The sequence below is a fragment of the Culex pipiens genome, chromosome 1, assembly GCF_016801865.2.
Source record: "Culex pipiens pallens isolate TS chromosome 1, TS_CPP_V2, whole genome shotgun sequence".
Classification (NCBI taxonomy): domain Eukaryota; kingdom Metazoa; phylum Arthropoda; class Insecta; order Diptera; family Culicidae; genus Culex; species Culex pipiens.
In genome coordinates, this window is record NC_068937.1 from 102406482 (window position 1) to 102478570 (window position 72089).

Here is a 72089-nt window from a genome sequence, read left to right on the forward strand (position 1 = left end):
TCATTCGATTTTTTTTGTATTTTTTAATCCGGCTGAAACTTTTTTGGTGCCTTCGGTATGCCCAACGAAGCCATTTTGCATCATTAGTTTGTCCATATAATTTTCCATACAAATTTGGCAGCTGTCCATACAAAAATGATATGTGAAAATTCAAAAATCTGTATCTTTTGAAGGAATTTTTTGATCGAGTTGGTGTATTCGACAAAGTTGTAGGTATGGATATGGACTACACTGAAAAAAATGATACACGGTAAAAAAATTTTTTGTGATTTTTTATTTAACTTTTTGTCACTAAAACTTGATTTGCAAAAAAACACTATTTTTAATTTTTTTTATTTTTTGATATGTTTTAGAGGACATAAAATGCCAACTTTTCAGAAATTTCCAGAATGGGCAAAAAATCTTTGACCGAGTTATGATTTTTTGAATCAATACAGATTTTTTCAAAAAATCGAAATATCGGTCGCAAAAATTTTTCAACTTCATTTTTCGATGTAAAATCGAATTTGCAATCAAAAAGTACTTTAGTGAATTTTTGATAAAGTGCACCGTTTTCAAGTTATAGCCATTTTTAGGTAACTTTTTTGAAAATAGTCGCAGTTTTTCATTTTTTAAAATTAGTGCCCATGTTTGCCCACCTTTGAAAAAAATATTTTTGAAAAGCTGAGAAAATTCTCTATATTTTGCATTTTTGAACTTTGTTGATGCGACCCATAGTTGCTGAGATATTGCTATGCAAAGGCTAAAAAACAGGAAAATTTATGTTTTCTAAGTCTCACCCAAACAACCCACCATTTTCTAATGTCGATATCTCAGCAACTATAGGTCCGATTTACAATGTTTAAACATGAAACATTCGTGAAATTTTCCGATCTTTTCGAAAAAAATATTTTCAAAAATTTAAAATCAAGACTAACATTTTAAACGGGCCAAACATTCAATATTACGCCCATTTGAAATGTTAGTCTTGATTTTAAATTTTTGAAAATATTTTTTTCGAAAAGATCGGAAAATTTTACGAATGTTTCATGTTTTAACATTGTAAATCGGACCTATAGTTGCTGAGATATCGACATTAGAAAATGTTGGGTTGTTTGGGTGAGACTTAGAAAACATCAATTTTCCTGTTTTTTAGCCTTTGCATAGCAATATCTCAGCAACTATGGGTCGCATCAACAAAGTTCAAAAATGCAAAATATAGAGAATTTTCTCAGCTCTTCAAAAATATTTTTTTCAAAGGTGGGCAAACATGGGCACTAATTATAAAAAATGAAAAACTGCGACAATTTTCAAAAAAGTTACCTGAAAATGGCTATAACTTGAAAACGGTGCACTTTATCAAAAATTCACTAAAGTACTTTTTGATTGCAAATTCGATTTTACATCGAAAAATGAAGTTGAAAAATTTTTGCGACCGATATTTCGATTTTTTGAAAAAATCAGTATTGATTCAAAAAATCATAACTCGGTCAAAGATTTTTTGCCCATTCTGGAAATTTCTGAAAAGTTGACATTTTATGTCCTCTAAAACATATCAAAAAATAAAAAAAATTAAAAATGTTTTTTTGCAAACCAAGTTTTAGTGACAAAAAGTTAAATAAAAAATCACCAAATTTTTTTTTACCGTGTAGCATTTTTTTTCAGTGTAGTCCATATCCATACCTACAACTTTGCCGAAGACACCAACTCGATCAAAAAATTCCTTCAAAAGATACAGATTTTTGAATTTTCACATATCATTTTTGTATGAACAGCTGCCAAATTTGTATGGAAAATTATATGGACAAACTAATGATGCAAAATGGCTTCGTTGGGCATACCGAAGGCACCAAAAAAGTTTCAGCCGGATTAAAAAATACAAAAATTAAAATTAAAGAAAAAAGACCGATTCCGTAGAGAACTGCTCTTTACTCAAAAAGATATTTTTTTTTCAAGAAATCAAGTTTCTTTGTCATTTTCTCCCAATAGATGTAATTTTTCCCCTTTTTTGAATATTTCTTAAAAGGCTTTAAAATGCAGTTTTTCATAAATTTATTAAAAAAATTATTTAAAAAAAGTCTATATAACATTAAGATTTTTCTCCTTTTCAAATACTTTGCTCCTAATTTTTTGAATTAAATTTTTCCTTCTTTTATTTTAAATTCAACCTAACAAAGTGATGTAAGTTTTGCCAGTTTTCCCTTTTCCCTCCTTTTTTACATTCAACCTAAAGAATGTATGTACATTTTGCTCTTCGTTAAAGAAATGCAATAAGTTTTTTAAAGCAATTTTTCTCTTCTTTTATTTGAAAACTTAAAGAAGGCAAAATCATTCTAAAGCTGTGCAGTTTGTTTTTTTATCAATATTTTGCAACTATTATTATTTTATGAAATTTTCTCTTCTTTAATATTCAACCTAAATAAGGGATGTACATTTTTTCATTCTTTAAATATTTGACAAATGAGTTGTTATGAATTTTCAACTTTTAGAAGGGAAATCTCTGGAAAAAATACTTTTTGAATATTTGACAATTGAGTTTGTTTATGAAATTTTCCCTTCCTTTATAAAAAAAAATCATCTTATAGAAGGAAAAGTCTCTTTAAGGATTAACATTTTGCCACTCTTAAAATGTTTGACAATCGAATTATTTTAAATGTTTTTCACCTACATCTATTCAAAAAATCTGTTTAATCAGCATTTATTTTTAAATTGTCCCGTCTTTAAGATTAGTTTTGAATAAATAAAAGAAGGGAAAGTTGCATAAACAATTTTATTGCAAAAAATAAACCAACAGAGAAAAAAATTGCAGAAATGATAGAAATGTTTAAAGAGAACATATATAAGAGAATTTCCCTTCTTCAAGTTGAATATAAAAAAGATAAATCCAGTAACTTTTTTTTTTAATAAATTCAATTGAAATGTCAAAATAATTTTAAATAAATTCAGATTTTTTACAAGAATATTATAAATCCAGTTACTATTCAAAAAAAAATTTAATTAAAATTTGAAAGTGATTTTAAATTTATTCCGATTTTTCGAAGAATCTTATAAATCCAGTAACTATGTATATTAAATAAATTTAATTAAAATGTCAAAATAATTAGAAATAAATTCTGAATGTTTAACAGGAATCTTATAAATCCAGTAACTATGTTTTTTAAATACATTTAATTAAAATGTCAAGTGTCCACTGGTTCCCTGATCCGCATTTATTAGAACAGGTTCCCATTGGCCACATTTATAAATCTGATTTAAAATAAATTCAGATTAATTTTAAGGAATCTTGAAAATTTCTTAACTAAAATATTTTAACATTTAACATTTTAACAACATTTAAAACAGGTTCCGGTTGCCCACTTGGCCAAATTTCTGAACTGATTTGTTTTCCAGGAATCTTGAATTTTGTCCACTGGCTCCCTGATCCGGAATATATAAACAGGGTCCGGTTGGCCATTTCTGAATCTGATTTTAAATAAATTTAGATTCATTTAAGAAATTTTCAGACTAATATATTCTTTTTAAATTTAAATAAAATTGTCAGGTGTCCACTGGTTCCATGATCCGGAACATTTAGAACAGATTCCCGATGGCCACATTTCTGATTCTGGCTATAAATAAATTCAGATTTTTTTCAAGGAATTCTAAAATTCTGGTAACTAAAACAACTTTTTAATAAATTCAATAAAAATGTCATGTGACCACTGTTTCCCGGAACCGGGACAGTCAGAATAGATTCCCATTGGCCCCTTGGCCATATTTTGGGATTTCTGAAAATATAAAGTAGCAAGGAATGCTTTAACACCACGTTTTGCCTTTCTTACAAAAGAAAGGTTTAAGGTTTGCTTTTGGAAAAACGCTTTTTTCAGAAATCTTAAAAAATTCGTGCACGGCGAGGATTCGTCCCAGAAAAAAATCCTATTTCCAAATTGAAGGTTTAGATGCGCTCTTTCGATTGAATTTTGGCCCGAAACCCGGAACTCAAAGTCTGATTTTTGAGAGCTGTTTTTCTGAAATACAAGAGCGATGTCTGTATCCGCTCTTAAAAATTTGTGTCTTCCATCACTGGAAAACCGCTCGTAAAACCCACAATTTTTATAAGTCAGATCTGTAGCCGTGGGGTCGGAGACGAACATTTTATTTTTAGATTCACAATTTTCGACCAGTAAATGTGGTCAAAGCCATTTTTAGGGGTATTTTTTGGACTATTTTACAGATAACACTATCAAATTAAAAGAATTCAGTTTCAAACAAAAAGCCATTCGAAAACATGCGCCATAAACTGCTTGGGCCCAAAATTTGAAGCATTTCCAAAATGTATTTTCAGAGATATAGCCATTTTAGTGTTTTTCGTCTTATTTTTACCCTATTTTTCCTATTAAATTTTTGGATTTATACAAAATCATATACTCAACATCAAATTCGAAGTCCCGGCTCGTTCTCGCTCGAAAGGTCGTAAAGTCGAAGCTTCAACGCCAGCGCTTTTACGCTGCGCGTGAATGTGTTCTTTCTGGCTTCTTATAATAGATCGACAAAGTGCAATAGCGATACATATTTTTTTTAAGTTAATCATAGACTAACAATAAAGACTGAGTACTAGAGTGTAACAAAAATGACTTTTTGGCGGGCATTCAGGGGTTTGTTCCGGTGGGCATACTGAGCCCAAATCCCAAATATGAACTTGATTGGACGTAACAGGAGCTGGCGCTCCGCCCTTCAATTTTAAATGGGATTTAGCCCGTAAAAAAAGATTTTTTCAAAAATGTCAATTTTTGAGGCATTTTGGCCACCGAAGCGTTTACCAAAAACATCACTGGCGTGTAGGCCAGATCCTTGCGCATCTTTTCGTATACATAACATTAAAGTTTGGAGCACCCTGGAACTCGGTACAGACCTTCAAAGTTTGGCATTTTTTCGAAAAACCGGCCCCGGCAAAAAAGATATGCGTCGCGTCTCGCGACGCCCGAGACGCCATTTGATTTTGCTGGGACCGATTTTTCGAAAAAATGCCAAACTTTGAAGGTCTGTACCGAGCTCCAGGGTGCTCCAAACTTCAATGTTATATATACCAAAAGATGCGCAAGGATCTGGCCTACACGCCAGTGATGTTTTTGGTAAACGCTTCAGTGGCCGAAATGCCACAAAAATTGACATTTTTGAAAACATCTTTTTTTACGGGTTAAATCCCATTTAAAATTGAAGGGCGGAGCGCCAGCTCCTGTTACGTCCAATCAAGCTCATATTTGGGATTTGGGCTCAGTATGCCCACCGGAACAAACCCCTGAATGCCCGCCAAAAAGTCAATTTTGTTACATCCTACTGAGTACCCTTTATTTTTTTCTAATAATGTCAGTCCAATATGTTTTTCTTAATTAAATTTAAATATCATGCGACAAATAATGTACCTCTGAAATTAAAAAAATGGCATTTGAGTTTTAGCCTAAAAGATTCGAAGCTTTAGGTAAAATTCTCACTCGGTGGTATCATTATGTTTCTGAAAAATTAATTGCACCAATATATTTCTCGGAGTTTCATCATTTTGTAAGAAAGGCTCTGTTTCACCTCTGGTGATATTAAATCGGGTTTTTTTTTCTAAATTGTCTGATACATAGGAATTTTGAAAAAAAAACTACTTAAATGTTTTCTAGTTTCCGGATCCGGATTGGCCAGAACCGGTTCTCAATGGCCACATTTTCGAAAAAAAACCTTCGGATATGCTTGGACAAACTATTTTTTCAGTTTGTATTGATTGTTTGAAACAATAGTATGTTTTTTCGCATAAAGAGCAACTAATTTCAAAATTTTGAAGATTTCGCAGAATTTTGGGCAATAATCCGGATTTCCAACGGTACCGGTTACAAGAACCGACCAATGGGACCATATTTTGGGGTTTTCTAACAATTTACCGTCTAATGACACCGGAAGCATCCAAAAAGACCTAATAGAACTTAAGTTACAGTGAAAACAAAATAAAAAATATTTTTTCGACGGGGGGTGATTCATATGCAAAATTCTGCATTGAATATCTCGAGCTAAGGTAACAATAAAGACATGGGCCAGGTTGCATTGTGTTTAGGAAGCCGATCCCTCGGGGAGTTTTTTTTTCGTCTTGCTAATAATCGAAAAAAAAATTTGTTACGCTGTGTAAGAGTGGCATATTAGCTGTTTGGTTTTTCGCATCGGCAGCCAAACCTAAACACTATTTTAGTGAAACTTAAGTTTCAGAAGATGCGTTGGAACATTCTCTACCACCTGATGCTAATATCTCGTTTTTGTCAAAATTGGATATTAGCCGTTTGGCGCCCCGCTTTATCGAAAAACTGACAACTCCATTCGAAAGCTGAGACGATTTCACATAAAGGACCAATAAATCTAAGGTGTATGTTCCTCCTATCTTTTTTAATCTTATTTTGATTCTGAGAGCGCAGCGCTCCGTTCGTATTTCGGGCGCCCAAAATGTTGCATTAGCTTGCCCCAATTTAAGGTTTTGTCAAACAATATAGGTGCTCACTTTTTAAATGATAGTTTATTATCCAAGGATCAAGATGCACTATCGATAATTGACCAATATTTAAGGTTTTGGGTTCTGCCAGGCAATTTAATGTCGAAAAGTTGTTTTTGTTTACTTTTTTTTTGTTGTTAAATGCTTATTTACAATTGGGTGGACATTTTACAGTAAAACTAATGAATGTAGCATGTAGGAAATTTCACCACGAAGATTTTTCTCGAGGAGAAAACGTAATTTCGTTACTCCAACGCAAAGATATTTGAGTTTTAGTGAGAAAAAAGTACCAATTTTACAAATTTCCCAGAATTAACAAGCACGGCCTATTATTTACATGCGGCATATGTTTTGGAAGCCAAAGTTTGGTTTCTTACAGTTATTTAGGTAGCTGAGTTCAGATCTGCAATCAAATTTCAGATAAACAGTGAACAGTGATATTTGAGCCACGCCTAAATGTTATTTGCACTAGTGAAAATGGTTGGGAGCGATTTTTCTATTCCTTGCAAAGTTATGGAAATCGTCATTAATTAATGACGTGACAATCGTTCCACAAAATCATAAAAAAAATATTAAAAATCTAAAGTTTTCATTTATTTTTAAGTTTACATTGAAACCAGCCAAATCACAAAACGAGGTTTTCTGACATTCTCAAAACAATCAGAACTTGAAAAAAACATTCTTCATAAAAAATCCGTGAGTGAAATATCAATTAAAGGTGAGCAAAAGATGAAATATGACCGAATTCCCTAGTGATTAAAATTACAGCATATTACCGCAAATAACTTTTGGGTGTGGCTCGAAATTTCACTGTTTATCTGAAATTTGATTGCAGATCTGAACTCAGCTACCTAAATAACTGTAAGAAACCAAACTTTGGCTTCCAAAACATATGCCGCATGTAAATAATAGGCCGTGCTTGTTAATTCTGGGAAATTTGTAAAATTGGTACTTTTTTCTCACTAAAACTCAAATATCTTTGCGTTGGAGTAACGAAATTACGTTTTCTCCTCGAGAAAAATCTTCGTGGTGAAATTTCCTACATGCTACATTCATTAGTTTTACTGTAAAATGTCCACCCAATTGTAAATAAGCATTTAACAACAAAAAAAAAGTAAACAAAAACAACTTTTCGACATTAAATTGCCTGGCAGAACCCAAAACCTTAAATATTGGTCAATTATCGATAGTGCATCTTGATCCTTGGATAATAAACTATCATTTAAAAAGTGAGCACCTATATTGTTTGACAAAACCTTAAATTGGGGCAAGCTAATGCAACATTTTGGGCGCCCGAAATACGAACGGAGCGCTGTTTCAATGGTGGGCAGTATTGGAAACTTATGATTGCAAACAAGTGGACAGGTGTCTAATGCATTTAAAACACTTTTTTCATGAAAATGTCTTAAAAAATCTATATTTTATCGAAAATATTGTTTTTTAGAGAAAAAAAAAACCTTTTTGCAGTACTGTACATTGATAATTTACTGAAACTCATTTTTTTTAAATCAACCAAAACATGTTAAAAATTATAATAAACGCAAGGGAACAGAACAACGCAACTACTCGACATTTTTGAAGTTGATGTCAGTAAACGCCTCAGTTTCGTCAAGGTATGATAGATTTGGGCTCCCTGAACACGCTCCAATCGACAGAATTGAATTTTAATGTATTCCCTGCAAATACATAATTTTGCAAATTTGGGTCTAAATGCTATGGAATCATGTTAAACAACCAAGCGTTCCCTCGTATAAGCAACCATGCGCACACCCTTATTTTTGCTACCCCCATAGATAAACGCGGGCGCGCATGATTGCTTGAGATAATTCCATGGAATTTGAACCCAAATTTACATTTTTATTTTTTGGCAGAGAATCCACTAAAATTCAATTCTGTTGATTGGCGCATGTTCAGGGAGCCCAAATTTATCACACCTTTACGAAACTGAGGCGTTTACTGACATCAACTTAAAAAATGTCGAGTTGTGTTATAAATTGTTTTCAGCTTGTTGCACCTAAAATTTAATTGAAAAGTTTGTTTAAAACTTTTTTTTTGTCCCCTGATTTGTTGTACCATTTTTGAAGAGGGGGAACCGGGGAGAAGGGAAACAAAACTCTGAAAAATATTTGCAGCAGCCAAATACTAATTCGCCAAATTTACAATTATATTTTTTTTTATGCGTAGTGATATCTAATGCAGTTAATATTTAAATTCAGTTACAGCAATTCTGAAGGATACTCCCACACAGCAAAAAGTTTCTGTGTAAAATCGCATGCAAAAGCATGCACATCACCTTTGTGAGATAAAGCGTGTAATTTTGTATGAGAAAACGTGTACACAAAAAGCATGTACCGAAGAAAAAAAAATCAGGTCTGCTCACCCCAAAAATAACATCAATCCGGCGAGAGTCATATTCAGATTGCCAAGTCCGCGCCCCAACCCACTCGGCTATCTCGCCGCTATGTAATAATCGGATCAATGCCAATGTAACAGTAGGTTTTCGGTACGTCGTATACTGTGTTAACTGCATACGATGTATGGGTAACCTACAGCTATATCGGTGAAGATCCAACTATGTTCATAGCGGCGAGATAGCCGAGTGGGTTGGGGCGCGGACTTGGCAATCTGAATATGCACTGGAAAAAAATAAATAAGAATCTGCAACAGTGGATTTGCTGCAATAAATATTACCGTTTATAACAGATTTTGCAGCTAGCTCGTATATTATTTTGCCCGCGTGAAAACATGTTAGCGAGCTGCAGTCCTCACCAATACTAATATCTTCTGACCCGTCCTCAAGAAAAGAAGAATATGTGTGTGTTCTCTATCCCTCTAATGTGATCGAGCGCTCCATGACGCGGTGGTAGCGTGTCGGATCTGCAACTAAAAAATTGATGGTTCAATCCTCGTTCTGCTAGTATTTTTTTAGCGTTACAATAAAACAGACGTAGGCAATGTCAATAATTATCGGTGACGTGCAAAATTGTCCTACCACTGTATCGCAAAAAATGCATGAGAACAGATTTCATGCAAAATCTGATATACTTTCATGCAGATTTGAAAGCAAAATGATGCGACCATCGTTTGGGTGTACCATCAATTTCCATCAATCATCCATCAATAAGAATAAAAAAAGCTTGAAGAATTCATATCGAAAAACTTGTGACAAGCAAACATTTCAGTAACTATGTACAAAAAACCTGTTAAAAAGTTGATTGAATTTAAGAAAATCTCCTTTTTGGTGTATTTTTAAATATTGATTAAAATTTAATTGCACAACCCCTGGAATCGAATAGTAAACATAAGTTGGAAAGCTCGCACAAAACGTTGTTACCGGCTAGTTGCTTCGTCTAGCATCTCCCCAGAGCACCCACAAGGGGAGGGGAGGGTGGGCACCACCCGAACCATACAGTCCAACAACACCTTCGCTGCTGAGGTAATCCTCCTAATGCTTCAGAGCGCCCAAGGCATCACGCACTGTTTAACTTTTGGGCGTCGTCGACATCATCGATCGAGTCTTCACAGTGAAATGATTGAGCACTTTTCGATCGAAGAAGATTTCAATGCCCGAGGGGAGGTAGGAGTTGATTGTCGATAACGGGCGATAATTTGGACTTTCCGCTTAATTTTCGATTCGGGCTCTCTGTTTGCAGTCCCGGTGGTGAGTGACGGGAACGTGACGGAGCGGTTCCCCGGTGAGATGTTGGTCGGTTCTGTTTTGGCCGAGTAATCGACTATTGTTGCAATTAGCTGTCTTTACCGCTTTATTTTATACGCTTGCGGTGTCGTCAGAGTACTCACTCTCTTAGCAAACGAAACCCGTTGGTAAGAATTTGGAGCACTTGTGAATGGAAAAGCAAACAACTTGAGCCAAAATCAGCCAAATTGAGTTAAAAACGTCGTTTTTTACTGTCAAGTCATTTTTACAGAACAAAGTTTTTTGGATGACTTCAATTTCGCAAAATAAATCCTTATTATAATTTTTGTCTTTTTTAGTGATCAAGAAAACAATGTCAAAAAGGTTAGTTCCAAAAGTGTCTATTGCATGTTTAAAGTTACTTGACCACAACAGATGACTTTATTTCCGGTTGAAGACTTCCGTCTCAAAGTTAAGTGTAGCTGCTAAACTTTCCTTACAATTTCCAATCTTAATAGCCCGATAATAGTTTCGTTCGACCTGACAATCTGAAATTAATTCGCTAGTGCAGAAAAACAAACAACCAAATTGGCCACGCAACGGCGTAAGATAATTGTCAGTCGTTCCATTTTGACAGTTTTCTCTCCAACCACGCCACCCTATAATTAACCGAATTAATAAAATTCATAAAGTTGCACACAAACACACACAATCAAACTATTGAGGTTGCGTTCTCTCCAAGTCCAAACATTCCCCAACATGTGTGTACACATTGACAACGACCAAAGAAATGTCGGTCAAACGAACACGCGCGCGCTACAAGTTCAGGTTCCCAACGATTGTCGATACCTCCAAAAAATAAATAAAAACGGATTCCGCTATCCCCACTGATAGCACACTGCTCTTGAGTCACAACCCGTAGCGGTTTCTTTGCATCATCCACCACTACTACAAACTGTTACGGAGTTATGACTTTGGACTTTTTCGGTAACCTTTACGAGAAAGAGGTGGAGTTCACCGCCCTCTAACCCCAACCTCCACCATCCTGTTGGTCAGTCAATATTCCTGCGTACCTTACTGGCCACTGGCCAAGGCTGTTGATCTTGTTGTTGATGTTGTTGATGATGCTCAGCGACTCCAAACAATGCACAACCACCACTACAGCTATGCCAATAGAGCTTCAAACAACTCCACTTTACACACTAATGAGTCCGCCAGCCGGATTTGGGGGAGTTTGACGAGGCTCTTCCTTTGGCACTGCGCCGAGGCGAAACCGGTCTCCGAACACTTCTTCAAGCGAGTTCCGTCCTCTTGGATCAACACCAACACACCAGCAACACCCAACCGTGTGTGTATTGAGAAAGTAGTGAAAGTTTTTGCCGACTCAACGTCGTGCGCGCGCGCGCCACTTGAAGGCTTCTCGGAATACCACTACCACGAGGGGACACACAATCACGAGAGAGCACGACGAGTTAGTACTCGGATCACTGCTGGAACTAAGGAACAACGCCACGGTAAGACACGTGCTACGTCGCGAGCTGCTGTCTCGAGACTGAAACGGATGCGCCCCGAACGGGGGTGTTTTATCAACTTTTTTACTTTGGATCGGAACGGAGAAAGATCACCGGTGCATCTCCGGAGAGTTTTGAAAGTTTGATAGGAGTTTTCGGAGAGAGTTGGGAGAGATGAGCGAAAGCTAGTTAAGGAGAACGAGAGATGCTGTGAAGGTTACCACGTGCGCCGATTGTTATGGTAGATTGGGGTGACTTGGGTTCGTTGCTTGTTCGTTGAAGTCTTTAGAATGTCGACAAAAAGTATTTCACGAACACTGTCAAGAATCAACAAATTAACAAATCAACAAAAAGAAAAAAAAAACAAATTAACCAGTCACTTATTCACAATTCACAAATCAACTTCAAATCAACAAATCAACAAATTAACCAGTCACTTATTCACAATTCACAAATCAACTTCAAATCAACAAATCAACAAATCAACAAATCAACAAATCAACAAATCAACAAATCAACAAATCAACAAATCAACAAATCAACAAATCAACAAATCAACAAATCAACAAATCAACAAATCAACAAATCAACAAATCAACAAATCAACAAATCAACAAATCAACAAATCAACAAATCAACAAATCAACAAATCAACAAATCAACAAATCAACAAATCAACAAATCAACAAATCAACAAATCAACAAATCAACAAATCAACAAATCAACAAATCAACAAATCAACAAATCAACAAATCAACAAATCAACAAATCAACAAATCAACAAATCAACAAATCAACAAATCAACAAATCAACAAATCAACAAATCAACAAATCAACAAATCAACAAATCAACAAATCAACAAATCAACAAATCAACAAATCAAAAAATCAACAAATCAAAAACAAAAACAAAAAAAAAACAAAAACAAAAACAAAAACAAAAACAAAAACAAAAACAAAAACAAAAACAAAAACAAAAACAAAAACAAAAACAAAAACAAAAACAAAAACAAAAACAAAAACAAAAACAAAAACAAAAACAAAAACAAAAACAAAAACAAAAACAAAAACAAAAACAAAAACAAAAACAAAAACAAAAACAAAAACAAAAACAAAAACAAAAACAAAAACAAAAACAAAAACAAAAACAAAAACAAAAACAAAAACAAAAACAAAAACAAAAACAAAAACAAAAACAAAAACAAAAACAAAAACAAAAACAAAAACAAAAACAAAAACAAAAACAAAAACAAAAACAAAAACAAAAACAAAAACAAAAACAAAAACAAAAACAAAAACAAAAACAAAAACAAAAACAAAAACAAAAACAAAAACAAAAACAAAAACAAAAACAAAAACAAAAACAAAAACAAAAACAAAAACAAAAACAAAAACAAAAACAAAAACAAAAACAAAAACAACAAAAACAAAAACAAAAACAAAAACAAAAACAAAAACAAAAACAAAAACAAAAACAAAAACAAAAACAAAAACAAAAACAAAAACAAAAACAAAAACAAAAACAAAAACAAAAACAAAAACAAAAACAAAAACAAAAACAAAAACAAAAACAAAAACAAAAACAAAAACAAAAACAAAAACAAAAACAAAAACAAAAACAAAAACAAAAACAAAAACAAAAACAAAAACAAAAACAAAAACAAAAACAAAAACAAAAACAAAAACAAAAACAAAAACAAAAACAAAAACAAAAACAAAAACAAAAACAAAAACAAAAACAAAAACAAAAACAAAAACAAAAACAAAAACAAAAACAAAAACAAAAACAAAAACAAAAACAAAAACAAAAACAAAAACAAAAACAAAAACAAAAACAAAAACAAAAACAAAAACAAAAACAAAAACAAAAACAAAAACAAAAACAAAAACAAAAACAAAAACATTTTTTTTAACAAAATAACTTTTATTAACAGATGTTAAAAAATATACATTGCATTGAAGAAATTAATTTAAAAAAAAAATATTGTAATTCATACTTTTATCGAGAGTCGATGATTTATTTACTTGTGTTAATAAATCAATGTACTTGTTCCGATGGATCAAGTAAGGACTCGTTGTTATTTAAAAAGCAATTACTGAACATCAAGTTCTAGTATGGTGTTAAAGAAGATTTTAAACGATTTTCACGGCAATTAATCTCGCTTTTTTGCAGAACCCCTTTTGATAAACCTGCATTTGAAATTTCCATAACTAAACAAATGCATAGCAAAAATGTCTCGTTGGTAACGATGACTTGGCAAAAACTGTTGTATCTCAAACCAGTTCCAGAGAGAGTTCTTCTTTTATTTTCAAATTAGTGATCTATCCAGTCAGGTTAAGGGGGTGAACGAAAGTTTAAATAATTTCTGCATCCTTAATTTGTCCAAAGGTGTTATCGCCAAGATATTCATAATAATATCTCCGAACAAAACAAACCGTCACAATTCAAACTTCATCTTCGAAAACATCAACCTGCTCGGCAGACCCTAGCAACAAAGTAGAGGAGCATGATGATTCCAAAAACGGAAGAAAGAGTGTGCGCTCATTTCCGATCTTTGCGATCAATTTGCGCGGCTGTGCCAGAGGAGCTGTCTGTCATCATTCTTTGCCAATTTTGCTTTCTGTGCCAGCGCTAGCGAAAGCGTCCAGTCCAGTGAAGAAGCTCGGCTGATGTTTTTGTTTTGATGCGGTGTGTCGTCGTTCGTTTAACAACACAACTTGTCCATCAACTGTCGTAATTATTGAAGATGATGCGCGCGCGCGGAACCAGCAGTTTTGACTTCCTCTTGAAGGAGTACTGGCGCATGGAGGGTGATTAAATTTTGATGATTAGAGTTTAATAAAATTACTGAAAAAATTTAGTATTTGAGAAAGGTAAATAAATTTCAACCTGGAAATTTGAGACAGAGTTGTGTACATAAAGACAATTTTAAGCAATCGACCAGGCTCAATTGTTATTCGCTGGAAGCAGGGCTGTGGAGTCGGAGTCGGAGTCGGAGCCGGAGTCGGTGGAGTCGGGTCTTTTTGGGGACCTGGAGTCGGAGTCGGAGTCGGAGTCGTCAAAACTCGAACAGCTGGAGTCGGAGTCGGAGCCGGAGTCGGCTGAATTTTAAGAGCTGGAGTCGGAGTCGGAGTCGGAGCCGAAGATTTTTGATAACCCGGAGTCGGAGTCGGAGCCGGAGTTATCTTAAATTAAAAAAAAATATGTTTTTTTATTGTTCAGTATTTCCTATAGAACAGCCTAATTTACAAAACATCTTATATTTTTAATTGATCAATCAGATGCAATTATGTTTTTGAAACTTTTTATTGTGATTGAAAAGCTATAATTGTGTTATTACACTATAATCACTAAATGATAACTTCTTACCCAAGTATGTAGTATCATAATTTAAAAAATAATAAAAAATATTGGTTATGTAGTCAGACATATCTAATTGATTCTTGAATGCTTCCTTTTGCCTATATTTATGTGCCCTTTCAATTCAAATTTCATCCAGTTATTTCTGAAAAAAGTACACACACCGTCATCTTTTACCCCGATAGCATATGTCTTGGAAGTTGTAAGTTAAATCATTTTTTAGGAAAAAATTACGAGGTACAAAAAAAGATTAAAAATAGTAATCACTGTGTTTGCAAATCGAAAAAGAGTCACTGACAGTTTAACTTTTGTAACAAATAATCAACGATAATAACAATCTCTTACTTGGAACTCAACATGCGCATTTTGTTTATAACTGAGTACAAGAAAATCAAAGCGTTGTATTTAAAATAATTGAAACTAACAAAAAATATCAAAAGAAGTTGCATCAAATTTGAAAACAATCATTGATTGTTGATGTTGATGTTAATTTTAGGTAAACTATTTTGATATCGTTGCAAATTATCGTTGAACAAATCTCAAGAATTCAGTACAAAAATACAAATCGTGCGCCTCCTTTTTAAAGAATATTAAATTTTAAAATTAAAATAAATTTAAAATTTCCAGGGAAAAATATTTTTCATTTCACAGATATTTGAAAAGGACATCTTAAGCGTCCTTTCCACGAAGAAATTGTTTAGATAGATTGATTTGCAATAATAATCTCCTTCAGCCAGGGCGTGATGTCCATGTACGTCTTAAAAAAAAAACAAAAAAAAAATGTTTCGTTTAAAATTGTCATTTAAAAAACAAGGTGCCTGTCACTGTGCTTCTTACAAATGCCAGCCTGAATGTGAGCAAATTGAATTTTAATGTTCAATAGATCATTAAGGTCAGGTTTCTTTTAGTTATTCATTCAAAAATAACAATTTAATATTTAAATTTATTAGCCTTGATAAAAATATTTTCAAATTTGAGGTTAAGCAAATAAATCCAAATTTACTTACAAAACTGTTCTTCTCAAAATGCCTCTAAAACTGAAGATATTTTTTGATTTCTATTTCCATAACGTATAAAACTTGTAACCTAGAAACTTTTTTTCCGTTTATTTACTTTACTTTACTTTTACTTAACTTATTTTTCTTGAGAAAAACATGACGCTTAGAGAGTATTTTATATAATCCTATTTATCAATGTTTAAAAAATAATTAACTTATAAAAGTTAACTAACTTTTGAAACATTTAAAAATATGTGGAGTCGGAGTCGGAGTCGGAGCCAACCATTTATTGAAAGCTGGAGTCGGAGTCGGAGTCGGAGTCGGCTAGAGTTGGTAGGCCGGAGTCGGAGTCGGAGTCGGAGCCAACCATTTGTTGAAAGCCGGAGCCGGAGTCGGAGTCGGAGTCGGCTAATCTGAGAAAGCCGGAGTCGGAGTCGGAGTCGGAGTCGTTTGAAATATGACCCGACTCCGCAGCCCTGGCTGGAAGTACAAACGCCTTAAAATTTCGCCATAAATCATTGTCCTGCCCACAGCATAACTTCGAGAAACAACTTCCATGTGATCATAATTTCCCGACATAAAACAATACTCAGTCGTCGCAGAGCCAGCATCACTTAAATAACACATCGTTGACATTCCCATCAGCGAATCTTGTTTTGTTTGGTTGATAATGCGCAGACCACGTGTATTGTGCAATGTTCAAATGTCGCCCCGAGGTTTCATTTCATTGTGCGCTCTGTGACGTTTATTAGTTTGTGATTTTTCATTTATGCTTTGTTTGTTTGAAGATCTGTAGCACGTATTGTACAGCACGTTTGAACGAGTGCGATGCGATACCATACTGGCATGCAAATGATGCAATCTCTTCATGGGAAATGTGACCAAGGTTCAGTGAACATTTGATGACATTTGAGTAATGGAATAATTTAGAAAAATGATTGTTCAATGGATAACGCAGACTATTTTTTTTTTTTTTTGAATTATAAATATAATTCCAAATATATTTGTAGGACCAAATCGTTTTTCACCACAGTTTGTATGTTATTATAGACTTGATTACTTATGACTTCTTCAAGATTGTGAAATGAATGAAAAAATTTTAACGTTTCAAGTATTGATGTTATTGTTTCTAATATCTAAACAGCTCCTGACATCGAAATAAATTTCGAAAAGTCGTTTGAAGTCATTTCGAATAAAAATTATCAGTTGGGTTAGTGAATTTTCGCGACTTCGGCATGTATTTCCATCATTATATCATTATATCATATTGACATATCAGCATTTTGGCGTTCGATTACAGCTTTTAAAATGCGTTTTCAACCCATATCAGGTCATTAATAGTTTAATGGGATGTGAGCAAGCAAGTTTCTATCAAAACATTTGAAAAAAATAAATTGTCCTTAACCTGTCAAACAAACAAGAATTTTCCCTGAAATTAAAATAAAAGTATCTAATTGTAAGCCTGATTTGCGAAATAATTATGTAAAAAAATGCTTAAAACTTCAATATTAAAATGTCATGTTAAGGTTTCTGTAAATGCAAGGAATCCAAAAATCGATCTCGGGTTCTCATAACAGGTGGTGCTTTGTTTACTTTCTTTCAAAAATTTTACAGAAAGTCAGACCTACACAGAAAAAAAATGTAAATTTACTCGACACGGAAAAAATAAATCACATGTAAACTCAGTTGATGTAAACTTGAGATTCGACGTAAACGGTTGAATCACACGTCAAATCATGTTTTTACGTATAATTTGTTGCAAATTTACATCAAATTGCATTTAAATTTAAATGTTTAATGACGTGCAAAAGTGTTACATCATAAATGATGTAATATTCGGAAATATTTTTTTTTTGTGTAGTTCTGGACGGCTTGGTTCTGCAGTTTAAAAGCGGACTATCCGATCAAAATAATCAGTGTCTCGAAAAAAGGAAGATTCAGTGAAAAGTGTGTGGTGTGGTGAAGCTACTAAGTTTGAAGCAGATTACCATGAACGGCAGGTTCCTTTCAGCAGGGTGGTCAACAACATCTGGTGAATGGACGCAAAAAAAATACTAAGTGATTTCAAACAAATAAGGAAAAAAGCCAGAAAGAATAATTGTGATTATGAATGAACAAAATGTCTATTTAATTATATTTAATAAGGTCAAATAAAAAAAATCGGTTTTGGTCAAGCTAAATATGTGTTGGTTCGTCTTATAAGAAACTGTCATTTCCAATAAGAATATCACCCCACCAAAATTGTGTTATATGTAATTTTACACGACCTCGATTGGTGGGCTGGATCGTGTAATTTAGAATTTGACGTAATTTTACATCTTATTTGATGCTCTAATTATGTGCATCTAATTTAACGGAAAATTACTGATCCTGCCCGTGTGGATCAATCGGATCGACTCACAATCCAGAGGTCGCCGGTTCGAATCCCGCGGTGGGCGCCCTCAACAAATTATAAGTGTCAAAATGGGTATTCGGTGCCGTCGCTCCGTGCCATACTCTCGTAAACTTAGGAGCCCAGGGCGGCGAAGTCCTTGTAGTTAAAAGGAAGACACTAGTGGTTGGTACAACAATGGTGGTCGACAGCTATAACGTCAACTTCGTTTTCGAACATGATTTTTTTCGTAGTGTGTATTACAGTTCAGACTCGATTATCCGAAGGCGTTGGCGAAATGTCACTTCGGATAATCAAATCACCAAAAAATCACCCTAAGCTTCTCTAAAGTGATTTTAAAGTTTTTAAATCCGAGATGGCGGCCAAAATGGCGGTTATGGAATATTGAAAAAATGCATTTTTAAATTTAATAGTCAGTAAACCATTCAAATTTGACTGAAATGGTGTGCAGAACTCGAATTTGATGTTAAAAGTAAGAAATTAAAAAAAAAACGAAAAAAAATTGATCGTGGTTCGAGTCTTATACAAACCTTCGGATAATCGAACTTCGGATAATCGAAACTTCGGATAATCGAGTCTGGACTGTAGGGGAGAGTGGGGAGACTTGATCCCCGGGGAGACTTGATCCCAAGCCTGTATCTCGTCAGCATGTGGGTAAAACAATTAGCTTTGTTCTAGAAAGTTGTGCGAAATTGACTAAAACTCATTGTAGAAAACAAAGAAAAAAATTAAAAAATGTTTAGATTGAGTTACACACATTTTTCTAAGAAGTGCTGCAAAAAACTTCCAAGAGATCTTTTTTCTTTGTTTTGATAAGTATAGAAAACACTCAAAAATTATTCACAAAAATATTTTTTGTACATTAATTGTTTAATAAACATATCAACTCCAAAACCCTTACGCATTTGAAGTTAAATTTATCGTCATACTATTTTTACAATCAATTGTTTCAAAAAGTGCGTTTAGGAAGACTTGATCCCTGCATTTTTACAGTCACTGGAATCAGCCTCAAGATTAAATAATTTGGCTGGGTTTTCGTACATAGTTTCCTTTAGTATAGTTGTACATAACTAACTGCAGTTTGAACCATTTTTCAAAAGTTTTGTAAACAAAAATAACCAGCTTTTGTAAACATGCTCAATTTTGGCCTAAAAAAGAAAATTTTAAGTTTTTAAATATTTTACATGCTAAACTTGTTATATTTTGAACACAAACGTACAGGTTTAATGTGAAATTGCTGTATCTCATAGAAAATTAAAAGTTTGGATGAATAAGAAACATTTTGCTTAAGATTTCTTCAAAATGTTGAAAGGGGGATCAAATTACCCCCAACATTTTGAAAATGCCGGTTTAAAATATTTTTTTAAAACGCTTGGCATTATTCGAAAAGTTTATCTGATGAAATACCCTTATCAGCCAAACATAGTTGAATGTTTAAGCTTTCAATTCATGCAAAAAGATCATAGTTTTGTGAGAAATTGACAGAGTTATGTGCGATACAAAAAAAGGGGATCAAGTCTCCCCACTCTCCCCTACTGAAATAAAATTTGGAATGGCCTAAACAAGAAAAGAGAACACAAAATTTTCTAAATTATAGGATCAGGAACACGAATATTGCAAATATGTTCTGCAAAAACTAACTTGCTTAAATTAGCCTCCTGATCTTGGAAATTAATAAATATCCATACAAAAAAATACCTATGTACAGTGAATCAAATATTTGTCCGTACCCCCCCGTACGGAAAATGTTTGTAATATAAAAGTTCATAAAATACGACCAAAGTACCATGTTTTATACATCAATCGACGCGGCCGAATGTCCTCTTTAAGACACTGTCATTGGATTTGCAAAAAACTTTTTCTAAAAAAATACAAAAATAGTTTACTGAAAATAGTCGAAAAAGAGGTCAAATAATTGTCCGTACCCCTAGTAAAAGTACAAAATCTGATCGATTTAAGTGAATTCATTCATGAAATGTTGTTTCTGTGTCAAATACTAGTACCTCTAGCCAGTTTGTAACAACTTTAAACTTCTGATAACTTTGTTAAGTTAGTTTATATTAAAAATTGGTTTAAATTTAGTTTTTTATGTAAAACTTATCAAAACATTAGTTTATAAACAACTATTTTTATAAAATTGCTTTTTTATGTTGTAAGAGTCTCTATTGAACAAGTTTTAACAATATTTGTTCGAAATATACATTGTTTTCATCTTTTTTATTGACATTTTTTGACCAAAAATACTGTTTCGGAACAATACCGTTTAACAATCCGGATTGTCCCGGAACCGGTTTAACCCCTTGGAGGGAAATTTTGTGGTGGCCAGATAGAGGACAAAAAAACCACCTCTTGCAATTTGAAGCATCCAATTTCGTCCACTACAGCCCGATTACGAGTCCCTAGTCTGAAATTTGAAATTTTCAAATTCCCCAAGCAAAACATTCTGACCCAGGCCGGTACAGAAATTCTCAGCACGGAAAGTACGGTATGCGACCCCGTTTTAGTCAAATTTGAATGGTTGATTGCTTAACTATTAAATTGAAAAATGCATTTTTCAATATTTCAGCACCGCCATTTTGGATTTTTCTGGGATATACAAATTCTTTGGGGGGTCATTTCTAAGCTTAACAATCAAAAATAACGCATCGAAAAAAAAAGTTTTTTTTCGTGATTCGATTATCTGAAGTGAAATTTTGCCAAGGCCTTCGGATTATCGAGTCTGAACTGTATAAGAATGATCATTGTTAAGAGTACAAACACACTTTTTTTTTTTAAATACTTGTTTATTTAGCGTATAGTAATACTACAATAAATTATCAGTTGGAGCTTAAATACATTCATCATACACAAATTAGGGATTAATTAATACTGTATCACAATAAATACGTTGCATCGTTCAAGTTCGACAAAGATTCAGGTAAAGAGAAATTTAAGAAACTTTCTTCCCAGATGCAGTAAAGCTTTCGAACACGTATCAGCCTAGATGCCAGGCGATTTCGAAATCCAAAGCTTCACTTCGGAAACCGGGAGAAAGAGAGCTAACGAAAGTCGGGTGAAAAGAGAGAAAGCTCGTCGTCGTCCCTCTGGTGGTCGGTCCCAACAAGCTCTCAGTACTTTGGCACCTCCAGCCGCTGGGATCGTCCCCAGCTGGCCGCGCTGAACCCGGACGGGTGCACTCCGATGTCCTCCTGCTGATCGGCGTGGGACGAGTGCGAGTACACGGGTTTGGCTACGATTTCGTACGTTGTTGATTTGTGACCACCGCCGCCGCCGCTGGTTAGCGACTTGAGACCTACGATCGTGGCCAGGGTCATCGCGAGGAGGCCCGTCATGAGGGCCTTGCCGGCGATCAGGGCAAGGGTTCCGAGGGCAATTGCACCGAGGGTTCCTGAAAGTAGAGTTTGAGGTTGAGGATTTTGGGGGGCTTGGGTTTAATCCGTAACTTACCCTTCATCATCATGGCAGCCGCGATCATCGTCTCCAGACCGCCCTTCTTGCCCAGCTTGCCCTTGCGCCCCTCGAACAGGTCACGGGCCTTCTCCATGGCTTCGTTGTCCATCAGTTTCAGCCGCAGCGAGTGACTCTTCAGGTAGTCGTTCAACTTGACGATCAGGAACTCGTCCAGCCGCTTGTTCGGGTCGGCAGGGAATATCCGCGAAACTTCCGCGATGATCTCCGCCGTTTTGGTCACATTCACGGTGTTGTCCTTCACCACACTGACCCCGGACATGAGGTTGTACTCGCTCTGGTCCGATATCCGCTCCAAGAACGACACGATCTCCAGCTTCAAACAGGTTAAACTGTACTTGTTGTCACAGATCTTCCTGGACTTTTCACTAATCGCCCCGGACACGAACCCCAAGATCACACTCACGACAATCACGGTATTAACGAACATTTGCGCGGAAGTGGCCATTTCGCCGCAAGTTTTGCAAGTCACTGCTGGACCACACAACAAATCAACTCAATGTTCCTAAATGAACCCCAAACTGGTACTGCTACCGAACGCAGACAGATCGTCAACTTTTATACGGCAAATGCCAATAAATTGTACCTTTTTCCAGAAAACACGATCAAGAGGGAGTTGGTCGGAAGGAGGAGGAAGAGCAGCCCAATTTCGCTACAAAAGTACGGTGTCGACCGTTTTGTGATGCATGATCAGGTCCGATCGATTCGATTGGTCGTGTTTCTTTGTGGCAGCTGGTCTGGGCTGCTGCACTTGAATCCATCCGAGACGGGCTGGCGCTAGCACCGTGAACTTGGCCTTGGAAGAGGGTAGGGTTGCCGATTTTAGTGAGGTTTGGAAGGGGAGCGATGGAGTTAGGACTGGGAACTCTAGTGGGTTAGGGAACGGTTTGTACATTAGCGATATAAGTTGAATATTTTGTGGGATTCAGTTTTCTTCACCAATTTAGCTAAAAATTGGCTCAGAGACAAATTTTTGCCTAAGACTTTGAGACAGTGGGTGTCTCTAATTTCTCAAAAACTTCTCCATCCGAAGCACCGTCTTCGTCTTGCACTGAATTCAAGTAGCTAAACCACTTCCTTCCCTCAACGATCACGATTCATTGATCATTTTTTGTTGTTGTAATTTCCATTCAACCTTTCTTCGCAACCGCCCCCCCCCCCTTCCCCCCGGAAAAAAGCCACCGATCCACAAACTAATGCAAATAATCGATATTTTCGAGCTTCTATTAGATTAATGCAACACCAGCTAAAGTCCACACCGTGGAAAAAGAGCCCTCAAATCCCAACCGCTGCCCAGTGGACCGTGCAAACCCTCGGGCAAGGCCGTGAAGCTCAAATCAATTAGAAAAAAAACGTCGCTTGATGAAAGGTTTTTGGGGAATCGACTTACTGGAGCATGGCATTACAGAAGGTAGAGTTTTCCCTTTCTTTTGAGCGATTTCACTTGCACACACACATTTTTTTTCGCAGCGGTGATTATTAGTTTGTGGCTCGCGCCAAACATGAGATGTTTTGGGAGATTACATGCATTCGACGTAATAATTACCAGGTGCGATTTCGATCACATGGGTGGGTTGGCATAGGGTCAAGAAGGAATAAAAGAGGTGAAAATTGATTGGTATTCGGCGATGTACTTACCTGAGAAAGTTGCTTAAAATTGTGATTTACTAAACTTTCAATATAATTATATTTTTATGTCGAGAATTTGGAAGCAAAATCTGTCATGATTGTTTGTCTTGCTCGCTGAACAAAGGCAGCAAAATAACGCAAACAAATGAAAGTCTTTACAAAGCCTCCAAGACTTTAATTCACGTATACAAATCGACTCAGAATCAGAAACAATCGAAATCGGTTCAGCCAGTGCCTAGATCCCTAGGTGATCAAGTGTCTTTCCTCAGTCAGAAGGGGATTAAACATCAATCAAGTGAATGAATGAATGAATGGATAATTCTCATACCCGCCGGCGGCTTGGTCCGCCATCGATAAAGTTGTTACATATTTCATCTTATAAAATTATCCACTCTCTTCCTGAAATTTGAAATCCTTCGAGCTATCAGGCATGGACTTCAATTGATATTCTTTCTTTGAGAGTTTTGCGTTTTCCGAGACGTTTTAAAAATCATTCTTTTATATTTGACCACTTAAAATGTATGTATTTGCCATCTATGCATCCGAAGCATCGTTATTATTATGAATTCCTCGTAAGTATATAGCGGAATCTGTATCCATATTTAGGTGATAAGAATAATCAATTTCAAGTTGAGCAGAGTTGAATCAAATCTTGAAGGAGGTTCCATCAATTGGATCTTTTATTTAGGGTTCAGATAGAATTGCGTACGGATTAAGGTTCTTGGCAAATGAGCCTCATGTGCATCTGTGCAAGAGAAATGCAGTGCAAGAGAACTTCAATAATTAAAACCATTACATGCAATACCAAGTTGAGGAATTCTGGTTTATGGAACATGGCAAGGATTCGATAGCTCGTTGGTTCTTCTTTCCGTCCTTCGACCAGACCAATCCGGTTCAAAGGACCGATGTTCGATAGCTCGTAGGTTCATTCCGGATTGGCTGGTCGTTTGAGTGAATCGCCTCCTGTGGTTCTGTTTGGTTGCTGTTTGGTAGGTTGCCAAAGGTGAATGAATGACTGACACTAAGATGATCGTCGCTTGGTTCGGTTTAGCATAAAAACTCCGCTTTTATATCAGTACCTACATACAGGACAATTATTAGATAGGTCAAATTGAAATAACTCACATAGAACAATATTCGGCCAGAGGCAGACTTTTCCATCGCTGATCGCTTTTTTAAAGATCTAAATATGAAAACATATACAGTTAAACCTCGCATAGTGCGCAAGCGTTACGCTTTGTATTACTTCGATTACTCGAAAGCGACTCAATGTTTATGCAATGTTTTGGAAGCTAATTGTAGATTAGAACAAGACGAACAAATTGCTTTAAAAAGATTGTAAAAATATTACGTCGTGTTAGAGAAATCGACAAAATACCACTGACGAACTGACGTGCCACCAGGATCAAATTTGTCGATCATTTTTGACCGCACACTGTTTCTTTTTCTTTCTACTATTCTCTTCTTCTGCGTTTGTCAGAATTCGAGTTTGACGTTTTGTCACATCAGCTGTTTCCTTGCTGCGAAGAATTCTGGAATAACATGTGAAAATGACGGATAAGAGTTGGAATGGAAATGGTACGAAAAGTAAAAAAAGCCTAATTGGAAAGTTTAACGCAATTTCTTACCTCATTTCACATTAAATAATGCAAGATTTGCAAAATATTCATCGTTTAGTTCAGCATTTGCAAAAGTTTTTTGGCTTCAATATGTTTGCCCCCATTTTCATTTGTTATTCCTAAAATAATCTCAGCCAGTGCAGCTGCGCATCTGTCAAATCTTTTGTTTGACAATCGCTGATCGCTGTGGACAGGCCCGTGATATTGACGTAGCTTGCTGTAGCCGCCACCAAATGTTTGGTGGCGCTGTTTCGGGATCAAAAAAATAATAAATCTTATTTATTTATTTTTTTGGAAAAAAAAATCCTGTAGCTGCTCAGAATGATTCTTTTCATTAAAATAAACCAAAAATGCCGCCAACAACAATATATGTCTAGCATCAGGTCTCAGGCAAAGCTTCCCAGCAAGTGTCTTTTTAAAATCCTCTGAATTGTCTTCCGCAAATTCTAATTTGGCCAATTAACTTACAGTTCATCATAATTTTAATTTTAATCTACAATTTGAGGCGGTTAAACCAATATGTGAGCTCAACCATGTTGTTGGGAAACCTTAAGAGCGAATCCACGAACAGGGCATAGCCCATTGTTAGCGACGTCGTGGAGCTCACCATGCAGTTTCGAGGAAGCATGGTATATTTTACCACATTTACGTTTACAAGAAAGCATGTTTTTGAGTCAAACAAACCAACTTCTATGGTACCCCGTGGTTTGAATGTGTTGGTAAATTTTCGACCTGAAAGCCTTCTATGAACAGCTGTTTTTAGACATAATAGATGTGTCCGAATTGGCCCGGATAATGGTACACATTTAATTTCATTTTAACTAACAAAACAAAAATAAAGAAAAAAAAATATTTTCGTCCTTTCGATTTTGCGCCCTTTTCGTTATGTTACTCCCCATAATTTTGACACTAGTTACCAAAACTTTGGTACTTTTTAGGCTTCAGTGACATTGTATGCAGATGACAGCCGTAGCATCCCCGTGGATGGCATGGCTGTGGATGAATGAGAAAGAAGATAGGAAAGTGCGGTCAAGTTTGGTTCCGGGGTGGCACGTCAGTTCGTCAGTGAAAATACAAAGCGTAAGCGTAAATCCCCCAAGTGTACTCTTTTTTTTGGGGGGGTTGGGGGGGGAGGCGCAACCCGGGGGAGAGGGCAATTCGGGGAAGCGTTATTTAGGGGGTTTGCTTAAAATGGGGTTTGCTTTTTTAATGTACTTTATTTACATATAAAAAAAAAATTATATAAGGGGTCATTCACAAAACACGGATAAAAGGCCATCCACAAATCTGGGTATCCAAGAACTCTCGGAAGTCATGGCCTTAATATCAACTGATCAACAGGGGTCAATATGGGTGTATTAACCATCGAAGTGCCCATATTGGTCCACTGAAGCTACCTGAAGCTATACTGATGGTTAATACACCCATTTAGACCCCCGTATATCAGGTAGGCCGTGACTTCCGGGACTTCCTGGGTGACCTCTAACAATTCAACATGCCCAGGAGTCCATGGTGGTCTACCGCAGCTAACTGAAGCTATACCGATGGTTAATTCACCCATTTAGACACCCGTTGAACAGGTAGATTCCCAGGCCAAGACTTCCGGGAGTTCAACCCGTGCTGAGGAGAGTGCATCTGAAGTCTTGGACAAGCTTGGCCAAGCCAAACTAAGCAATCTTTCGAGATTAGCGTTCATTCCCTTGGGGAACCGTAACTGGGTAGTGAGTCTGCATCGGAGGTCCATGAAGACCATGAAACCGGTCAGCAGGTGTATGCAGATGGGGAGCATTTTTAAAAACTTCTCGTCGTCGTTGTTCATGTGCCTTCAGTGAGTTGGTGGTCTTGTCGATGGGAACTAGGTACGTTTCCAAGTTAGTTGGCTTATGCGACTTTAAGCCAAGTTGGCCTAGTGAGCTAAGTTTAGTAGGGTTTTCAGATCTTCAATACATCCGACCCATCGGCAAAGTCTTTTAAAAACTTATCTAACGATAGTTCGCATGAGTAATCTACGTGGCTACTCGGGTGCGATCCGTGCTGCTAACGCTGTCGATTCTCCACGGGGCCGTTTCCGTCCAATCATCTGGCCATCGTGAACCATTTCTCGAGATCTCCGTCGTTCACCTGGCGATCCGTGCGATGGACGATGTCTGGCCATCGTGATCGATTACCTCTGGCCATCGAGGACACATGAAGAAAAAAAAAACTTCGTGGCCACTCGGTGGTGATTCGTGCTGCGGACGATGTCGATGCTTCACAGGACCGGTTCCGTCAAAGTAACCGGCTATCGTAGACGATTTCTCAGGGACATCTCCGTTGTTCACTTGACCGACAGTCCACACACCTGGCCATGTCGGACACCTGTAAGAATGAAAAGAAACTTCAGCCGGAAACTCCGTCGAGTTCGACACAGGACAAGGCACGAACAAACAGTAGCTTGCCTCCATCTTGGGCTGCTAGTAGTAATGATCAATTAACTTACCGAATTCTCGCACGGCCCCAACGCCCCAAGTGATGGTGAATTCCTTTGCTGAAATAAAAAAGAAAGTTTAAAATATATATATTTTTTTTTTGAAATAGTTTTATCATAAGAATTTTAAAGAATCTTACCACTAATTTGCGAGCCACCTGCTGCTTCGGCTGCTGCTGAGAAAAAAAAAACTGTCCGCGCACCACACTCCACAAGCCAACTTTGGTGTAATTCCTTCACTAATACAATCTCATATTTGCGGCTGACGAAGCTGGTCACCAGTGGCGCGACGATCGCTGGATGAACTTTGGGTGAAATGTTTGTTTGTGTGCACGAAAGCCAAATCTTTACATTACATTTTGATTGTGTGAGGCATGGCATGACTTGGGCAAAATGAACTTCGTTCGGAAAACTTGACAGAGATTCTCTGACAAGGTTTTATCAGAGATTGCTCTGATGCGCGCGAGGCTAGCGTGCATCTATGCATCCGAAGAATCATTATTATTTTGAATTCCTTGTATTGCGGATTTCACAGATTTTATTTTTTATGGACAATTGTTCACGAAGGGAAGGGGGGGGGGGGGGGGTTTGAAAATTCCAAGTCCACGTGGTTTATGGATGGTCCCAAAAAGCTCTCCAACAAAGTGCACACCTCAAACTACCACAGAGAACAGATGTATAACACATAGGAAAATCGATTGAAACAGCTGTGTAAAAAATTAAACCAAAATACGTTACAAAGAGCGAGGGTGTAAAAGATCCGCATAGATGGCGTGTCTGCCCAGTGAAAAATATTTTACGACCATCAGCCCCGCATCGGCCGTACCTGCGGCCGTACATTCCCACAGGGGTGGCGAGGTCAGCGAAGCTAGAGATCCTAAATAGGGAGACTGGTCGAAGTGAATTTGACGTACCCAAACAGACACGAGTTTGACGTATCCAAACGAGCATTTGCCTTTACGCCCAGCAAAACTTATCAGTGTTGCCAAGCTCAAAACATACGTTGCCAGATCGATTTAGCCAGCTTACCCCAGTCTCCCTATTTAGGGTCTCTAAGCGTAGCTGGTGATGAAATGTCAAATCAGAATTGTAAACATAAACATAGCCTGCGATTCATGATTCGTTTTAAGGAGAAAAAATAATTCTAAGAATTAAAACTAGATCAATTCACTTATTTGTATCGTTAACAAGCATTTATACTGCAGTTGGGGAAGTTGCCAATGTTGGTAAGCCACAGTAATTTGTAAAATTAAAGAATATTGCGGCTGAGTGATTCTTTTTACAGGTGAACAAACTTGAAAAGCCTAACCAGCAGTGACTTCGAAGACCCGGTCACCAGATGAACGGTGTTGTGGTGCAGTGCGCTGGCAAGTTGTTATCGTTACAGGCTACCGAAGAGGAGATGGCCAAAAATGATCTATTCCTTACCGTATAGTTAGCTGTTCGACATGAAAAACAAGTTCCACATCGGCAAACCTGCATAATACACGGTCAAGACAAAGGGATTTCAAGGCAGGATCATGACGAGTTCATCAGCAACAACTTTAAGCGAAAGGCTGTGAAACTGGCATTCCGATCGACTCGTTGGTGTTATGGGGCAGATAGGTCCAGCTGACCATCTGGCCCGTCTCTGTAAGCAGATCTTGTTCTTCGCGTACACCACTTGATCCTTGATCATCGCGGACACCGCTTGATCTGTCGCTTTCAAGGAGACGAATTTGTGGCGGAAAACTAGGTTTGTCGGGCACGTCAAGTTCCCTCATGTCGACGGTCTCGTGCTCGGCCCAGTTGACCGAAGTAGGCTGGTGACTCCTGCAGTCATCGTTTGACAAAACCTGGCCGCTGGCTACCTGGATTCGAGACCTTGGCACAGCACCTGGAACCGGTCTAAATTTGTTGTTCGAAAATTATTTGATGAATCGTTTTTTCTCACACTTTATTTACCTCCTGGCCAATCCACTTGTCAGCTCGTTTTCCGAAAAGTGGTCTGAACAAACTTTACGCTGTTTCAAACCGGTCTGTCCAAACTTTTGAAATACAGCGTCAACTTCCGGATTCCCACAGTTGGCCACCCACCGGCGACAGCTGTTGAAAAAGATAAAATTAAAATCATAAAAAAATCATTCTGAAATGTGATGTTTCCGCTATCTTCAAGAATGCTTACAGAGCAGCGTCCTTCGGAAAGCCATGATAAGTTCTAAGCTCTGGGAACAGGCCGGAAACGTTCTGACAATCCGCAAATTCACACCTACGGCCCATTTTTTCAACTCAGTCTCCTCTTTGCTTCTACTTTGGCCTTGACGTTTACAAACGATAACAGTCAAAAACATCTGTCAAATTGGTCGAACCGGGAACAACAGTGGCGCCTCTAGTGGATGCTTCACAAATCAAATTTAAATAGTTCGTAACTGTTTTTACACAACTTTCCCATTTAAGTTGTACATCTGTTCTCTGTGAAACTACAGCAGAAAAAAACTATCTAAGACACACCCTAGTTTGAAACTGTTCTAAAGTGGTCGAAAGCAACAAAGCTCAGTCGAGACACGCACCACTCTGGTCGAGCGGGGGGGGAGAAGGGGTAGGATTTTAAGTGTGCAAATATTTGGTGTGCACATATTATTTGCAAGGCTGGAGAATTTGGTGCAGTTTTTTTTTGAGGCAGTTTTCTTTGTCAGGCCAGCAGCTCCTTTCAGCGTTAGTAAAACTTCGACAGTTTTTGTTCAATTTCAGGATAGGCTCATAAAATTGGATGCATTATAATGCATTTAAACTTGCCGTTTTCGATTGATGCCGTGAGCCGAGAGGACACACGGTCAAAGCACGATGTGTTTGGACTGCAACACGACAACCTGCGTACATTCAGTTTGCGTCACGCTGATAAGGTTTCGATCAACGATATGAAAAAAATGATCCAACAGTACGGGATACGCCGATTCATCCATGTCCCACCGGTACGAAAGACACGGTGAAAAGACATTGGCACAGACCAAGTAAATCCTATTGCTTACGATTCGAAGAAAATGCTTCTAGAGAAGTTGGCCAACTGCTACCGTCAGCTCGAAGAATGTGGAGTCAACCCCGACTTCTTCGTAGACTTGCCAGTACTTACATACGCTCTGCTTTGTTCGCAAATCAACACAATCACGCGGGGCCGTAATAGTCTGGGTTTTAGCATTATGCCAGCTGCCCAGCGTTGACGATGACCTGTGAACTTGTGATGACAATTTTGGACTGATTTTTTTGGTATAAATAAAAAAGATTGAAAATCTACAAAAAATCATCTTTCCTCTTTAAGTCCTTGCCTTAGCTAAGTTTGCCTATTTAGAAATTTTATTTTGTCCAAGTCCGGGACATTCACTGGATGGAGATTCTTTGTCGCCTTGGCTAGACACAGTTGAGTACCACAGTCACCTCATCCCGGAGTTTGAAGTGCCAAATCGAAGTGTCATTGAGAGAAATAGCCATAAATGCTGTACAGCGTAAACTCGACCTCTATCCGGCGATTGCTCTCCAATCTACAGGATCAAGCAGTGACGGTTCTGAACAGCTCTTAATTAGAGTAACTGCTGGAGCAGATGCGGGAACGGACTTCGTAGGTTGTGGGTTTTCTATTATTATTTTTAAAGGGCATATTGCAAAGTTTTTGGTGCGAAGTTGTTTGCAATAAGAATAACACATTCATAAAACTTCGGCTTTTTCTTTCAATTGGCTCATCAAGAATTCCAAATAATAAAGGACCGCATTACATTCGTTACTGTTTGTGATTTATTTCTCGGTTCGTGCATATGTACACACTCAACAACAATCGATTCCTAACAAAAAACGATTGCGTGAATGAGGTTGGGCGGGAAGGAAATATGACAGTTGATGGTTTAAGGAAGCATCGTAAGCACCACAGACAGTGCGCAACGAGGGAGAAGGTAACTTTAAATAAATTAAATAAATAAATTAACTCGGTGCATGATTTGAGCAAATGTCTTGGAAGTGGAAAAGGAGGGGGTTGGTTCTATGCTGTTGGTGGGTTGTGCTTAAATAACGCTAACATAATAGGACGCAGACTGGGAAGGCACCGTCGATGTAAGTCTTAACTCGTCTTAAGGGTAATCTCGGGTTCGGGCGGGTTTGGTTTTGCTCTCTTTACTGCAGCGTGGCGTAAGGGTTGTAGGCTCCGTAGGCCAGCTCCTGGGGCGAGGCCTGTCCGTTGCGGTGCCAGTCCTGGTGGACGATCTCGGCGTTGACGGGCTGGGCACTGGTGATGTAGGCGGTGGTCACGCGCTCCTGCTTCTTGTTAAACAGGTCCTTCAGGAAGGTGAAGACTGCAAAAGAAACACAGTTGTAACATCCGTAATTAACAAAATTTATGCAATACTCACTGGAGAACTTGAGGGCCATCAGACCGGCGATCAGTCCCTTGAGCGAGATCAGCTTAATGATGGTGAGCAGAATGGGCAGCACGATCGACATCTTCAGCTTCAGGGCCAGCAGCAGGGGCAGGAACACCTTCTTCAGGCGGCTGCTGCGGGCATCTAGATTGGTGGTGAAAAGAAGAGAGAATGGCAAGAAAAAGTTTAGCCTTGGAGTGGTGAAATGGGTCGGAAGCTTGAGTTTGGAGCTTTCGGTGAAAGCTTTCTTTAAGGTTGAGAAGCTCGGTGAAATTGTGGTTAAATATCTGATGAAGATGATTGTAGTATCTTCCAGGCGTATACATTTTCTGCAAAACCACATTGCGTTACTAAAATTCCTTTTTAAGATGAGTTGTATTTCAATCAAATTCAAATTTAATTCGGTTTTGGTATAGAAGAACAGTAATCGAATAGTACACTATTTGCTTCTTAGAAAAGTTATGGAATGTTTATGTTAACAGTTTGTTTTGTCATATTTGACTTTCGCCAGCGAGAAAAAAAAAATCAAATGTTTTTAAAAATAGCAATTTATTAAAATATGTCAAAAAACAACCCGTCCAAACACATGTCCTTTTTCCCAGTTTTTTGTGAAGTTTGGCAATAAGGAACATTGACTCCCTTTATTTTTTCACAATTCAACTGTTACTGTTCCTGTCAGTTTATCTGACCTGTTTACAAATTAGACAGAGAGAGTAACCGGATTTGCTTATAGCATTTTTATCCGTGTACTTGTGTAAAAAAAATGTTCAATTTGGTTTGGTTTTACTTTTGGATTATTCAAGCTATCTACAAGAAATAAAGTTATGTCAGGTTTGAAAAAGGAAGAATTTTACTGTTTTTTTGTCTGGTGCAAAATGAAAGATACAGAGTTAAGATGGTTAAATAGAAGTTCATTTTAGATGTCATTTTTCCGAAATGAATGTGGCATAAGTACAATAACACATAAACAACTGTAAATTTACACAGTTTTGGAATCTTTTTTAAATGTTTATTTCTGACCGTGTATTTTTTCAACTGTTTAGTGATTCGTCAATCATGAATGTATCACAGCGAACAGCTTAGATGCTTTGATCGAACTGTTGAACTTATATTAAGCTGTTTAAAAGTTTCAAATTTCTGAAAAGTATAAATGTATGACAAAAAATACTTTGCAATCAATTGTATTAACATTAGATTGTTGTAACTCTATGCTTAAAAGAAATTTTTATTTAAACAAATGTTTAGAAGTCGAAAAACCCGTTTCCCGAGAATCTCACTCGCCCGTGAAGAATTAAGATCAAGACAAAAAATTACTTTTAACATCCCCTCTCTCCATAAACTTCTTTCTAAATACAATTTGTTTGTTTTCCCTGCAATAATTCTATATAATAAAAAAAAATATTTTTCTGGATTGTTAGATTCTTTCAACAGTAGAATAACTTATGTTATATTCAAAAAGTTTTGGACACCAAACCAAACTTTAAAAAAATTAACGAAAAATAATAGCTTTTTAAGTTATTATTTGTTTTTTCTTCTAGGAACCATCAAATTCGTGCATTCAGTTCAACGACATCCTGATGTCTGGCACTCACATTTCGGAAGCAAACGTCTTTTATAACATACACCACAACCATGATCTTCGCTCTACACACCATCAACGACAAGCAGACAACTTCAACCACGCGTTGCGCCAATGACCCAGTAGCGCCGGCACAATAACAGCAACACCGACAGACAGACAAGATAAAACTCACTTTGTCCGATATTTACCACGATTACACAGTAAAAAAACACATTGGGGATGTTGCCTCATAAAATGTGTAAATTTACATCTTTCTACGTGTAATATCACATGTTCCACATAAATTGAGGTAAAACTTAATCGAAACAAAATGTCAACCATCCAAATTTTGTTTTCACTGAGTGAGGAAGTGGCGATCGTACCCAAGTTCATTGAACTACCGAGCGGACTGACCACACCAGCGCAGCAACGGCCAACAACACCACGAGTGACGATCGCAGATGATCGTTGAGGTGTGGTTGTGGTTGTGGACGTCTGCTCTCTGTGTGTTAATGGGTAAGCAAGACTTGCATCCATGTCGAAGAGGACCACGTGAGATGGTGAATCTGCGTCGAATTTGGAGAACGAGGGGTTCGTCGATGGAGTGTGTTGTTTTAGCATTAAAAAAAAATCAGGAAACATTTTTTTTTTTTCATTTGTGTTTTGACTAAAAACCTTCAGATATTTGAACTTGGGAAAATGGAAACTTCGATTCTTATAAATCTGGAAAAATCTGGAAGACGAAAATCTAACAATCCTGTATGGTGAAGGAAAGGGAGGATATGAATTAATTCAAGAGTTTGTAAAATTTAGATGAGTTAACTGATTTTCTGGCCTCAAAAATATTGAAAATTTAATTTCCTCAAGAAAATCACATTCTATTTTATTTTTCAATTAAATTCTTACATTTTAATCAAAAAGTTGCTTAAAAAGAGCATGAAGTGAAAAATCTGGCAAAATCTGTCAATATTTCGCACAGAGAAGGGACCATCCATAAACCACGAGGACACTTTTTTGGGAATGTTAAACCCCCCCCCCCCCCCTTCGTGGACAATTGTCCATACAAAAAAAATCATTTTTGTATGGAGCGTGGACAATCGCCTTAACCCCCCCCCCCCCCCCCCCGAAAGTGTCCACGTGGTTTATGGAACCCTTGTCAAGATAGCAAAATTAAGTGATAAAGCGTGAATTTTGGAGCTTAAGTGTCACAAAAAGGGTTGTTACAAATGGAAAGGGACAACTTTTAGTTGCAAATTTAGGTGGTGCACGATTAAGGTGATTTGAAGAACCTATCATTTTAGGAATATTTTTGGGAATTTTTTGTCTACTATAAAGTTTGTTGGGTTCGCCAATCCAAGCAACTCTGTCCAAGTCAACATTTATCTTGAAATTTACGTTTTCTACGACCAAATTTTGAGAAAGTATCTGAGAAAGCCTTAAAAATAGTTTTTTAACGTAGCAGTTCAGGGTTGAAAAAAACAAAAAAAAATATTTTGACAAGTCAATTTGGACTTAAGGGCCAACAGTAACAGCCATTTTAAGGTAAATAATTTGCAAATTTTAGGTGTCAGGATGCATTCAAAAGGAGGACAATTTTTGAATTTCATTAGGGTGGTCACATACACTTTTCCCTTGAAAATTATACTTGTTTAAATGAAGATATCTCGAGTTTAAAGAAAAATACCCCTTAGATTAAAAACACTAAAAAACACTAAACACTACAAACGCAGATCAAAGGGGTATTTTTTCTTTAAGCTCGAGATATCTTCATTTGAAAAAGTCTAATTTTCAAGGGAAAAGTGTATGTGACCACCCTAATGAAATTCGAAAATTGTCCAAATATATGGTTTTCCATGTAATTTTGCTCACTGAAACTGAATCTGCCCTCAGAATTGAGCCAAATTGCTAAAATATTTATTTTAGGTTTATTTGATAATTTTTAATCGTGTTTCCTCGAATTGTATTACCAACCCTGTTCAGAACATCAGAACATGACTTTCAATAGTTGAATCCCCTCTAAATGGAACAACTTTTGGGGCTACTTCAACTCACACTAACACAAAAATATCAACCTAAAAAAGAGAAACTTCTTCCATCTCCGCTGTCCGTGAAACACGAGAACCCCCCGAAAAAAAGATCGTACGAAAGAATAATTGAATAATGACTCCCATGAATGGGGTTCACGCTCCCGAAACCCCAAAACAAAAGAAAAGCGGGCAAGAGAGAAAAGAACCTCATTCTTTGCTGGAATACGAGGCCAACGCTCCCCGAAATTTGGTGCTGGTCGAAACTTTCCCTTTTTCGAGAGAGGATCACGCAGCTTCGTGCCTGCGAAGCAGTAAATATTAATGTTCATAACTTTTGACCAACACACTCGATCGGAGAGTCGTTTTCTGGAGTGGTTGAGGACCGCACGAGCACCTTTCGTAACCGTTCGGGTCGAAGAATCGATTGGTTAGTCGTTTTCGGTCATGGGAGGTGTTCCTGGATGCCTAAATTTAAAGAAATTAATGATAATCATTTCTTTTTTTTTTACTGAAAGAGAGAGCTAGATTACAACATGAATCATCAATAATTTTTAAAAGGCAGTTCAAATGTTAAAAATAGATTTGTTGAATAATATGAGAACTTTTAAAAAGGCTTAGAATTTTTTTAAATAATTTTAATGTTTCATCCAAATTTAAGTTTATGCTACAAATTGCAAAAAAAAGATTTTTTTGCAATTCCGTCGTGAAACTACTTACTTTTCCTGTCATTCTTGAACGACGAAATAGCCTACTTTTCTGTACCAAAAATAACAGAATTGAATAGCAACACTTTTCAAAATAAATGCTGAAAAGTTCTACTTTTCAGCACTGAAATGGGTGCTGAAAAGTTGAACTTTTCAGCACTTGTTTCGAAAAGTAACACTTTTCAACATTTTTTTGATTTAAACGATTTATTGACAAAATACATGAAAATTCGACTTAAAATTTCACTCAATGGGTGTTTTTCGAAATTGCAAAAAACGTTGTATGGAACTCGTTGCAAAACTTGATTTTTTCAGCACTCGTCGTATTTATCCAACTCGGTGAACCTCGTTGGATAAATGTACGACTCGTGCTGAAAAAATCCTCTTTTTGCAACTTGTTGCATAAACTACTATTTTAGCACGAGTCGTACGACGTTCTCCGAGTTAAATAAATATGAGAGCTGATTTTTTTTTGCAGCGGGTTGAATACACTTTTTTATGAAAATCAAGAAAACAAGATAAATATTCAAGAACTCCAAAACTGTGTAGTAAAGTATTGCTTTTAGATATAAGTGCTGAAAAGTTGAAATTTTCAACACTCAAATGGATGCTGTAATTTTGAAGATTTGAAACTATCCTGGAATTAAAGTTTTCAATTCAGGTTATCAACAAAAGTAAGAAAAGCTAAACCATTTAGGTGGATCGCCTGCGTCAAGTGGGTGATCCTCACCACCATGCTAATTAAACGTTTTTAAGACAACAGCGAGAGAGTGAGACGAACACAGAAAAAAACGAAGACAAATATTGAGACACGTCGCGTTCGCTCTCGTATTGATTGGCATCGCGGCCTGGTCAACCACAATGCCACCACCACCGATGACGCAGGGCTGGGGCCCGAAACCCGGATATTTGGAGAAATCGAAAATAACTTTCATTTTTTCGGGAGGGGACACCTCACCCCCTCCTCCCTCCATAACCTTAATGGGTGCGTTTGTGTTGCGAAATTTCAATAAAAGTCGTATCCGCTTTCGAAACTTGCAGCAAAAAGACCGCAACGCTCGAAAAGGGACGAACTCGGCGACCAACGCGACACGGCTTTTGCGGGTGGGATTTTCTTTTTCGATTTTTAATTTTTGTGGATGTGGATTGCGTAATATTTAATGATTAGGCGGTGCAGGGCTTTGTTGTTGGGAATGGGCATTTTCAACGATATTTATGGACTTCGAAAAAGTCATCCGGGAGATATTTATCACTTCGGTCCAAAGTGGTTCGTAATTGCTGCCGGGGCAGAAGGAGAAGTCATTAACGGGGTGGCAGGTGAAGATTGATGGAGGAAATCAAAAGTTATTTTTTGGAAGAACTGCAACATATGGTACAAAAAGTTTGAATTCTGATGATTAAAATTGAAATTAAGATACTTTTATGTTTAAACAAGCCATTCCTGCGAAAAATTCGATTTATAGTCAAAAATTATCTTTAAGACGTTCAACATATTTAGTTCCGAAGCTTTTTTAAGATTTATTGATACAATTTCTTAGATTTATTCTAAATACTTTGTCTTGATTTGATATTTGTAGAAGTCAACTCAAACAAATACAATATTTTTTAAGAAAATTATGAAAAAATTGATTTGGACAAAACATCTGAGATTTTGTCCAGAATGTGATTGGTGGAAATAAATTTAAAACAAAACATTATTTTTTTAAGTGAAAAATTTGGAAAAAGCATGTATTTCCATCGGACACCTAATGTTGCCTCATCAACATGTTGACGTTTGATTACAGCTTTTTGAAGCATTACCAACTGAAATCAACAATTAAATATCATAATATGAAGTAAACATTTTGTTTTTTTTTTTGTTTTTGAAAAATAGCTTTCATACCCATTTTGGAGAGATTTTCTGAAATTTTGTCGAGTGCGAGGTACAAAATGGCATTTTTGAGACTGAAGGGAGTGCGCTAGCATTTTGCGATGTTCTTAATTTTGAAAATCAGCAAATGTGATGGAAATAGAATTAAAATTTTGTCAATAATAATAGTTTGTATACTATGAGAATATCGTGTTCGCCCTTTTTTTTAAATAAGAATTTCGTAATTTTTTAAGAAAATAACTTTCAACTAACTTCTAAAACATTTTAATTTTTAATTTTGAGGTTTGACTTTTTTTTGTGACTTTGCCAACGTTTTCAATATGTAAATTTTCAGGGGTTAACTTTGGTTTAATTTTTTTGTCTCGCATTTCTTGTATTTTAAGGTAAAATAAGTTTTAATTAATTCTTTTTTATAATTTTCCATACTATGCCTCTATGCATTTTATAACAATTTCAATCATATCGGTATCATCTCCATATGTGTAAAAAAAACAGGCTTTAAACTGAAATAGTGCCTGTAAAAATAAGAAAATTCAAAAAGGCAACAGCTAATGAAACAAACATATAACAAACAAGATTAATAAAAATAAACAAAACTCAAAATTTAATTAACAAGATAAATATAAAACAAGTTAAGTTAAATTTATCGTAGAACAAAATTTGTTCAAACGGCTTTTTTAAATACAGAAATTTTTTTTAAAAAAATCAACATTAATAACATATTTAAATTTTTACTACAAATAGATCTTGAAAAGTTAAGCCATCAAAATGAAAGGGAGATTAATAAAGACGCATCACGACTAGAGTTTTCAAAAGCAGTTTAAAGGAAAATACCGTAAATAACAAAGATATATGTATTGTAAACGATAAAGTTGACGATATCAAGCAATCTGAATAGTTTTCTCATAAGAAAACTTTACCGTTTACCAGAAATAAAAAAGTTTTAAACTAATTTATGGAAATCAGAAAGGTAAAAATGCAATTCATTTTTTTTTTGCGAATTTTAATTTGACTGATTTATTTTTCATTATTGTTAATATTGTATATTGTTACTCCAATGATTTAAAATACGGCCACAAATGATTACAACATTTCGCAATCAACTAATTGACTTCTTTCTGTAACTCAATTTACCTTTTTTTATATCCTGTTTTGTTGAATAGCTTATTTCAGTAGTGTCTTGAAATCGTTAATATGCTGTTAAATTTTATAATTCTAAATTTTAATGTTACAAATTTGTACATAATAATAAAAGCTTTAGTATAGAAAATTCCTTGTAATATTTGTTTAAGAAGGGTTCGCGTAAAAACAATATTTTTGAAGTTCTGAATATTTGTCAAGGTTTTTGAGTTTTTTCGTCAACTTTACTTATTGTTTAATTAACTAGGCCAACAAAACTGGTAAAAATTTATAAATAAATGAATTAAAATAATGGGAAGAAATTTATGTTTTCTAATCGAGTTGATTATTCCAAAAAAAGCAGGTTTGATTTCAAATTAAATTTTCATTTTGTTATTTTACTATCAAGCCACATTTTTATATCTGCTGAGCGATGAAAAAGATGCTGATACGAAAAAAAAATAATCAAAAATCTACTGTTTCAAAAAATGTTTTGAAATTATTGAAAATTATGTGCACCGTCCTTAAAATATGAACATGCAATCGGAAAGCGTACTGTTTGTGACTTACAGCCTTCAAAATGCTAATTTCTGGATAAAAACAGTAATTTTTTAAGAGATTCTTTTTTATAGTTGCGTTTGCTTGTCTTTAAACACGATAAATGTGTAATTTGTACAAAAAAAATAATTATAAGTAAATATTTTCTTATACTGGCTTCAGAAAAAATATATATAATAAGAGAAATGCATACTTTGAACCTTAGCTTTCTCTTTCATTTTAAAACCAGTTCTAAATCAAGAATCGACGCTAACATGCTAACTCATCCATCCAAGTCAATGAACTTCTCTTGAGCTCAAATCATTCTTCATTCTCTTTCATCCCAAAAAGATAGTCCGTTGACCCCCAGAACGCCCAACCTTTCAGAACAGCTCCCATCAATTCCCCTTTCCAGCATTTCTCCCGAAGGCATAAAAGTGAAAGTTGATAGCACATAACAGAGGTGGTTGTTTTATAACTTTTAATGCTGCGTCTGCTTAGTCCACACCCGAAGTGGAAGAGCCGAAGGAGGAGGAGGCTTCTTCACCTTGAACCCGACACCAGCCACGCCACAACAACAATAATAAAAAGTACACACTGTTTTACACCTCTCCGTTTTGTACTCTCGTTGTGCTGGGCTTGTGTATTAGGCTTTTGTTGTACTTTGTTGCGCGTTAGGGTGGCCTAACATGTGTATCGCTAACGAAACTTGTGGTTTGGCAAAAAGTTGAATTGTTTTTAAGTTTATGTTCTCTTAGATCGTTTGTTTGTATCAACCTATTGATGTTTGTAATTCAGAGTAACTTTTACGTTAAAATACTGATCAAGAATTTAAGTGATTAAACATTCGTAGTGTTCTACATCCTTAAGCCACTTCAATTTGCTTTAAATAACTCTTAAAAGCTTTTTATTACTTTCAAAAGCATTTGTACAGCTCCCTGTCTTTCTTAAGTTGAAACAATCAACCCTTCTCAAAACCAAAAACAGGTCACTCTAGCGATACACATCGATGACGGTGAAAGCAAACGCCTCCACCTCAACGTGCCGTTGAATGCGACTTCCTTGTCTGTCTCGGTGGAGCCCTCTGGAGAAGCCTTGAAAACACACCGAAAAAAAAACAAGCCAAAACCCCCCACGGGCCCTGTCTGCAGTCTGGAGTCATGGTGGGATGATTTTCGATCTTCGACTGACGCCTAAGCAATGGGCGGGAGTGGAGTGGCGCGGGGAGCTCGACGCAAGATTAGTGAAAGTTTCGTTTGTTCAAATATAAAACTCCAAGTCGAACGGACGGAATTGCTCATTGCACCGACAATGGGGTTTACCGGTGGGCTGGCTGGCAGGCTATTGGGCATTTCTGAGCGCCGTGAATCCAGGGGGATTGAGCTTTTTCTTAGAACGAGTTCTGCGAACGAGGTTTTGGAGATAGGTGTAGTAACTTGAATGGTTCTAATCGATCTTTTTCAGATTTATCGTTTCCACTGGATGAGTTCGAGGAATCTGAGCTGGGATGGCTGCCAAAGACGAAGATTATTGATTGAGGCAGAAAAAGGTCATAAGAACATAAGAAAATATCTTAAAAAAAAAAACCATCCACAAGTCACCCAAGATTTCAAAGACAGAGTAAACTTTTAGGTGAAGGATTGCAGGGGGATGGCACTCAAACTTTTTAACGCTTCCCTTCCAGCTTTCACTTCGTAATTTGAACTGACGACCTTTGGATTGTCTGAGCTACCGAGTCAGCTTGCAATCTCCAAGATTCCATTATTTTATCAAAATCAAATCAAATTATTCGCTCTACAGCTTTGCCTTGGCGTTCTCGATTGCGAGATTCCTACTCGAAACCAGGTGTTCGAAGGCTTGATCGTTGAGGCAATTGCAAACCTCTTTTTACACCTTAGTTTCTCCATCCACCCCGGGATTCGAACTGACGACCTTTGGATTGTGAGTCCAACTGCCTACCAGCGACCGGGTTAGACCGGGGCCAACATTTACTTCCCCATCCGACGGAAGGCGTGATCAGACAAACATCGTCTCAAAATTTGCCACCGGGACCTTCTGGGATCGAACCCAGGCCGACTGGGTGAGAGGCAACCACGCTTACCCCTACACCACGGTCCCGGATGATTTTATTGAATGGGATTGTTAAATCTAAATTATAAATCTAAAAATAAATCCCTGAGGATAAGTTGTTAAATATGATTGTGCAATAGAGAAATGCATTCGGCTTTCTCAGCACTGACTTGAACGATTTTGAACAAATAATTACCAATTAAAATGTTCAATTGTACAGTAAAAAGTCTAAGTCTAGTCATTATAACAGACATTAAAGAAAACTATTTGAGTAACTTGTTCAATGATGATAAAAAATATTTTGCATTCTTGTCTAATGAAAACTTTACTTCAGTGTAATAAACATAGCCTTTCAACCCTGAATGTTTGTTGCAATTAATATAGTAATATTCATCAGGGACTGGTGACAGATTTTGTGTCAAAAATTGTATAATATTACATCAGGAACTGGTGAATTTTCATCAGGTTCAAAATTTTACATATTTTTGTAGGTAAAATTATTCAAAAAAGAGGTAACATTCAACCAAATTCCTTAAAATTAAAATCTGTGATGCATTTGAATCCAGGCTTATTCCATCAAATAAAAAACTTCTTTGTTGATGCCAGGGCTTGCGAAATTTCGACTTTGTTGGTGATAGCTGACAGAACGCTCCAATCGTCTTCACCACGACAACCTGATTTTTACATTCTACTTTCGTTCGTTTCACACACAAAGGAATGAGTGCTACGCAAAGTCACTCACACAATCATTGACTTCCCTCCAGGAGAAAAATCGCTTAGAGAGCGGTCGTTTGACATTCTACCGAGATTCCGATCATCTCTCCAATGATAGCAATCATATGACTCCTGTCACCACGCAGCATACACTAGGAAGAGAGAGACAAAAACGAGAGAAAGAGAAAGAGCACGTTGTCTCGTTCGGGCGGCTGCTTGAGTGGTGCTCATTTTTCGTTCGTTTCGTCTTCGTGTTTACGTTCATCGACCGTCGCCAAGCAATGACGGTCATGATAGGCGTTGTGTGTCAGCGATCAAATATCGTTTTGGGAAATGATCGCTGACAGAAAGTTCTATCGAATATCGAGCAGTCCCATTCAGTGATAGATCCCTTTTCAAGCATTGTTTGGTGCATTAGAGCAGTTCTTCAGAACTTCGCAGAAAAAATCTCGATTTCTTTTTTTTTTGTAATTTCTAGAGTTTTTTTTGAAAAGGTCCTATAAACAAAATTTTAAATTTTTGCTTTTTGGGTGTTTTTAGAACCGCTTTGAGTCAGGGGTATTCAAAAACACCCAAAAAGCAAAAAGTGGAAATTTTGTTTATAGGACCTTTTCAATAAAAACTCGAGATTTGATTTGTATGAAACTTTGTTTATCGGTTTCTTATGTCTAAATATGACATATTGAATCATTAGTTGCTTCATACTTTCTCGAAAAGCAGACCAGCTTTAAAAGATGCGCAAGACAAGCGCGAACAAAAGTCTAGTACAGTCATTCCACATATTCGGAACACCCACAAATTCGGAACACTTTTGTGGTAATTTGTCAATAACATGGCAAATGCAGCTTTTCTGTCGACCCTACTATTTTTAGGACCTTAATTTGGACATTCTCTTGTTATTTCACTAGTAAAAGTAGTACTTTTTGGACAAAAAACCTCATTACAAGACTATTTTATTCAGAGCAGCAAAATACTGCCTCCAAATTGCCTGTTCCATGATTGTGGGATGTTATTGTGCCTTCCACAAATGTGGAACACCTGAATTTGACTAATATTTTCACAAAAAAAGTTATCAGACCATTCATAAAACATAACTAAGCTTGAGTTTCGTTGGTTTCAGTACGTGAAGTCATTATTTTGTAAAAAATATGTACTCATGGAGAGAACCAAAGTTTGTTTACATCCGTAAGAAAAAAGTGTTCCAAATTTGTGGATTTCAGGGGTCAAAGTTTTTCTTCAAAAACTTGATATAAAAGTTAAAATTTGCAGTTGTTCGATACAGCATTCAAAAGATCGCAAGAAAAGCTTTCAAATAAAGGTAAAAGCGAATCATTAAGTTCAATTATCGATTTGCTATGATTTTTTGAACATTGGCCGATCTGTAAATTGTTCCGAATATGAGGGATGACTGTACATCCCAAGACCCCCAAATGTCGGCAACACCCTCAAAAATGCAATTTTTCACCGAGCACCCGACATTTTTAGCCCTTTTTTGGGCCAAATCTTATTTTCAAACCGGCGGCCTGCCTATCAAAAAATGTAAGATTTGACAAAAATTTAAAATATTTTTAGTTCAGCTCAAAAATGCTAAAAATGATTTTAAATTGATTTCAGCTGATTGCACTTAATTTCCATTGAAATTTGAAATATCTGGAGTTTTTTTTTTAAAAATAGGTCCAATAAACCAAATTTCCAGTTTTTCCTTTTTGGGTGATTTTGAAACCGCCTTGAGTCAGGGGTACTAAAAAACACCCAAAAAGGAAAAACTGAAATTTGGTTTATTGGACCTTTTCAAAAAAACTCTAGATATTTTCCTGCCCCTGATTTTTTGGGCAAACTTTATAAACAAAAAGTACAAAAAAAACACAAAAAAAAATTAAATAAATAAATATAACACACAGGTTTTGAGTCATAACCATTTGTATGTTAAATTATTCAACAAAATTGTTTTAATTGTTTTAATTAGTGTCCATCCTTGCCCATCTTTGAAAAAAATAATTCGAAAAGCTGAGAAAATTCTTAATTTTCTGCTCATTGGACATAACAGACAGACAGACAGACGCGACAGAGTTTCATAAAAATTAAAATTAAAAATTTAGGATTTTCTTGCGTTATTCAAAAGAACTGCTCATGTTTAAAAAAATCTTCTCGTTCTTCAATTTTTGTTTTTCAAACTTTTGAATGAAAAAAAAAATCTCTTCTCAATCGCCATTTTGAACAACACTTTTTTTTTGTAGATCACCCCGATACTTTTCAAGGGAACATCGACCAGGAAAAGATGTACCTTTTTGCCTTACCTTACTGAGGAAAGGCTAAACAAAAAAAAATAACTTCTTCATACGATCTTCTAGACCCACCTTCACGTATACATGCCGACTCAGAATCAAAAACTGAACAAATGTCTGTCTGTGTGTGTTTGGATGTGGATGTGTGCACCGAAATATTCTCACTCAATTATCTCAGCACTTGCTGAACCGATTCGGACCGTTTTGGTCTCATTCGATTCGTCTTGAGGTCCCGTTGGTCCCTATTGAAAATTATGAAGCTTAGTAAAGTAGTTTAAAAGTTATGCTGAAAAACTAGCTTGAAGAAAGTCTGGAAGATCGTAAAAAGGGTGATTTTGTTAGAAAACCCGTTATGTTATTTTGATGATATTTTGATAGAATTTAAGGAAACCTGTTTTGAATATACTTCTTAAAATCAATGCTAATTTGCGTTAATGAGCTTGTTTTTTTACCTTGATCAGTTGCTTATAGTTTGAAACGAAATCTATGCAGGATAATGTCCTATAAAAATATTTAAGGTGACGACTTCCATCATAGACATGAATTTTCGTTTGATTATATACATTTCGCTTCCCTGTCGATATTTTGACAAAATTCCTTCTATAAGTTGTTAAGAATAGTGCCCTACACATGCTGATACTTTTTGGTAACGTTTTTTGCCATTCTTTGTTAAGTTATGAAAATCATCATTAATCATTGATTGTCAACCAGAAGTTTAAAGAGTGCATCATAAAATTATTTTAATTTTAAGACCCACCTTAACGAATGCAAGAACTCAAAATTTTGAAATTCATTATTTACCATCGTGTTAAACTGTTGAATATAAATCTTCAATTTCTTCATTGCTTTTAAACTAACCAATTAATCCATCTATTTTTTATTTGGGAAAATATCAAGGGTACACTTCTATTATTGTGGCATTTTACGGACAGTCCTGGAACAATTCTAACTTTGTTCACTAACTCAAGCAAGAGTCAAAGACATCCAAAATGTTCTAACAATTACCACGGTGCAACCTTTTTTATAGATGTGCACCTCTAACAATCGATTTTATTGCGTTTTCAGAGTTCACACACTGTTAAATCATTTAATCGGAACCACGTGTTTTCAATCACGATGCATCAATGCGTCTCTCCTGTTCACACATTTGACCACCAATTTCTGCCACATCAATTCAACAACATTTATTCACAACTAGCCACACGAGCTCGTAAGTGGTCAATTGCTTTCCACGCCACATGCAGTCACGGCAATAAAAGTTTGCAATTATGCCTTGTGCAACAGCACAGCAACAACAAAAAAATAGGTGCGATTCCATTAAGCTGCTGCTGATTAATTACTGCGAGCTGCAACGGATGTTTTCTATGCGCCAATTTTGGAAGCAAAATGGAATCGCTGGACGAGGAAAAAAAAGGTAGAAACAACTGAACCACTTTTGGTCAATCTGGAGCAGTCTTCCTGGGTTATTGGAACATCTTGGCCACCTTTTGCACAACTTCACATCTTCACTTTTCACGTGAGATTTGACCCACTGATTCTCACCTTCCATCTGGCGACCCTCGTTTTCGGTAGCCGGCACGTTGAACTTGACGGTGTGGGTGTTCAGGAAGCGGACGGCACGTCCGGCCAGATCTTCATCGGCGGCGGCTCCGAAGGATCGCTCGCCGGACTCGCCGGACCGCTCGATGCTCAACCCTCCAAACAGCGGGAAGCTGGCATCGCTGTCGATCTCGTTTATCAGGCTGATCATCTGCTGTTCCTCCTTGGTGTTGGCAGCCGCAGCCGAGACGGCCAGAACGACCACGGCAAACACTAGGGCACTACTCTTCAGGAACATTTTCGTTGATTTTTTCTTCTTCAAGCTCGGAGCTTCCCCTAATTAATTAATTGCACTGTGCACACAAACTGCTGGCCTAAGCTTAACTGATGGTTAATTTGTGTATTACAATGCTATTTATTGGAAGTTCGATTGAAGACTCCCGGCGCGAGGTTGGCCAATTGGACGCACCACGGAAGTTCCAAAACTGCGCATGCGCCACACGGTTTGGGCCCTTGTTTGGGTGTCTTCGGCGTGGTTCTCCGGTGGGGACACACTCCCAAACTAGTTCGGGGGCCCCGGCAAGAAAGCTCATTTGGGATTCCGGTCAGGTCGAGCCTCCCCCAGCTGAGTTGGCCGATAGTGAGTTCCGTACAAGCTGCCTGTCTCCGGTGGTCAACCTGAATCGGCGTGGAGTTGGAGTTGGCAGTCGAAATATTTGTGCCAATACGTGACTGGAATCTTAGGGTAGAACTACTTCGAAGTATGAAGTTCAAAAATATTAAATGCTTGGCCTTTGGAATGTAGTGTTTTCGATTTCGTTTGCATTGCGTTATGGAGGAAGAAATTGCGATGAATTTGTCGTCAGTTTGAGGTTGACGATGATGACAGTAACGTGATTTGAGAAATTCCTTCAGACAGAAAAAATGTGCCAATAAACCGAAGCGGTTTTTTTTGCAGCTAGTGAATCTGAGACAAGAATCAGCAAAAGATTAAGGTCTAACGCGTTTATTTTAACTAAATCGTCGTGATCGCTATCATGTCGCGCGTGGATTTTGGGCCAAATCTAGTTTAGAACGCCATTTTGTGTAAATTTAAATGCCTCACCTTTTGACCTCCACAGATCCCTGTAATTCGATTTCAATCCTGAGATATTCAACGAAAACTGGAAAAACTCCATGCTTTGTTGTCACTTTTCATGAGAAAGATGTTTAGATCTGATCGTGCAATCTTCACAAACCCTCAAAATTGCTGTAAGTGTGTCAACTGCCCAAAGGGGTTCTAGTCAGAACGCGTTTGATACACGTACATGCCCGATTACTGTAAACAGTAAACTGTAAACAACTGGGGAATCCCGCTACCAAATTCATTCAAATTTCTTGACAACATGATGCATTATGGTTTGGAATAACAAAACAAAAAAACCCTCACATTTGAGACCACAGTCATGCCTCGGTTTAGCACCGCATATGGAAGATGCAAAACCGAGGCGTGCAGAACTGAAGCACATAGCTTATGGGAGACAGTGCACAGTTGGAAAAAAGGGCCCAAAAAATTACCACAACATGATTTCGCGCAAACCATCGATTGCTATACACCAAAAGCTTCGTTTTTGCACCAGGAACAATAATCCGATGAAAAATTGCACTGCACGGACCGGTGGCCGGAGAACAGGCCACCGGAAGATCCGGATTTTTGCAAAAAGTATCTGATTTATCCAATTGTGAACGCTTTCTTCTACCATGAATAGTCATGCAAAACAATCCTAGAATAATATTAAATACCATAGGACCCATCGGAACCGGTTCCACCGATCTCCGGTGGCCACATCCGGAACCGCATAAAAAACAGCGTAAACCAGTCATGCGACGAATCAAACTTCTTGATTTTGGATGGAGAGTATTTTTAAGCAGTATTTTTGCCTCCTTGACCGGTTCCCAGGTTCTCCGGTGGCCACATCCGAAGATCATATTTGGCAAATTCCTGAAACTACTCTTGCGACATATCAAACTTCATGTTTTTAAAAAAGGAGTGTATATAACTCATTTCCCCATCCAAAATCAATAAGTTTGATACGTCGCATGACTGGTTTACGCTGTTTCCCAATACGGTTCCGGATGTGGCCAACAGGATATCGGTGGAACCGGTTCCGATGGGTCCTATGGTATTTAATATTGTTCTAGGATTGTTTTGCATTACTATTCATGGTAGAAGAAAGCGTATCAGTACACAATTGGATAAATCAGATACTTTTGCCTTCCTCACTGAGGTAAGGCTATAATCCTGCTCTAAAAATGAACTTTCTATTAAAAGCTCCTAGACCCACCTTCATGTATACATATCGACTCAGAATCGAAAACTGAACAAATGTATGTGTGTGTGTATGTGTGTGTGTATGTGTGAGTGTATGTGTGTGTGTATGTGTGTGTATGTATGTATGTGACCAAAATTCTCACTGAGTTTTCTCAGCACTGGCAGAACCGATTTTGATCGAACCAGTTGCATTCGACTTGGTTTAGGGTCCCATACATCGCTATTGAATTGTTTGAAGTTTCGATAAGTAGTTCAAAAGTTATGTATAAAAATGTGTTTTCACAAATACCCGGATCTCAATTATATGCATGTAAACGATGTCCGGATCCATCATCCGACCCATCGTTGGTTAGGTAATTGAAAGGCCTTTCCAATGAGTCCAAGACATTGAAGATCTGGCAACCCTGTCTCGAGTTATGACCACTTAAGTGATATTTATGTACTTTTTTGAAGCCGGATCTCACTTAAATGTATGTAAACTATGTCCGGATCCATCATGCGACCCATCGTTGGTTAGGTAATTGAGAGACCTTTCCAACGAGTCCACAACATTGAAGATCTGGCAACCCTGTCTTGAGTTATGACCACTTAAGTGATATTTATGTACTTTTTTGAAGCCGGATCTCACTCAAATGTATGTAAACGATGTCCGGATCCATCATGCGACCCATCGTTGGTTAGGTAATCAAGAGACCTTTCCAACGAGTCCACATCATTGAAGATCTGGCAACCCTGTCTTGAGTTATGACCACTAAAGTGATATTTATGTACTTTTTTGAAGCCGGATCTCACTCAAATGTATGTAAACGATGTCCGGATCCATCATGCAACCCATCGTTGGTTAGGTAATCAAGAGACCTTTCCAACGAGTCCACATCATTGAAGATCTGGCAACCCTGTCTTGAGTTATGACCACTTAAGTGATATTTATGTACTTTTTTGAAGCCGGATCTCACTCAAATGTATGTAAACGATGTCCGGATCCATCATGCGACCCATCGTTGGTTAGGTAATTGAAAGGCCTTTCCAATGAGTCCAAAACATTGAAGATCTGGCAACCCTGTCTTGAGTTATGACCACTTAAGTGATATTTATGTACTTTTTTGAAGCCGGATCTCACTTAAATGTATGTAAACGATGTCCGGATCCATCATGCTACCCATCGTTGGTTAGATAATTAAAAAACCTTTCCAACGAGCTCACAACATTGAAGATTTGGCAACCTTGTCTTGAGTTATGACCACTTAAGTGATATTTATGTACTTTTTTGAAGCCGGATCTCACTCAAATGTATGTAAACGATGTCCGGATCCATCATGCGACCCATCGTTGGTTAGATAATCAAGAGACTTTTCCAACGAGTCCACATCATTGAAGATCTGGCAACCCTGTCTTGAGTTATGACCACTTAAGTGATATTTATGTACTTTTTTGAAGCCGGATCTCACTCAAATGTATGTAAACGATGTCCGGATCCATCATGCGACCCATCGTTGATTAGGTAATCAAAAGACCTTTCCAACGAGTCCACATCATTGAAGATCTGGCAACCCTGTCTTGAGTTATGACCACTTAAGTGATATTTATGTACTTTTTTGAAGCCGGATCTCACTCAAATGTATGTAAACGATGTCCGGATCCATCATGCGACCCATCGTTGGTTAGGTAATTGAAAGGCCTTTCCAATGAGTCCAAAACCTTGAAGATCTGGCAACCCTGTCTTGAGTTATGACCACTTAAGTGATATTTATGTACTTTTTTAATGCCGGGTTGAGCTTTTTTGAAGCCGGATCTCACTCAAATGTATGTAAACGATGTCCGGATCCATCATGCGACCCATCGTTGGTTAGGTAATTGAAAGGCCTTTCCAATGAGTCCAAAACCTTGAAGATCTGGCAACCCTGTCTTGAGTTATGACCACTTAAGTGATATTTATGTACTTTTTTAATGCCGGGTCTCACTTAAATGTATGTAAACGATGTCCGGATCCATCATGCTACCCATCGTTGGTTAGATAATTAAAAAACCTTTCCAACGAGCTCACAACATTGAAGATTTGGCAACCTTGTCTTGAGTTATGACCACTTAAGTGATATTTATGCACTTTTTTGAAGCCGGATCTCGCTTAAATGTATGTAAACGATGTCTGGATCCATCATGCGACCCATCGTTGGTTAGGTAATTGAGAGACCTTTCCAACCCTGTCTTGAGTTATGACCACTTAAGTGATATTTATGTACTTTTTTGAAGCCGGATCTCACTTAAATGTATGTAAACTATGTCCGGATCCATCATGCGACCCATCGTTGGTTAGGTAATTGAGAGACCTTTCCAACGAGTCCACAACATTGAAGATCTGGCAACCCTGTCTTGAGTTATGACCACTTAAGTGATATTTATGTACTTTTTTGAAGCCGGATCTCACTCAAATGTATGTAAACGATGTCCGGATCCATCATGCGACCCATCGTTGGTTAGGTAATCAAGAGACCTTTCCAACGAGTCCACATCATTGATGATTTGGCAACCTTGTCTTGAGTTATGACCACTTAAGTGATATTTATGTACTTTTTTGAAGCCGGATCTCACTTAAATGTATGTAAACGATGTCCGGATCCATCATGCGACCCATCGTTGGATAGATAATTAAAAAACCATTCCAACGAGCTCACAACATTGAAGATCTGGCAACCCTGTCTTGAGTTATGACCACTTAAGTGATATTTATGTACTTTTTTGAAGCCGGATCTCACTCAAATGTATGTAAACTATGTCCGGATCCATCATGCGACCCATCGTTGGATAGATAATTAAAAAACCATTCCAACGAGCTCACAACATTGAAGATCTGGCAACCCTGTCTTGAGTTATGACCACTTAAGTGATATTTATGTACTTTTTTAATGCCGGATCTCACTTAAATGTATGTAAACGATGTCCGGATCCATCATGCGACCCATCGTTGGATAGATAATTAAAAACCCATTCCAACGAGCTCACAACATTGAAGATCTGGCAACCCTGTCTTGAGTTATAACCACTTAAGTTATATCTGTGTTCTTATTTTTCTGGATTAAATAGAAATAGCTGAAATACGTGTCCAAACCACTCATATTACCCATTGTTGGTAAAAAGTGAGGAAGGCATCAACCACATAGGTGGATTAAGTTAGTTTTTCCAAAAATCCGGATCTTCCGGTGGCCTGTACCCCGGCCACCTGACCGTGCAGTACGATTTTTCATCGGATTATTGTTCCTGGTGCAAAAACGAAGCTTTTGGTGTATAGCAATTGATGGTTTGCGCGAAATCATGTTGTGGTAATTTTTTAGGCCCTTTTTTCCCACTGTGCTATGAAATTTTCACAAAGCTACGTATTTTCAAAAAAAAAAACACTAAAAATTTCAGTTTTCTACAATTTGGGTATCAAAAGATCGAAATTTTTCCATACATTTCTATAGTTATAATACACATTTTTGAAAATACTCATTTTTTACAAAACTACGTGTTTTCGAAAAAATACTCAATATTTAATTTTTCACAAGATGGGTATCAAATGATCGTGATTTTTTCATATATTTCGATTATAATAATAACATGTTTTGAAAATACTACAAATTTTTACAAATCTACGTATTTTCGAAAAAAAAAAATACTCAAAATTTATTTTTTTTACAATATGGATAAGAACGATCGGGTTTTTTCATACATTTCGAATGTAATAACAACTTTTTTTAAGGGTGCACAGCAACGAAGGAAGTTGTTGTCTTCTTATACCAAAATTGTCAAACTTACGGACCCAATCCTGCAACTACGGGATTGTAAAATTACTGAAACTTTGCTGTAAATTACTTGGTGGACAGTACTTTAGGGGATAAATATAAAAATATTTCGACAGTACCCGTAGTTTTGAAGATACTAAAATGTCTGTAACAAAAATCTTGGTGCAAAAGCTCTGGTTGATGTGCACCGTTAAAAATACTCAAATTTTCTCAAAAACTACGTATTTTCGAAAAATACTGTAAGTTTCACTGTTTTAAAATATGTGTATCAAATGATCGGGATTTTTTCATACATTTCGAATGTAATGACACCATTTTTAAAAAAATACTCAAAATTCTCACAAAACTACAGATTTCCAAAAAATACTGTAAGTTTCACTGTTTTACAACATGGGTATCAAATGTTCGGGATTTTTCATACAGTTCGAAAGTAATGACAACATTTTTTGAAAATATACAAAATTTTCACAAAACTACGTATTTTCGATAAAATACTCAAAATTTCAGTTTTTTTTTTATAATATGGGTATCAAACGATAGGAATTTTTTCATACATTTCGAAAGCTATAGCACAATTTTTTGAAAAAAATCTCAAAATGTACACAAAACTACGTTTTTTTTCGAAAAAAATACTCAATATTTCATCATGATCGTGATTTTTTCATATATTTCGATTGTAATAGCAACATTTTTTGAAAATACTACAAATTTTCACTAATCTACGTATTTTCGAAAAAAAATACTCAATTTTTTTTTAACATGGGTAAGAACGATAGGGTTTTCATTCATACATTTCTAATGTAATAACAACTTTTTTTTTAAAATACTCAAATTTTCACAAAAACTACGTATTTTCGAAAAATACTGTAAGTTTCACTGTTTTAAAATATGTGTATCAAATGTTCGCGATTTTTTCATACATTTCAAATGTAATGACAACATTTTTAAAAAAATTCTCAAAATTCTCACAAAACTACAGATTTCCAAAAAATACTGTAAGTTTCACTGTTTTACAATATGGGTATCAAATGTTCGGGATTTTTCATACATTTCGAAAGTAATGACAGCATTTTTTGAAAATATACAAAATTTTCACAAAACTACGTATTTTCGAAAAAATACTCAAAATTTCAGTTTTTTTTATAATATGGGTATCAAACGATAGGAATTTTTTCATACATTTCGAAAGCTATAGCACAATTTTTTGAAAAAAATCTCAAAATTTACACAAAACTACGTTTTTTCGAAAAAAAATACTCAATATTTCATCATGATCGTGATTTTTTCATATATTTCGATTGTAATAACAACATTTTTTGAAAATACTTCAAATTTTCACTAATCTACGTATTTTCGAAAAAAAAATACTCAAAATTTATTTATTTTTTATATGGGTAAGAACGATCGGGTTTTTTTCATACATTTCGAATGTAATAACAACTTTTTTTTAAAATACTCAAAATTATCACAAAAACTACGTATTTTCGAAAAATACTGTAAGTTTCACTGTTTTACAATATGTGTATCAAATGTTCGGGTTTTTTTTTTCATACATTTCGAATGTAATGACAACATTTTTAAAAAAATACTCAAAATTCTCACAAAACTACAGATTTCCAAAAAATACTGTAAGTTTCACTGTTTTACAATATGGGTATCAAATGTTCGGGATTTTTCATACAGTTCGAAAGTAATGACAACATTTTTTGAAAATACACAAAATTTTCACAAAACTACGTTTTTTTGATAAAATACTCAAAATTTCAGTTTTTTTTTATAATATGGGTATCAAACGATAGGAATTTTTTCATACATTTCGAAAGCAATAGCACAATTTTTTGAAAAAAATCTCAAAATTTACACAAAACTACGTATTTTTGAAAAAATCGTGAATATTGTTAAACAATTTTTTGAAAATACTCAAAGTTTTCACAATACTACGTATTTTTGACAAAATACTGAAAATTTCGGTTGTTTACCATATGGGTGTCAAATGAACGGAATTTTTCATACATTTTGAATATAATAACATTGGTTTAAAAAAAAGTATTTTTTTCTAAAATACGTAGTTTTGTGAAATTTTAAGCAAATTAAAAAAATTGTGTTATAATTTTTGAAATGTATGGAAAATCCTGATCGTTTGATACCCACATTGTAAAAAACAGAAATTTTGAGTATTTTTCGAAAATACTCAGCAGTTTTGTGAATGTTGGTTTTACATTCGAAATGTATGAACAAATTCCGATCGTTTTATACCCATATTGTAAAAAAAACTGAAACCTTGAGTATTTTTTCGAAAATACGTAGTTTTGTGAAAATTTTGAGTATTTTCAATTTTGTCGTTATTACATTGGAAATGTATGAAAAAATCCCGATCATTTGATATCCATAATGTGAAAAATTGAACTCTTGAGTTTTTTTTTATTCGAAAATACGTTATTTTGTGATATTTTGAGTATTTAAAAAATATCTGTATTATTTTTCGAAAATTTATGAAAAAATCCCGATCGTTTGATACCCATTTTGAAAAAACGGAAATTTTGAGTATTTATTCAAAAATACGTTGTTTTGTTAAAATTTATATCATTAAATTCGAAATGTATGAAAAAAATTCCGATCATTTAATACCCATATAGTAATAACAATAATTTTGAGTACTTTTTCGAGAAACATTTAATTTTAAAAATACAGGAAACATACTTAGTTTTGTGATTTTTTTTTTGTGTAATTTTAAGTGCAATGGATAGCTGACATCATCCCGATTTCAAAGAACTATATTTTTTATGTTAGCATGATTTTGCATACAGTTATAGCCAATGTCTCGCATATAGCCAAAATCCCATAAGCTCTGTGCTTCAGTTAAGCACTGGGCCGTGCTTAACCGAGGCAGCTGAATGAATCAAAACCGGGGCAGTGCAACACCGAGGCGTGCAAAACCGGGGCATTACTGTATCAACAACAACAAAAAACAACGCAATGCCGTGACCAGGATTTGAACCTGGGTTACTACGGCCACAACGTAGGGTCCTAACCACTAGACGATCACGGCTGTTGTGAGTGATGACTATCGCTTTGTCATTCATTGCTAAGGGAAAGACACCTGTAGATTAATAATAATACCAAAAATAGATTAAAAACATTCTGCGTCGGCCGGGAATCGAACCCGGATCAACTGCTTGGAAGGCAACTATGCTGACCGTTACACCACCGACGCGCTGCAGCGCTGTGTGTTAAGTTTGAGTTCATTGTGAGGTTTAATCGAAAATTGAACCGTTTTCTGTTTTTGATTTCTTTGTTGGTTCTGTTTTATGATTGTACTAAAGTTGTAATTAATGCCATAAATTGCTGGCAAGCCAAGTTCCATTCCGTTTTCTTCCGTTTTTATTTTTGACGAACTTAAATTGTTTATTGATTGCCTTTTTTATCGTTGTCACTTTGCTTTGTACAATGTGAAAAAATTGAACTCTAATTTACTGTATTATTTTTTTGTAAGTTGTGTTGTAGTAAATGTAAAAATAAAAAAAAACAGCAAATCTTGATAAAACATTCAAGAAACAAGAAACAGTCCCATCTTCAGCAAACGGCAACAAAGATCTTGTTTATGATCGGTTCAAATGACCAGAAAGTCAATAGCAGCATCACGTGACGAATTGGATGTTTCGCGCCGAACAGAAAGTTTCACTCCTGCCAGCAGCGATTGACGATGCGACAGTTTTATGATTTTTTACTGCCATTTCTCAACGCTCATTTCCATAACGTTCCGCTTGTTCCATCTCAAAGTCTGGCTTGGATTTGTTTACAGCCTCTGAGTTGCCGCTCTTCCCAGGAGGGAAGATGCTGCCGGAGCGACTTCAGTAATGTCTCGCCGCATCAACACCTGATGGCTCTTTCCAATAGGCCTGCTAATGTTGGGAAAGTGTGACAAATTTGAATTTACCTTCGTCTAATCAACGCATTTCGATGCTAATTGCTGGCCACTTTCGGCACGTCTTGAAATTCGATATCGAAAGTGGCTAGTCAACTTTTTTTTAAATAAATATTAATTAAAAAAAAAGTTGACCAAAATGACTGCGTAAAGGTCAATTGACATCGTTTCATGGGATCCATACTTGACCCTTGGAGAGAGTGAAGCCCTCAGGAATGAACCTGGCCAATGAGCGAAGACATCGGGCTGTACGATCAATTGGCAACAACTGCGTCGCAGTTGACAGGTAGGGTAAAGGGTCAACTTACGGGGTTTTTTTTCTGGATTTGAATATTTGCCTTGCAAATGTTTTTAAATCATTTAAATTTTTAAAAAATGAAGGGTAGTCATTAAGTGGGTCGCTTGAAATTTGTATGGAAAAATTCGTCAAAATAGAGAAAAGCAGTTGTTTTGCTTTTTTACCTGTGAAGGGCTCAATAGTTATCTAATTTCTACCATTTCTCGGATGTAGAACCCTCATTAAATTTAGAACAATTTTCCTCAAGACAGGTCAGCAATTCCCCACGAAAACAGCATGATTCGAAAAAAAGTTCTCCGACCGGGCTCAAAATTTTTCTGGGGGTTGCTTGGCCAAAATAATTAGACCTGTATTTTTTTTGTTTGTACATCAGGGTGACCTACACCGTGTTAGGGTGGTCCGAAAAATTACCATTTTCGTCGATTTTCGCAAAAACCACTTTTTTCAAAAAATCATTATCTCCGCGCCATTTAATCCGATTTTAGCTGTCTTAGACACAAAAGAAAGGAAAAATTGTAAGAAGAAATCTAGCCTAACATACGAAAAGGTCGTATGAAAACATTAAATGCTGTTTTGAAGGTCTCGGGACCAAAGGGCCTATGTCTGAAAATATTTTTACCTGATTCCTCGGAAAATGTTACAATACATATCAAAAAATGGTGAAGTTATGTTTTCAATTTTCTGAGATAAGTTTAAAAAAAATAAAAACTGGGGTTTTCGACGCGCCACGCGCAAAAATGGGAAAATGACGAAAACGGAAAAAATCGACTTTTTTCACTAAAACTGCGATAACTTGAAAATTCTAGCGATTTTTCGGATGTTCCGGATTTTCGGAACCGGTAGGTCACTTGGCCTTGATATTAATATTTGTGCTCTTGGTCCACACACGGTCAAAACGCCATTTTAAGTTTTCATACGACTTTTTCAAATGTTTTGCTAGTTTTTCCGGTCCTCAAATTATTTTTTTTTTTTTAAAATCGGTTGGAATGGTGCGGAGTTATGATTTTTTGAAAAAGGTTTTTGCGAAATTTGACGAAAATGGCCATTTTGGCACCCAAATGGCCATACAAAAAAAAAACGTTACTTAGTTCACCTTTAGGTTGTTGGTGCCTTAATTACATTCATAATGTGAATACACTACACAGCCTCAAAAAGGTGTATAAATAACACTTAAGTGCTCATAACTTTTGATGGGGTTGTCAGATCTTCAATCTTCTGAACGCATTGGAAAGGTCTTTCAAATACCTTTCTAACAATATATAGAATGACGGGTTTTCTTACAAAAACCACCCTTTTTACAATCTTCCGAAGTTTAACTAAAATCGTTTTTGTAGCATTACTTTTGAAGTACTTTTCTAAACTTCATAATATTAACAAGGGTCTTGTGGGACCCCAAGACGGATCGAATGAGACCAAAACTCCAAATCGGTTCAGCCAGTCCGGAGATAATCGTGATTCGGAGATTCGGTGCACGGACTTACAGACATACACACGCACAGACATTTTTTTCAGAATTTGATTCTGAGTCGATAGGTATACGTGAAAGTGGGTCTACGTTCATTTTTCGAGTGATTTTATAGCCTTTCCTAATTGAGGTGAGGGAGGCAAAAAATACGGGCCTAATAATTTTGGCCAAAGAACTCCCACAACAAATTTGAGCACGATCGGAGAACTTTTTTTTCGGTTTGTGCCCTTTTCAAATGGAATTGCTGTATAGATAAGTGAGATCCATTCTCAAAAAAAGTTCATAAATATCACTTAGGATGGTAATAACTTGAAACAGGGTTGCCAGATTTTCAATGTTTTTGACTCGTTGGAAAGGTAAGTAACATCATAATCTATCATTTAAGAAGTGATTACCTGAAATCCCTCGACATGACCCAAAAAATGGGACAGGCTATAGTAAACATTTATATTTAAAAATGATTTATAAACATACTGGGTTTGCTTGTAACCATTACGAGTCATTACAAAAAAAAAGTTACAATAAACACGAAATGTTAAAATGAAAATGATGACCTAAATTTAAAAATGACCCTTGTGCAATTCACTACGAAATCGGCAAATTTTAAATGTTTTTATTTTTTTCTATTTTTTGGCTCAAATTTTGTGAATATTCGAATATTCACAAAATTTCAGCCAAAAATCAGATAAAAATAGTCGAAATCGGCCGATTTTGTAGAGAATTGCTCAAGGGTTGTGAAGGAATGTTTTGATCGAATTGAAGTCTTTGGCAAAGCTGTAGGTATTGATGAGGACTATTAAAAAAAAAAGGAATACGGATTTTTTTACCGATTTTTAAATTACTTTTTTGACAAAAAAAATGCATTAAAATTCTTATGTTTTTATTTTGCAATTTTTTTAAATGTTTTATGGGACATAAAACCGCAAATTTTGATTCATAGACTGCCCCTGATCGCATAAATGTCCCATATGCATTTTCATCGTTTTTGAGTTATTGATGCAGTTTTATTCAGAATCGTGAGATCTTTCAGAAAAGCCTATAACATCCACTACTTTGTTCTAGAAATCAGGAGGAAATCCAGTTTTTTCGTGAAAACTTAACTCGTAACCTTATGTGTGGGACAAACTTCAAATGCAGTTTTCTCAGCTTGTTGTTTTTGCATATGGGACATTTATGCGAACATGGGCAGTAGAGAAGTATTAACAAAAATTAGCGGTCGAGTTATATTTTTTTAAATTGTTTTTTTTTGAAAAAAATAGAAATTTCAGTCAAATAAATTATAGTCTGCATTGAAGATTGGACTACTCTCAGCAACTAATGTTCCAATTTTTAGTGTTGTAAAATGAATAATTTTTAGAATTTTATGATCTCTTCGATTTTTTTTTAAATTTTGGAATCAAGACTAATATTTCAATTGGACATAATATTAAATGTTTGGCTCTCGGATTCGTGATCAGGGACCAAAACTACCCCTCAGGATTTTTTTCACGTTAATCGAAGAAGGGTCGGGGCAACTTTTTCTGATTTTGTGTTAGATGAAAGAAAATGAGCCATGTGTGATACCAAAATAGCATTTTTTGAGACCTAAAAATAAATAAAATTTACGATTTTTATTTTATTTTTTTAGCAATTTGGGTCATGAAGTTGCCTTAACTTGTTTGGTTCGATAAATGTCTCACTGTCCCACCATCAAACTATTGGCCAATATTTTACCAAAAATTACCTAACCTATTGTCCGACATCGTTTCGGTCTTCCAGTTCCACCAGCGAGTCTCCTGATGATCTACTAGACGAAGTAAACGGCCAAATTGTGTTATTCAATAAGGGTGTATGTGAGTTAAAAATGTCAACGTGAGCTCTGTTTTTGGTGAAACCTAGGTCGGAACTGAACATGTCTGTGGCTAAGTGCTAGCTTATATAGCGTTGCACAGCATGTTGTAGCTTCCACAGAACAGAAAACTGTTGCGTTGCAGACCCCTTATCGACATGGGACGTGATATTCAAGTAACCAATATGTCACGCCAGCAAACCTGCGATGGTAACGCGACATTTTTGCTAAATTTTGAGTTGACACAGCAGCTAGAGCCGTTAGGACAAAGTTCTTTGTAAATAAATAGTGATAACTGTTATATTTTGCAATCGTTTGCTTGTACATTGTTAAATATCAGATAATTTCTAGAGACATCCGATACTGTCAAATGAGAGATCATTTAAAAAGAATCAAAACATTTGGCAAAATTCATTGCTGATTCATTCTTTCACCTCATCGGTCCAGATTTATCCAAATTGATAATACATTTACTTACATATTTTTTACACCGAACTTTGATATGTCTTGATGTTTAAAGGATAAAGGTCGTCCATATCCACCGTAGTTGAATATCTAATATTAAGTCATAGAATCATGACATTTGAAAACTTGTATGATTAGGGAAAAGTTTCAAGAAAATCTGAAAACAAAATCTGAGTGGATTTGTTACCTTTGATATGACTTATGTATAAGTCTAATATTGCCCCTTTTACCCTAACCAAACCACCGAAGAAAGCCGGATTTTCATTGTTCGTGTTAAAATATGCAATACCTGGTGGCATGGCATGATGACGCATGATACAGCCCGCCCCTGTCCGATATGCTCCTGCTCGTGGGGCGACTAACCGACTTTTGTAACAATCGCCATCACCGGCGGCGGCATCGGCCTTTTATTCATCTTCCGATGTTTACGCTGCGTCGATATGGCCCGGGTCACTTTTGTGACTTGCAATAATTACGTCATAAAGAAAGTCAGCACGGCGTGGACAGCGCGCAGTAGGTAAGTGAATCAGTCACGGCAGTTTGCAATTTTGGCAGATCGTCACAGGTGATGAGGTGGGGTGAGCGGGTTTCATGGAATATTTTTATGTATTTATATTTTTTGTACTGAATTGAAGTAAAAGTAGTGTACTTAATAGATAAATTGAAATAGAGGAGAAAAGACTCACACTCTCAAAACTATTTTTTTTTGCGTTTGTTATTATTTTGCGATTTGAGTTGTAGTAACCTAACATCAATGCATGGAAGACAGAAATAATTATCGTGTATGTAAAACAGTTATTTTCGGTCACGAATAAACATAAAGACGGAATGATACAGTTATTAAAGTTTCGTCAACCATTAACATGTAATTTGTCTGGTCAATCAAACGAACCAATTAGGGAGCATAGCAACATGCGGTTCCGGATTTCCGAGCGCATTTTTCAACATTGCTAAATTACAGATCTCCAAATGAGATCCCCACCACCGATCCCAATATCAACTAATTGAAGCACGACGAAAAAAGGAAATCTCAGCGCCTTCCTCACAAGTCAGCTGAGGCATGTTAGTGCTTAATCTGGTGCATGTTTTTGCTGCAGCACTTTGCCACCGCCGCCTGATATGTCACGCATCAGCACGTGATCGAGATGATGATCCCGATAGTGGCCAAAGCAAGTGAGGCTGAAAGTGAATCCGGTCGGCGAACAGAAAAAAAGAAGTTTCACCGGAGTTGATGATGATTTTACTAACGAATAAAAAAAGTTACAATTGAAGATGGCAGAAATATCACGTCCAAATAAAGGCAATTGACAAATTTGATGGATTGCCTCTTTTGAACTTTTCGATGGTCGTTGAAGGAAGGTTTCAAGTGGAGTGCATCGCTTGGGATTGAAAATTGCCCCAGGGTTAAGGTGATTGATCGCGTGGTAATTACACTGACTAGTATAATGTCTGATGAAAGGCATTGTGCAGTCAGAAAGAAAGCAATGTTTATGCTGTAAGAAAAATAAAATAAAATCTCGCAGTAATATAACTTTAAATTTAAGAAAAAAAAATTAAAGCGTCAATATGTCAATGAATTACCATTCTTCATATGTAGGTGGAAGTAATGTGCATAAAAAATCATAAAAAACAGCAATAATAAGTTTACAAAGTTAATAAGCGGCGATATCACACAAAAGAGTTGACGGATTTTCAAAGTTTGGTGATTCATCAGAATGAGTTATTCACAAATCATGTGGCGTTCTTCACCCAATCATTTAACCAATAGCGATATTGAGACTAATAAGATGACACTGAGAAAAAACCGTATTTCACAAAATTTAAACTTTCTGAGACTGTCTCTCAGCAACCAGCAGTCAAATCAACAAATTCAAAAAGTGAAAAACTAACTTAATCCACCTATGTGGATGGTTCCTTCCTCACTTTTTACCAACATTTGGTGATATGATGGGTCTGGACACAAATTCCATCTATTTCTCAATAAAAAAAATACACAAATGTCACTCAAGCGGTCATAACTTGAGACTGAGCGTTGCCAGATCTTCAATGTTTTGGATTCATGGGGTAGACTCCTTACCTAACCAACGATGGGTCGGATGATGGATCTGGACATAGCTTAGGCATTAAAAAAAGTACATAAATATCACTTAAGTGGTCATAACTTGAGACAGGGATGCCAGATCTTCAACGTTTTAGACTCGTTTGAAAGGTTTTCAATCACCTATCCAGCATTGGTTTGGATGATAGATCCGGACATAGTTTACATATAGATAAGTGAGATCCGGTATCAAAATTCCAGCACCCGATTCGCAACTCTGACACTTTTTTATACGTAACTTTGAACTACTTGTCGGATCTTCAAACAATTCAATAGCGCAGTATAGGGCACCAAACCGGATCGAATGCAACTTGTTTGACTCAAATCGGATCAGCCAGTGCCGAGAAAACTTGGCAAGAATTTTGAGCACTTAGGGGAATACGCACACACATACACACACAGACATTTGTTCAGTTTTCGATTCTGAGTCGATAGGTATACATGAATATAGGTCTACGAGCTGTTTTTCAAAAGTTCATTTTTCGAGCAGGATTATAGCCTTACCTCAGTGAGGAAGGCAAAATGAAGGAAATTTTCCTAAATATTATTTGCAGGGGTGCATTTCCTCCATAAAATATTTGAAAAAAAAAACACTTTAAAAGGCCAAAAATTTCAAAACGGTGCTGTCTTAAGAGATGTGAAAAGTTAACTCCCAATTTTGGCATTTTTTTTAATTTGCCAAATTCAAAGTTTCTCTTGGGCCCTGCTGAGGGCGCCAAATTGTTTAAGATGGGTGAGAACCTTATGAGTTTTGGCAATATGGGTATCAAAATTCATGGTTTTTGATACTGAACATGAAAATGGCCATTTCGACAGTAGTGGCCATAACCTGGAGTTGCCGGTGCCCTCATGGAAGGTTCACCTTGGGGGAACATTTATGACAATTTTGCCGACAAATCTATGAAACAAAATAAAATAGTCTTATTCTAAAATTCACCAGCAATCCAAAAAAATCAACAATTTCATTAAAATTGTTTGTTCCTATGTCTTTAGATTATGTCTCTGACATACCATCTTGACCTTTTTTTTTAAAAAAAAACCTCGAGTCGTTGTTTCGCTATAGCGCTGACGTCCCGTATTACCTTAACAAGATAAAGCTAAAAATATAAAAAAATGATAAAGAAATAATGTAAATCAAGAGATGTAAAGTTTTTTTGTAAAACAAAAGTTGCTCAAAATGACCTCCGAACACGCGAAAAATAATAATTGGGCAGTAGAGACTTAAGATAAAAATTAATTTCAAAATAACCAAAAATGTGAATATCTTGTTCCGACTAAAAGTTTAAAATAGAGTGTCTTCAACCAAACTGTTTATTCATTCAATTCGTGACAACTTTGTAGAAGAAAACCCAATGAAAAAAATCACATGCAAAGAACTCTTGAAAGATCTGTTGTTTGGAGTCATTCATAAACAACACACTGTTATGCAATATGTTGCAAAAAGAATATTTTTTTAAGTGCGAGTCGTACATTTATCCAACGAGGTTCTCCAAGTGGGATATACATACAAACGACGAGTGCTGAAAAAAATAAATTTTTGCAACGAGTTGCATAACATTTTGTTTTGGAGCAATTCCAGCCCAAAACAGGAATTTTATAGCTTATATCTGTAAGCCCATACATCCAATTAAAATTTGGTCAAAGACAAACTTATGGGAAATTGGACGAGAGTTCCGGTAAAAATATTTTCGAGACTGAAAAATCATGTCTGTCATATAGAAATTGCCAAAAACCATCAAAAAACCTATTTTTTCAACATTTTTATTTTTAAAACCGCTGTAACTTCACAAGGATTGGATTTAGGACAATGGTCAATATGGAGACTTTTATGTAAAATTATCTGGAGATTCGATTCCCGTATACGGTTTTTGAAAATTTTGACGTTTGAAAAGTGCTCTCAAAAATACAGTTTCAGTAAATGATTTTTGTATTTTTTTAGGTGAGTTGCTCCATCCTGCATTTTTCATGAGTCTGTTTTTAACATCATATGCTATTTTCACAAAAAAATTTAACGAAAAAAAATCATGGGCTCACCTTCAAATTTGACTTTTAAACTTAAACATAAAAAAATCTCATAAAAGTGGATTGATTTTTTCTTTCAGTGTATTTTTTTCGGAAAGCCCGTCAAATTTCCTACAAGTTTGTCTTTGACCACTTTTTGATACGATGCAACGGCTTCGAGATACAGCAATATTTAAATTACGAAATACAAAAATATTTAAAACACTTACGCCCTTCTCAAATGTCATTATCGAGTGTAACTGGCTCCATATACACAAAAATGGCTTATATATGCCTAAGATAACACAACCGATTCCCTATTTGACATGGAATTGCTCTTTGAATTCCAAAAAATACCCTATGAATGGAGTTTAAAAAATGTGTAGGTATGTCAACATATTTCTTTTCAATTCAGGTGCTGAAAAGTTTAACTTATCAGCACCCATTTTAGTTCTGAAAGGATAAATTTTAAGCCCTTGTATCTGAAAGCATTACTTTTTGATACAGTTATTTTTGATATTGAAAAGTAGGCCGTTTTCGTCGTTTGATAATGACAAAAAAATAATAAAGGAGGTGTTAGACTATGACAAACAAACAAACAAACTCGCACTTCTTAACAGTTTGCCTGCATTTGAATGCTGAGACTTCAGCCAGCATATATTTTGCTTTGTAAAAAAAAGTACGAGTTTGTTTGTCATCTAGTCTAATAAATTCAAATCAATTTATTCGCCTTACAGCATTGCCTTGGCGTTCTCGATTGCGAGATTCCTACTCGAAACTAGGTGTTCGATGGCTTGATTTTTGAGGCAATTGCAAACCTCTTTTTACACCTTAGCTTCCATCCACCCCGGGATTCGAACTGACGACCTTTGGATTGTGAGTCCAACTACCTACCAGCGTCTCCTACGAGGCAGGACCCAGGGAGACGACTCCTACACCTGGACTGAGCTAACGACCTAACCTCTAGGTTAGACCGGGGCCAACATTTACTTCCCGTCCGACGGAAGGCGTGATCAGACAAATCTCGTCTCGGAAAACGCCACCGCGACCGTCTGGGATCGAACCCAGGCCGACTGGGTGAGAGGCAATCACGCTTACCCTACACCACGGTTCCCGACTTCTTAAATAGTTCGTAAACAACAATTTTCACTTCTAGTATTGACTCAATGCCGCCATCATGCGACCACGTGCTATTTCGATGGTCGTTGAGCGGACGGTAAAAAGAAGGTAGTTTTGTTACTTCATTAAGACACGGAAAAGCAAGTACTCTCAAAACGGAGTTGCAAATACAACTTTTTTTGGTGTTCTTAACAAGGTTAAGATATTACGAATTTTTACTACATGATTAGAAATGCAGCATTTGGGGTTTTAAATCTGAGCAAGTAGCTTCCTTTTGAAGATAATTAGGTTTGGTTGCAAAAGGTATAACTCCCAGAATTGCCAAAAAGTAGGTATTGGTTACATTACATAGAAAAATCCTCTTTACAGTGATACACCATTCGACGTGGTCGTGCTATCGTGCGAATGTGAACGTGTGTCAAACGTGTTCTGACTAAAATTCCTTTAGCCATTTGTCGCACTTGCAGCCATTTTCCCGGTGTGTCAAGACATCACGGAGTTTTTTTTCGGTTGTTGAATATCTCAGAGTTGAAATCGAATTTTGTTTGGCCCAACATCGACGTGCGATAAGATAGCACGATCAATACGAATTGACGTTCTTTCAAATTCTACAAATAAACATGTTTGGACGCAAATTTTTGTTTTCAAATCGAATCATCTCAGCGTTTTTATTCTCAACTCTTCATTCGAAACAGCATAATGACTATTGACTCTCATACATTTTAAATACAAGTTTTCGTTTTGTTGTTTGTTTGTTACACTCACTTTACATTTATACACACAAGCCGATATCAAAATTTAAGCAATAATCTATACAGTCGAGTTTTTTGCGCGTGTGTTGGCTGTTGGCTGGTTGTAGTTTGTGTGGCGTGCGGTGGCTGGGGTTTTATGCGTTTAAACTACGTTTCGAGTTATCGCGGGGGGTTTTTTAAATAAATTAAATAAATTAATTACACGTGTTCGATCATTTTCTTGTTTTTTTCTTCTTCTTTCTCTCTCTCTTACACTCTCGTTTTGTTCTCTACCGGTATCTCGCTCGCTCGCGGTTTTGTTTTGCAAATAAATTACTAAACACTAATAAAACACTACTTAAAGGGGGAAGGTACTCAGGGCGAGTGGTGAAAATTGAAGGGTGGGCAGTTGTGTTTACCTAATAAAGTTGCGAAAAGTCGAGCGCCACCATGTTTCCGTTTCTGGTTGTGTGTTTTTGTTTGTGGTGCAAATTCTATCAACTTTCTCGCGGTGCGTGTGACGTGTATGTACAAATTACGCGGTGGCTTGCCTATCGCTGTGCAAGCCTTGGTCCTGTACCGTGTCCCGTGATTGTTTTGACAGTTGCGCGCGCGCACCAAAGTGGTGGAGGGGAAGAGGTGTGGTGTGTATAGAGAAAGAGGCGGTGATTAGCCGGTGCTGTCGTGTGTGGTGAGAAACCGATTAGAGCGGTAATTGTGGTGGGTTGAAGAAGATGCTGTGGCGCGGCGGGGTTCGGACTAGACGTAGACTCGTCAACGATCGGCGCGGGGTGGGTGTCTCGCTTTCTGACTCGGTTCGCGGTTCGTGAAATTGGTTGTTGGTTAGAGACTAAAGACTAGAGATGCGCAAGGGGCGCGGAAGGAGGTTGGGTGGGGCTTTTGGGGGGTCCCACCGACAGGTGTGCAAAGTGGTAGACAGTGGTACAGACTAGCTAGAATTAGTGGATAGTTTGGGGGGCTGGGGGGAGGTGGATTGTTCCTAACCTAATATGGTTTCGTTGCGTTTCGAGCGGGCTTTACGCCTTCGGGGCCTGGGCGCTGTAAGCGAGGTCCTGGGCGGTGTCGTAGCTACGAGCGTACGGGTACTGGGCGTTGCCCTGAGACCATCCGCTAGCTCCGGCTCCCGACGACCAGCCCTGGCCGCCAGCTGCGGCTCCAGCTCCAGCAAGGGCTCCAGCTCCGAGGGCACCAGCGGCGGCACCTCCGACGGCCTTGGACAGCAGACCCAGAGTGCTGGCTCCTTCAACGGCACCTCCCAGGAATTTCTTGACGGCAAGGACGACAGCCAGGACCAGAGCGATCTTCGACACAACCAGAGCCTTGATGGCCAGCAGAGCGACTCCTCCGAGGAGCAGGGGCAGCAGAGCGAACAGCTTGCCTCCGATAGCCAGAACCAGCGGGCCCAGGATCTTCTTCAGCTTCTTGCCTGCAAGTACAGAGAGTGCGTGCGTGCGTGCCAGCGAAGGAAAGGTAGAGATAGAAAAGGTGTGCCGCCCGGAATAGAACCACGGGTGTGTTCAAGAATTGTGCCAAGGTGAAGTTCGGCTGTTAGTAGTTGGGTTAACTGTGCGATACGGACCTTTCTTCAGCAGTCTACCTTCCTCGATGGAGCGGGCAATGGTCTCGGTGGCTTCCTCAGGCAGCTTGAACTGGATCGAGCGGGCAGTGAACAGACGCTTGGCGGACTCGATGGCCATATCGAACAGGGCATCTCCCTTCTCCTCTCCAGCCGGCAGCGAGCTCACGATTTCGTTCTCCGACACGGACTTGCCCATGCGGTCAACAGGGGCACTCGGGTCTCTGCAAATGACGTAAATTGGTCAAATTAGTTCGAAGTTACGTCACTTTGAATAAAATCGCTTTCAAGTGATGCAAAAATCGCTATTATCTAATACTCAAACACAATAACTACCCTACGTTTATTGACCTTGAATCATGCCAATTCAATGTCAATCAACAGTCAGGTAACGTAACGATTTTGACAGTGTCGCTTACGTCTCATTTCCCAAAAACCCACAAAAACCAGCAAGTGAATGCCACCCAAAAGCCCGCGAAACCGAGCTTCAAAAAGTGGTTCCCGCAAACTTTCCACCAATTCAGAACCGGTTTCCCAACTCTTTCTCCACACCCAAGCGCAAAAAGTGGGTTATCAGGCACCCCCAAATTCTAGTTTCCACCATCGCCCGCAATTATCGCTGGCGATTGCGCGGGTGGGTTGTGAAAATTTGTCGAAAAACAGCACAATACCAACCTCCCCCGATCTTTTCGTTAAGGGGAAGCGGCGGCGGCAAGTCCAGCTAGTCTCCAGCTTTGATGTGGGTCAGTGGCCAGCCATCAATTAGCGTGCTGCCGCGGCCTCGAAAAATCGGCCAACTCTGATGGATTTGCGTATTATTATGCTAGCGTGCTTTCGGGAAAGTCGGGGTTTTTTTGCTCTTCGTTTACGAGGGGATAATTGAATCAAACGGCGTCCGGATTTGTGGGCAGCGAAGAAAGGGGGGAGAAGAACGGGCACGTGCCCGATAAGTGCTGGTTTAAGGAGCACGTGGAGTGAATTTTGAAGGGGTTTGTTGGCTGGAAGTTGTGGAACGAATTCTATTTTGAGGGTAGGTTGATCTAATTTTGAATACTTTTACTTGACAAAAAAAAAAAACAATTTTAGAATCGAGATTCAGTCTTTGATGGCCATTGATGTCTCTGACAACCATTCAACTCCTCTTGAAAATTCCGAGTCTTTTGAATGCTCCACAGATGTGAAAACGCAGTTGGGGAAATTTAATTTTGAACAAGTAATTCTACGAATTTTCAGTGAGTAACTCGCTGATAAATTAAAAGTTCGTCGCTTGTGACCGTTGAAATCATCAACCAAAAAATCATTCAAAGATGTTTCTATTCAACCGATGAAATAACAACTTAAAACATCATCATAGACTGTTAAATTAGCAGTTTCGTTGCTCGAGATAGTTGAAGTCTCCGAACAGAAATCGCTGTAGAACAACACATAAATTTAAGATTAAATGTTGTAAAATCCGAGGCATTTCAATCTATAATTAGAAAGTTTTGCAGAAAAGCTCTTTAAGACTAAGAATTTTAGGAAATTTAATTTTCTAGCGCTAAACAAAAATGTAAACATCAGTTAAATCAGAAGGTTTGTCTCTTTATGCCGATGAAGTTTTCAAACGAAAAATCAGTTTACAAAATCCAAATCGAGTGAAATTTAGTAAAAGTCGATCATTTCTAAAATCGTGAACTGTTTCTGCAAAAGAAGCCAAAGCGTTTAAATCTTCGGGGGTTCGTTGCTCGCTCAAGTCTCCGGGCAAAAAAGCGCCACTCAAAGTTCACCGCAGAACCGTTATCGCGCTCAACGTAATTACGATTCCGGGCTGCTCGCTTCCGGCCTTCGGCCAACGACGTCTGGATCAGATAACCCGCCGTGGGAGGATTTCCACACGTGTGAAGAAGCACTTTGAAAGGGTTCGTCGCTTTTTTTTTTCTCACCCCAAGAGTTGAGTAGTTGCAACCGATTGTCTTTTGGATTACTTTTTTGTTGCATAACACTTTCTTCACTTGCGATTTCATTGTCTTTTGAGATCTTGAACAAGAAAAATTCACCTCATGAAGGTTACACCGGGCACGATTTCAATGTTGTTGGCACGGGCAGCACGGTTCAGGGCGGTAATTCCTTTCACCGCGAAGCAGGTTCCCATCTCGTCGGCGTCGAGGCAGCTGCCGAAGTACTTGAGCGCCATCTGGAGCCCGTTTCCGGCGTTCGAGGATTCCTCAGCCGGGGCTGGGGCGGCCATGGCACAGGCCACTAGCACTGCGGTCACGATAAACACTTTCATGATTCTTGTTTTGTTTGTTTGTTGCTTGCGCTGTTCCTTGATCACTTCACAGAACGTTCACGTTCTAGGACTGAAAGTCTCTTTAGAAGAACTGGCACTGGGCACTGACACACTGGGCTCGATGAGCTGCTCCTGCTGCGTCTCTTGAGAGTTCGTTATACTTCAACGGTCGTTAATGAATTGTACCCTATCTCAATCGTGTAACCCCTTATATAGCACCAACAAAAAATTGCTTCTTTAAACAACGAGATGATGATAAATTGTAATACCAAGATATTATGTTAAATAATTTTTATATCGACAAACACGCCCGAACGCCCGCCGAAGGCCGCCCGAACGCCCGAGCGCGAGACGAGAAAGGAAAGCATCTCTCCGGTCTCACTCTCTTCGGTCGTCGTCGTCGTCGGCTCGCCGACGGCCTTGCAGAGATCAGAGCATCTCACCACACACCTGCACAACGATCACCCGATCTCGGCCCGCTCGCGCGTGCTCTTCTCTCCACGCGAGAGATCAGCTCTCGCACACCATCAACAGTGCCGAGGCCGAGAGAAAGTGAGAAGAAATGCCGCGCCTCTCCTCGCGCTCTCGACGACCCCAGCATTGTGTTACGTTCCCGTGGACATGACCTGGTCCCCCCCGGAGCCTGGCACGCACCGCCGAAGATCGATTGTGTAAGAGTTGTGCGGTGGAGGAGACGCCCATTGGCGGCAGCAGCAGCATCCCTCGTGGGGACATCTTCTTTTTTTCCTTCTTCCCTTATTAGTATTTGAGTGAATCTTTCGAAAGATCCTGCTTGCGAAAAAGATGGTATTGTGTGAGGAAACGCGGATGTGACAAGTAACGCGCGCGCACACACACACACACACACACACACACACACACACACACACACACACACACACAAACACACACACACACAAATGTCACATTACTAAATCATCACATAAATGTTAATTTTAGAAAGATATGGCCCTGATATTTTGTGCGGAGAAAATGGACTCCCGGCAGATGAGCGCATGCTGTGTTGGATGAGGTAAAAGCGGATCTATCGCTACGCAAATCCTGGCGGCTACGGTTGCCATGAGGTGATAAGAGGATTGGTCGCGATGCGGTTATGAATGAAACTTGTGAAATTGTAAAAGTTGCAGCAATTTTGGCTCACTAAGATTCGATTCTTATTCCACAGTTTTTTTTAAATTGAAATTTTCAAATGGAAATTTGAAAAAAAAAAAACAGCTGATGTAAATATTTTCAAATTTCTTGTTGTGGAAATGATACTTTCATTCAAATGGTGAAATATAAAAAATCAATCTAAAATGTTTGTTATTTATTTAATTTAAGTGACTGTATCTTTAATCTTGATCTTGAGATGATTAAACCCACCCAAGTAACATTTTTTTCCAGGAGTTTTACAAGAGCTCTTCAAGATAGCTACAGCATAGCAGTTTGGACCGCAGTAGGATAAAATTCTCTTCAAAACTTCTTCAGGAGTTTGGAATCGTACTTGAAGAGAGTTTTATCCTACCGCGGTCCAAACTGCTATGATGTAGCTAACTCGAAGAGCTCTTGTAGAACTCCTGGAAAAAAATGTTACTTGGGCCAGTACTGTGGCCGAATTGCTTTTGTAAGTCTTCGACGATGTCTAAAAATGTACATAAAACTTGCTTATTGTTAAAGGAATGTATTTGAAACATTTTCAGGATAGTCTGCTGTGATGTCTTTAAACTAAAGGTTGCCTTGAGTTTTCAGCTGACTTTTTGGAAAATATTCAAAACAAACCAAGTTGACAGCCAAACCAACGCAGAATTTCAGTTCAACTTGCTGATTTTTACA

General features: G+C 37.1%; 4 protein-coding genes and 2 non-coding genes across 7 annotated transcripts in view; all 6 read right to left on the reverse strand.

The window, feature by feature from the left end:
- LOC120428959 (uncharacterized) overlaps positions 1 to 11645 on the reverse strand; it is a 92365-nt gene extending 80720 nt beyond the window's left edge. For both annotated transcript variants that reach the window (XM_052711634.1, XM_052711633.1), the window contains exon 1: positions 11189 to 11645. The gene's annotated coding sequence lies outside the window, so the exon portion shown is untranslated. The remainder of the gene's footprint in view (positions 1 to 11188) is intronic.
- Positions 11646 to 21188: 9543 nt separating this feature from the next.
- LOC120430080 (uncharacterized) lies at positions 21189 to 22482 on the reverse strand. Its single transcript, XM_039595170.2, has 2 exons — positions 21827 to 22482; positions 21189 to 21767 (listed from the first exon to the last, which is right to left on the reverse strand). The coding sequence occupies exons 1-2, from the start codon at positions 22293 to 22295 to the stop codon at positions 21487 to 21489; spliced, it is 750 nt and encodes a 249-aa protein (XP_039451104.1). The 5' UTR covers positions 22296 to 22482; the 3' UTR covers positions 21189 to 21486.
- An 8822-nt stretch (positions 22483 to 31304) lies between these two features.
- On the reverse strand, positions 31305 to 46790 carry LOC120430084 (uncharacterized). The gene is made up of 3 exons (XM_039595173.2): positions 46374 to 46790; positions 31936 to 32088; positions 31305 to 31878 (listed from the first exon to the last, which is right to left on the reverse strand). The coding sequence occupies exons 1-3, from the start codon at positions 46666 to 46668 to the stop codon at positions 31700 to 31702; spliced, it is 627 nt and encodes a 208-aa protein (XP_039451107.1). The 5' UTR covers positions 46669 to 46790; the 3' UTR covers positions 31305 to 31699.
- An 8647-nt stretch (positions 46791 to 55437) lies between these two features.
- Trnah-gug (transfer RNA histidin (anticodon GUG)) lies at positions 55438 to 55509 on the reverse strand. The gene has a single exon. It is a non-coding gene; the product is annotated as a tRNA-His (tRNA).
- Positions 55510 to 55602: 93 nt separating this feature from the next.
- Positions 55603 to 55674, reverse strand: Trnag-ucc (transfer RNA glycine (anticodon UCC)). Its single transcript has one exon. It is a non-coding gene; the product is annotated as a tRNA-Gly (tRNA).
- Positions 55675 to 66294: 10620 nt separating this feature from the next.
- Positions 66295 to 70442, reverse strand: LOC120430081 (uncharacterized). Its single transcript, XM_039595171.2, has 3 exons — positions 70024 to 70442; positions 67991 to 68211; positions 66295 to 67837 (listed from the first exon to the last, which is right to left on the reverse strand). Exons 1-3 carry the CDS (start codon positions 70254 to 70256, stop codon positions 67428 to 67430), a joined length of 864 nt encoding a protein of 287 aa, XP_039451105.1. The 5' UTR covers positions 70257 to 70442; the 3' UTR covers positions 66295 to 67427.
- Positions 70443 to 72089: the final 1647 nt, after the last annotated feature.

Excerpts from the sequence above, each read along its gene's own strand:
- LOC120430080 (XM_039595170.2), bottom strand. The coding sequence starts at position 22,295 with ATGGCCACTTCCGCGCAAATGTTCGTTAATACCGTGATTGTCGTGAGT. Across the intron at positions 21,768-21,826 it reads GGCTGCCATGATGATGAAGG|GAACCCTCGGTGCAATTGCC; the intron begins GTAAGTTACGGA and ends CTCTACTTTCAG.
- LOC120430084 (XM_039595173.2), bottom strand. The coding sequence starts at position 46,668 with ATGTTCCTGAAGAGTAGTGCCCTAGTGTTTGCCGTGGTCGTTCTGGCC. Across the intron at positions 32,089-46,373 it reads CGAGGGTCGCCAGATGGAAG|ATGCCCGCAGCAGCCGCCTG; the intron begins GTGAGAATCAGT and ends CCACCAATCTAG. Across the intron at positions 31,879-31,935 it reads GATGGCCCTCAAGTTCTCCA|TCTTCACCTTCCTGAAGGAC; the intron begins GTGAGTATTGCA and ends TTTCTTTTGCAG.
- LOC120430081 (XM_039595171.2), bottom strand. The coding sequence starts at position 70,256 with ATGAAAGTGTTTATCGTGACCGCAGTGCTAGTGGCCTGTGCCATGGCC. Across the intron at positions 68,212-70,023 it reads CCCGGTGTAACCTTCATGAG|AGACCCGAGTGCCCCTGTTG; the intron begins GTGAATTTTTCT and ends CGTCATTTGCAG. Across the intron at positions 67,838-67,990 it reads AGGTAGACTGCTGAAGAAAG|GCAAGAAGCTGAAGAAGATC; the intron begins GTCCGTATCGCA and ends CTGTACTTGCAG.